General features: G+C 37.0%; 3 protein-coding genes, 2 long non-coding RNA genes, 1 other non-coding gene and 3 pseudogenes across 11 annotated transcripts; 4 read left to right on the top strand and 5 right to left on the bottom strand.

The window, feature by feature from the left end:
- Positions 1–1602: 1602 nt before the first annotated feature.
- LOC147919342 (small nucleolar RNA R71) lies at positions 1603–1709 on the top strand. The gene has a single exon (XR_015594200.1). It is a non-coding gene; the product is annotated as a small nucleolar RNA R71 (small nucleolar RNA).
- A 6512-nt stretch (positions 1710–8221) lies between these two features.
- Positions 8222–8894, bottom strand: LOC104771293 (uncharacterized; annotated as a pseudogene).
- Positions 8895–10665: 1771 nt separating this feature from the next.
- LOC104771292 (uncharacterized) lies at positions 10666–11292 on the bottom strand (annotated as a pseudogene).
- A 14094-nt stretch (positions 11293–25386) lies between these two features.
- On the bottom strand, positions 25387–27272 carry LOC104771291 (uncharacterized). Of its 4 annotated transcripts, none has more exons than XR_764780.2 (5): positions 27080–27272; positions 26657–26817; positions 26007–26261; positions 25851–25899; positions 25387–25757 (listed from the first exon to the last, which is right to left on the bottom strand). It is a non-coding gene; the product is annotated as an uncharacterized LOC104771291 (long non-coding RNA). The 4 variants fall into 4 exon arrangements; XR_764781.2 differs by having other exon boundaries at positions 26007–26090; XR_015593511.1 differs by having other exon boundaries at positions 26007–26090; positions 26657–26806.
- Positions 27273–30837: 3565 nt separating this feature from the next.
- LOC104771290 (AT-hook motif nuclear-localized protein 14-like) lies at positions 30838–33837 on the bottom strand. 2 transcript variants are annotated; one of them, XR_015594055.1, is made up of 6 exons: positions 33293–33826; positions 32886–32938; positions 32563–32691; positions 32116–32288; positions 31391–31679; positions 30838–31220 (listed from the first exon to the last, which is right to left on the bottom strand). XR_015594055.1 is itself a non-coding variant. In XM_010495796.3 (6 exons), the coding sequence occupies exons 1-6, from the start codon at positions 33714–33716 to the stop codon at positions 31177–31179; spliced, it is 1092 nt and encodes a 363-aa protein (XP_010494098.1). In that variant the 5' UTR covers positions 33717–33837; the 3' UTR covers positions 30838–31176. The 2 variants fall into 2 exon arrangements, 1 of the variants encoding a protein (XP_010494098.1); XM_010495796.3 differs by having other exon boundaries at positions 32116–32268; positions 33293–33837.
- A 643-nt stretch (positions 33838–34480) lies between these two features.
- LOC104771289 (uncharacterized) lies at positions 34481–35445 on the top strand. Its single transcript, XR_015594013.1, has 3 exons — positions 34481–34764; positions 34905–34954; positions 35051–35445. It is a non-coding gene; the product is annotated as an uncharacterized LOC104771289 (long non-coding RNA).
- A 1654-nt stretch (positions 35446–37099) lies between these two features.
- Positions 37100–39776, top strand: LOC104771287 (putative protein FAR1-RELATED SEQUENCE 10). Its single transcript, XM_010495795.3, is given in 4 exon segments — positions 37100–38433; positions 38508–38951; positions 39041–39601; positions 39603–39776. Coding segments are annotated over 4 exon segments (2292 nt in total). The 5' UTR covers positions 37100–37170; the 3' UTR covers positions 39627–39776.
- Positions 39777–46449: 6673 nt separating this feature from the next.
- Positions 46450–48118, bottom strand: LOC104771286 (rubisco accumulation factor 1.1, chloroplastic pseudogene; annotated as a pseudogene). Its single transcript, XR_015592327.1, has one exon. The product of XR_015592327.1 is annotated as a rubisco accumulation factor 1.1, chloroplastic pseudogene (transcript).
- A 3193-nt stretch (positions 48119–51311) lies between these two features.
- LOC104736818 (membrane-associated protein VIPP1, chloroplastic) lies at positions 51312–55977 on the top strand. The gene is made up of 11 exons (XM_010495793.3): positions 51312–51612; positions 52017–52126; positions 52248–52358; positions 52488–52552; positions 52639–52720; positions 53543–53617; positions 54023–54093; positions 54187–54269; positions 54908–54972; positions 55141–55215; positions 55609–55977. Exons 1-11 carry the CDS (start codon positions 51486–51488, stop codon positions 55723–55725), a joined length of 981 nt encoding a protein of 326 aa, XP_010494095.1. The 5' UTR covers positions 51312–51485; the 3' UTR covers positions 55726–55977.
- Positions 55978–72089: the final 16112 nt, after the last annotated feature.

Here is a 72089-nt window from a genome sequence, read left to right as displayed (position 1 = left end):
GTAGCTAGGAAAGGTCTCCCTAGTATCAAAGGATCCTTTGGTTCTTCATCCATTTCCAAGACTACAAAGTCTGTTGGGACTTCTACTTCTCCAACTCTAACTGGTAGATCCTCCAAAACACCATGTGGTAATCTTATTGATCTATCAGCCAAAATCAAGGATATATTGCATGGCTTATACCTTGTAAACCCTAGGCGCTTAGCAACTGATAGAGGCATTAGGCTTACTGAGGCTCCCAAATCACATAGGCATCTGTTGAAAGTTATAGGGCCTATAGAGCAAGGTAGAGTAAAGGAACCAGGATCCCTTAGCTTTTGAGGATTCACTTGCTTTGTGATGATGGCACTGCACTCTTGGCTAAGAATCAACATTCCTTGAACTTCTTTGATCCTTTCCATCACAGCATCTTTCAAGAATTTCTGGTAAGGAGGAATCATCACAAAGGCATCTATTAGAGGCATTCTAAGCTCAATCTCTCTAACTTGTTTGTCAAACAATGCCTTGTATTTTTCAACCATCTGCTTCTTAAATCTTCCTGGGAAAGGTAGTGGAGGCTTGTAAGGAGGAGGAATGAACCAGACTTCTTTTTCTTAGGAAGCAACTAGCTTAGTTTTTTCTTGAGAGGCTGCTCGATCGGGTGCTCGATCACACACTCGGTCGAGTGAGTGGTCGAGTGGTGGGTCGAGTTCGATGGCGTTTTCATTCTGAGTTTATTCTTGTTGAAAACCCTCCCCTTCTTGATTACCACTGTCCTCAGTGTCTGGTAAAGCGCCCTCTCATGTTGGTAGAACCCTTCCACTGCGTAGATTGATAGCATGAGCAGATTCTATAGAGTGCATAAGGGCCTTGCCTTTGTTATTTGGTGCATTAGCTAGTTGATTCTCCATAGTCACAATCCTGGAAGTAAGTGTGTCAAACTTGGCATGGAGTTCACTGTAAACATCTGATATCCTCCTGTTTAACTTAGCAAATCTGTTTGCTGCCTCAATCTTTCCTTGTGTTTGTCCAAACAACAATTGTTGCATCATTGCTCTTAAGTCTTGTTCTTGGCCTTGGTTAGTCTGAAACCCTGGTGGGGGACACAACTGAGGCTGGAACACTTGATGTTGTTGCTTGGGGACATAGTGTTGTTGCTGTTGAGGCTGTTGAGGTGGATAGACTTGGTCTTGAGGGTTGGCCACATTGATACTCCTATAAGAGAGAATGTTGTTCTTGAAACCTCCTTGGTTGTAGCCCTTGAATCCTCCCTGGTTTTGCATGTAGCATAACACAGCAAACTCAGTCTCCCCCTCTTGAATTGGAACCTCTACTTCACCAATGAAGTGAATAGACTTTTGTTGGCTAAGAAGGATCTTGTCAAGCTTCTCATTGACCATCTTCAAGTCCTTCTTGTACTTGTCCTCTTGATCAGTTGAGGAACTCCTTATGGTTCTGGCATAGTCCTCATTATAGTTGCCATCTGACTGAGCAAGATTCTCAACTAACTCCCAGCCTTCTTCCACATTCTTGTTGAGGAAGTTTCCGTTAGAGGCTGTGTCAAGAAGCATCCTTATCTTGGGAAGCACTCCTCTATACAAGGTACTCAAGAGTGACTCATTGTTGAAGCCATGATGAGGACACTGAGTTTGAAATCCTTTGAACCTCTCCCAAGCTTCACAAAAGCTTTCATTGTTTCTTTGAGCAAACCCAGAAATCTCATTCCTCAATCTAGCAGTCCTTGCATTTGAGAAGAATTTGGCTAAGAAAGCCTTCTTGCATGCATCCCATGTTGTTATTGCTCCAGTAGGAAGAGTCTTCTCCCAAAGGTGAGCCTTGTCTCCAAGTGAGAATGGGAAAAGCCTCAACTTGAATCCATCTTCACTCACTCCATTGATCTTTGTAAGACCATAGATTCTGTCAAACTCATCAAGATGATCTAGTGGATCCTCCATTAGCAACCCATGAAACTTGTTGGCTTGAATCATGGAGATCAATCCACTCTTGATCTCAAAGTTGTTGTTTGGCACTGTTGGAGGCACAATACCAGCCCTTTGGTTGTGGGTGTTAGGTGCATCTCCAGCACCAATGTTCCTTGGTCTTGGAACTTGATCTTGTTGCTCCATTATGATTGGAACCTCTTGCTGTTGTTGAACTACTCTCCTTCTCTGATTTCCCAAACCCTTTTGCTTCCTATGGATGTTGTCAATAGGCCTTTGAAGATTGTCTTTCCCCTTAGACCTTGTGTGCATCAACAAACGCGAGTACAGACTCGAACATGTTCACAATTGAGCTCAGGCTCGTGTGGGTGGTTGAGTCGACTGGGAAGTGGTGGCCAAATGTACACGGCTTCTGACTCGATCAAGTGCTCGATCACTGCTCGGTCGAGTGACTGGTCGAGTGGTACCTGAAATTCAACTTCAACCCAGCAACAGAAGATTCGAATACAGCAACTTCACAAGAGTATAAACGAACTTAATCTTAGACTAATATAGATCCTAAATGTCACAAAAACACACTCAAATGGTCAACGGTGCCAAATTGAAACAAGATTTTTGTTATGTGGGTGATGAATGAATGATGATGAATGTATGCAATGGTGAGATATGAATGGATAGATGGATGGGTGTTTCAATTCCCCTTATTCTGTTGCAGTATAAGAGGTATCAATCCTAAATGAGTGTTTGTGAACAATTAAGATATGTATATGAATCTAAGTTAAGCCAAATGCAAAGATTGTTTGTCACTAACAATCCTAAGATGAAAATGTAAAGATGCAGAAAGTAAAACTACAAGAACTAAGAACTAAATGCGAATGGAACAGAATGATTATGACTATATGAAGCTAGAACAGAAATAAAAACTACTATGATGAACTAATGCAAGACAATAATGAACAGGACAATGAGTAGATGTAACAGAAATGCAAATAGGAATGAAACAGAACAATCACAAATCATTAACAAGAATTCTGGGGATGAACTCGAGCAAGCACTCGACCGAGTGTAGGTCGAGTGCAGGGTCGAGCTGGATAAATCCGGGAAACAGAGCAACACAATAAAAACAGAGCAATGCAAATACGAATCAAACAAGCAAGCAACATGATTAAGACTTAAAAATCAATAAACAAAGAAGGCCTTGAGGAGGGATTCATGGGCTGAACTAATCATTGTGGTTATCTAACTTGGTCAACAAATCTCAAGCAAACTTTGAGCTAATCTCTAGACATATAAATCTAAGACAAGTTTCTTCCACTCTCATGGCAAGAAACAATCAAACCTATGCAATTCTAGACTTGTTCTCACACAGTAAAGAATCTACACAAGCAGGCATTAAGCAATACATCTCAAACCAAACAAGACCTCTAATCTCTTAGCAAGCCTAATGGTAAGCTCTAGATCTAGCCTTATCTATGCTCCTTAAACATTGGTGTGATGCGATGATGCTTGAAATCAAACCCTAACCTCTCAGTTCAGGATCAGCATTAAGATCATCTAGCCTAGAAGAGATCTATAACAATCAAGGTTGACCAAATCACACAAACCACAAGATCAATCAAACCTAACCCATCCTCAAGATCTTAAAGAACTACTCACAAGAACACATGATGAACACAAAAATCATAAACCCAGAAAATATTGAAACTTGCATCAAATGAAAGATAACACATAGATCTACAATATTGATGAAGAAATAAAACTCGAAATCTTTATATCTTGAAAGTTATGAAACTAACAAAATACAAGAATCTAGTCTTTTCTCTCTCTCAAACAAGTACAAAATCTAAGGAAAATAAAAAGTGCAAAAAGAATAGTTCCGAAAAGGGTAAAAACTAGGTTTAGAGAATATCTAAAAGCTGGACTCTTTTGGTGGCTGCAGGTACAAGGCTTTATATAGGAGAGGGGGTGGAAGCCCTAAAAATACTAAAAGACAAAATAGTCAACGGCTCAGTCAACTCGACCTGTGCTCGGTCGAGTGGCAGGTCGAGCTGGCTTCTCTCGTGCATTCTCCACTCGGTCGAGTCCTCCTCAGCACACGGTCGAGTGTCTGGTCGAGTGTGCGGTCGAGTTGGACTCTGGACCTTGTTGTTTCAGCCTTAACTCTCTTGCTTTCCCTTCATGGTTGCTTCACTTCTCCTCAGCATTGCTTCCAAGCTCCTTGAGCTCCAAAATCACCTGAATATGCATGAAAAGATACAAATGCAATGAATCTAAACTATAATGCATGATTAGTGCTAAAGCTACACAATAATGGCCTAAATGGATAGCAAAAGATGCAAAAGATGTGAATAAACTAAGGGAAAACATGGTAAAATATATGAACATCAGTATTTCTCGGCGACAACGACAAGTACAAAGGATATAGCTGTGTTTACCCTCCAACAGGTCGTGTATACATCAGTCGAAATGTTCTCTTCGATGAACATGTGTTTCCCTTTGAAGCTGAGTACTCGAGTTTTCTCCCTCCAACAACAACACCATTGATGTCAGTCTGGCAACAAGGTTTTTTATCTCCCTCAAAGCCTGACAGTGAGCTATCTACTTCATCAGAGGATCTGGTGATTGTTTCAGTATCTGCATAACCAATCCCAGTGTCAACAACAGATCATATAGTGGTTTCAGAAACAGCATCACCTACTGCAAGTTCCGATTCTGCACCTGGTAGTCCTGCTACAACATACTCTACTGACACCTTGATGTTCACAGATGAGGATTTCCCACCCTTACCAGTTCCCACTGTCAATGATCACAATATGATCACTCGAGGAAAGGATGGAGTTCGCAAGCCAAACCCCAGATATGCTCTTCATGCTACACACACCACTGTCAAGGAACCAAAAACAATAGCCTCTGCTTTAAAGGATCCTGGTTGGACTGGGGCTATGGGAGATGAAGTCGAGTCGTTTGTTGAAACCAATACTTTCACGTTGACTCCACCAGAACCTGAAATGAATGTTCTCGGTTGCAGATGGGTGTTCCGGACAAAGCTAAAAGCCGATGGTAGTTTGGATAGACTCAAGGCTCGTCTAGTTGCTAAGGGCTATGATCAGGAGGAGGGTGTTGATTTTCTTGAAACGTATAGCCCTGTTGTTAGAACCGCCACAGTTCGCCTTGTACTTGATGCAGCAACTGCTTACAACTGGGAGATTAAACAACTTAATGTTAAAAATGCCTTTCTTCATGGCGATTTAACAGAAACAGTGTTCATGAGACAGCCACCTCGATTTGTTGATAAAGCTCATCCAGATTATGTTTGGAAACTGAACAAAGCTGTCTACGGATTGAAACAAGCTCCTCAGGCATGGTTCGATAACTTCAGTACATTCCTGCTAAAGTTTGGTTTTGAATGCAGCTTTAAGGATCCTTCTCTCTTCGTGTACCTTAAAAACAACAACATCATTATACTGTTGCTGTACGTTGATGATATGGCTCTGACAGGAAATAATCCAGCCTTGATCAATGAACTTCTTGAGTCCTTGAATCAAGAGTTTCGCATGAAGGATCTTGGCAGGTTAAGTTACTTCCTTGGGATTCAGTTTCACTATCACACTGCAGGCTTGTTTCTTAACCAGCATAAGTATGCAGAGGATCTTCTTCTCGCTGCAGGAATGGCCGATTGTGCTCCAGCGACAACACCCTTACCACTAGAGCTTCAAAAGGTCAAGGTACGATGAGCAGTTTGATCAACCAACTCTGTTCCGTAGCTTAGCTGGTAAGCTGCAATATCTCACTCTCACTCGTCCAGACATACAATTCGCAGTAAATCTCGTGTGTCAACGAATGCATTCTCCAACTGTGGCTGATTTCCATCTCCTTAAGAGGATCATATGATACATCAAAGGAACCATTGACTATGGAATCACCTACTCTAATGACACTGACTCTACACTGAGAGCTTACTATGACAGTGACTATGCAGGCTGTCCAACTACTAGTCGCTCTACTGGTGGTTTTTGTACCTTCCTTGGTAAGAATCTCATCTCTTGGTCCGCCAAACGACAAACTTCAGTCTCTCGCAGTTCCACTGAAGCAGAGTACCGGTGTCTTTCTGATACAGCAGCTGAAGTTACATGTTTAAAGGATCTTTTGGACAACGTGGGAGTGCCTCTCTCTCATGTGCCGGAACTGTACTGTGACAATCTGTCTGCGGTTTATCTCTCTGCGAATCCAACTCTCCACAAAACGACCAAACACTTCAAAGTACACTACCACTATGTACGTGAACAAGTTGCAGATGGCACAATGGTGGTCTATCACATTCCCTCGGCTCATCAACTGGCTGATATCTTCACCAAATCCTTGCCTGTTCAAATCTTCACTGATCTTAGGTTCAAACTTGGTGTGGTCTCACCACCCACCCAAAGTTTGAGGGGGGATGTAAGTTGTAAAGCCCCAAATGGAGTCCAGCAACAAGCTGATTTGGGCCTTAAGGATACTAAGCCCACCGTTGTTGCTTATGTTCAAATGGCATCTCTCGTTAACGGTAACAGAAGACAGTCACACACCACTTGTGCTGTTCGTACAGTCAAAGAACCAAAGCCAGCTCATACTACGCTCCAAACACAGAGCAGGTTCAGCTCTCTTGCATCACCGATCGCCTGCTGCTGATGATGACATTTGTCAGCAATCTACCTATTATTGTAACCTTTACGTTAAACATCACTCCATTATATAAGGATGATGCAATGTAATCGTTTTTGATAAGAATGAAGATATACTTTTAAGCCTCTCTTCTCTTTGTATTACCTTGTGTTCTAAACTCTGCTTTCAACATGAACGTATGTACGAGCTCGTTATAAGCTCATTACGTTTTCATTTGTAATTCATAAATGAATTTTGAAATAAACTCATAAGTTTCTAGCAAAAAGATGTATATTTTTTGTCCTTTTGCTTCGTCTAAGTCTTCAAGTATTGTGCATGGATTCCCTTTGGCCGAGAGTTCCATTGAGCATCGTCCTTCTAGCGCGTGGATTTGCCTTCGAAGTCAAGCTCAGCCCCTTCCTTTCTCGGTTCAGTCACAAGTCAAGTAATTCGATCATTCTACCTTGAAAAAATATAAATCATGACCCGTTGGCCTCATGCATGCTCTACTACTCAGACCCATTTTTCTCCGACAGCTAGTGCGTTATTTCAGAAAACTCAGAAATAATTGTCCACTAACTCTGCGGATTACCAACAAATTATTTTGTGTGTGTTTTGTTCACACTCACACTGACACTAGAAATCACTTCCTAGTATGCAACCCATCATGAATCGTTATCTCAAATATGTTTAATAGTGAAATTCTCTAATAATGTGTTGAAGAAAACGTAAATACATTTTGGTTTTTTACTTTGGTTGTATCAATAGCCCACTTTAAGTGTGGCAAAACTCATATATGTATGTATGATGTTCCATTGCTCTCTCTCTCTCTATAAGAGCTAGGTGTGTTTTTGTGTTTTCATTGTAAAATATAAACCTTTCTTTATTTGGTATAAATCTTACCATTAAACCCAAAAAAAGAAGCATTTTGGTGATATTAGTGCCCCAAATTAATTATATTACTCTTTTCGAGATGCACTGCCATTTTTCAGAAATCGGAGCATGACGTCTTTGCTGCAAATCAAACCTTTACCTTCGACAGTATGAGCCCATATCACTTCAAACTCGTCTAAGTTAAACTTTGATATCACTTGTTATGTCAGTCCACCTCATCAAACGATTGGAGTAGTCGAAAACTTCTCCATTGTCTCCCAAATATCACTACACGACCATTTCTTGTGTTTTACTTCACTCATATGATATTGGAAACCACTTCAAATTGACCACCTTAAATCACTATAACTCAAGCATAATCAAACGTAGAGTTATCTCAAAATTTGATATAATAGAAAGACAAGTGAACCTTGACGATATAAGTAACTAAATCAAATTTGTAAAATCTTTTCACATGCACTATATATCATTGTTCAGAAAAGCAAAAATATGATATATAGATTAAAAATGTCAACAAGAGTTGATCAATTATGTAATAACTACATGTTTATATGATCGAATAACCAGGCTTAAAATGATTAGAAACTTGAGTTACAAACAACAAGGTGGGAACGAGCTAGAGGCCTATAAAGGTAGACTTTTACACCCTCTATTTCTCTCTCTGTGCCAACTGATCAACTCTATAATTGAGAAGTCAGGGGATATGAAATAGCATTAAAAACTAAAAACTAAGAGCTTACAATATTTTTTCTAAAGGTTGGCTAAGGAGATGGGGAATCAGTCGTTTATTTATACTATATTTCCAATATTCCCACACAAAAAAAAAAAAAAAAAAAAAAAACAGGACTAGAACTCCATGTTTTAATAAAATTCAACGTCCCATTTCAAATTTACGAATGAATATAATAGCAAATTTGAAAAAATTGATAACAAAGTGATCACAAATTAAATTTTCATTCTTCAATCGCTTCGGCGATCATTGTGATGAAAGCACTAAACTTGCCTCCCTCTTCTTCATCTCCACCGTCATCTCCTTCTTCTTCTTCTTCCTCTTCCGAAGACTCATCTTCTTCTCTTTCCTCCTCTTCTCCTTCTCCTCCTCCTCCTCCTTCTTGTTCCTCTTTTCCGCCACCCCCGTGGTGTCGTGGATGCTTAATCTTCTTGAGGGTGGCTCCGAGACCAACCATTGCTGCAGCTATCTTCTTCTCTTTGATCCTTCTTTCTTCTTCTCTTCTTCTTTCTCATCTTTTGAGTGGTGGTGAAGATGAAATATTCCTCTATGCTTATGGGATTTTTCCTTTGCCTTTTCCGGCGTAAACTCTTGTTTTCTTTTGGCTTGTTCAATGTGAGCAGCCTCCACGGATTCATGTAACTGTTTCTCCATCCTCTTTCACTTTTTTTGTTTTTGGTTTCTCCGAGATTGTGTTTGAGCTCTTTCTGTGTTTATTATGCACACCTATATACAAGGTCCATGAAACACCACTTGCATCTTATACTAATCAATTATATAATTAAATAATGTGCTCTCAATCATTCTACTCGCTCATTTGGGTACCAACACTTTGACTTCATCCAACCTTGACCGGGCAAACCAGATTACAAAATTAACTAGAGCTAGTTGTTTCCAAATGAGTTGAATTGGCTAGTATTTTAAGTACTCTTTAAGTAAACCAAATGGTGTTTTAGTTTATTATTTAGTAAATGGCTAGGAGCCTTCTATTTTTCACTTTTTTTTCAGCTTTTTTTTATTACTTATTTTTTTTTGAAAAACTAAAGTGGGAAAGATGGCACTGAAAATCATATATCTTGCGCTCGACTCAACTAATTAGATTTTTTTTGTCCCCTAAATAGGTCTTACAAAAAATGGTCCCCGGACCAATATGACCATTGGGGTAATAATAGGTGTAGGTGTACGGTTTCCCGATTTAGATTTGGTTTAATTTTTTTGGTTGTATAGTTTACCGGTTTATTAAAATTAAATGCCTGAAACCATATTAATATCGTATGTAATTCGATTTAGTTACAATTTGCTTCTTTTTTTTTCTCAATTTTACGGTTATTAGTTTCTGTTAATTTTTTGGTTTATTTCATGATTTTTTTTGAAAGAAAAAATAACATTATATTTTTATCTTTAATAATATCATCTTTGATTTAAAATTTATGAAACCATGAGTACATTCCAATGAATTAAATGTTTATATTATTATGGCCTATCTCATTTAAAAACAGTTTTATTTCATCTTCTCCACACATTGACAGAAAGTTTCTCAAAAAATAATATTAGATTGAGAAAATTTATTCATGTACCTTATAGAACCAATAAGATGAAAAAAATTACATTGAAAAATGATAAAACACTAACCAAACAAGTGGTATTATAATACGAAGTTTTAAATCGGACTGAACTGAAACCAATTTTTTTTTTAATTATGGTAACCCAAATGGATTTTTAAATATATTTCTTTTACGAAAAGTTAACTTCCCTAATTATAAATTGGGAGTAATTTTTTTTTATATATAGAAACTAATATTGCAAATTATGATCATAAGCAATATCAAAGACAAGAAAAATACAATTAGTAAAGTATTACTCGCTAACAAAATTTATGCTTTTTCTTTGTAATCATACCAATCTTATATAATGCAAACTTTGTGTATAGCAATCATATTTTGAATATTCCAAATCGTAGACCGGTATATTTGATACATCCGACAATAGCTATGGTTGTTAAATTACCAGGCACCAAATAAATTGTACTAGAAAGTGTACTGTATTTTGCACGGAAAAAGAAAGAAAGTGTATTGTAAAGTATTTCCTTTGATTGATCAAATAATCAGATGCGCTAAAGAAGAAGAAGGTCGAAGAAACAACCTGGCATAATGAAGAATATCGCAAGCAATGTAATTCCAGAAGCAATTCTCTTGCGGTTGCGGCCCATGAGATTATTTATTTCTTGTATATTTTTCTAGAAGAACACACATAATGTAATTACCACCAAGCAGATATTAAACTATGACTTATCGCAGTAGTCTCATTGGATGCCATAACATAACATATATTAGCTTAACTTCAAGTGCCTCCCAATTTTTTCAAGAACTAAAACCGTTTCTACGACATTGTAAAAATATGTACAGTTCCTTCAGTTATACCCTATATATAACATTGTCATCTTATTCGCACAATAAACAAAAGTACTCCATATCAACAATCACATATAAAACTGTTATTTTTATAAACTATCATCCCTTTTCAAAGTTTGCATAGAAGAGAAATATTACATGCTAATTTTGATAGCAAGATTGAATAGACAGAATTCAACAAAGTGATCACAAATCATTTTTTCATTCTTGAAGTGCTTCGGCGATCATTGTAACGAAAGCACTAAACTTGCCTCCCTCTTCTTCATCCCCACCATCATCTCCATCTCCTTCTTCTTCTTCCTCCTCCTCCGACGACTCATCTTCTTCTCCTCCTCCTTCTTGTTCGTTCCTCTTTTCCACCGCCTCCATGGTGTCGCGGATGCTTAATCTTCTTGAGCGTGGCTCCGAGACCAACCATTGCTGCAGCTATCTTCTCTCTCTTTGATCCTTCTTTTTTCTTCTCTTCTTCTTTCTCATCTTTTGAGTGATGGTGAAGGTGAAATATTGCTCTATGCTTATGGGATTTCTCCTTCTCCTTTTCCGGCGACGAGTCTTGTTTTCCGACGGCTCGCTCGACGTGAGCAACCTCCACGGTTTCATATAATTGTTTCTCCATCTTCTTTCTCTTTGTGTCTTATTTATTTATTTATGTATGTATTTTTGTTCCCTTCTCGACGTGAGCTCTTTTTTTGTGTGTGGATAAAATATGATTTGAGCTCTTTTGCTTGTGATATACACACTTTAACATTTATATACACGATCCATGATCCACCACTTGCTGCTTATATTAATCATATATAGTATGCTCTCAGTTATTTTACTTTCCCATTTTGGCACCAAGACTTTGACTTTCATCCAAAATTGACCGAATAAAATAGATTATAACATTAACAAGTGCTTTTTGGTTAAAAACATTGTTACATGCATGAATTGATTGCTGTTTATATTTAGGAAACAAGTGGTGTTTTAAGTAAAACAAGTGGGGTCTTAGTTTTTGCAAACATTCTTTTTATTACCTGAGGACGGCTATGAAAATTTAAAGGCTCCAAGAATTTTTATTCTGAGACCTTATTATTTATAGTTTTTGAAGAATTGAAAAACAAAAAAAAAAATACAGAAGGAGGCTAAAGAAAAAGTCAAAAATCTGGCGTTAGTGCTACAATGACTTACTAGACTCAACAGACTAGATTTTCTTACAAGAAATGGTTAAAGGAATATCTATTAATGTTTTGGCAAGGTTGAAATTCCTGCTCACATGCATGTAGTTATAACAGCCGAAAGACCGTAAAGACCTCAATTCTCATATGGACGTCGAACCAAGAGTCCTCCGACAAGGTTTCTCCAGGGCAATGGACTTGAAAACAAAAAAAAACATGTACTGGAAGCTAAAAAAATATCAAAACTGGCGTTAGTGCTAGAATGACTTAGCTATACACAACAAATGGATTTTCTTAGAAGAAATCGTCAAAGTAATATCTATTTTATTTTTAAGGTTGAAATTCCTGCTCACATGTAGTTATAACTACCGAAGACCGTAAAGACCTCAATTCTCCGACAAGGTTTCTCCAGGGCCATGCATGGACTCAGTGCCGTGCTTAGGTTCATATACAAGTTACCCATAAAATACGTAGATAATATGTATTTTTAATTATTTATATATTTATACTATTTTGTGACTGATAAAATCATATATATATATATATATTATTTGATTGTTTAATATATTGAGTATAGTTTAAATTAAATTCTATATAAATATAAATTGTAGGTGTGATTGTTTATATATGGCAGCAAATTAATCATTTTTTGGTTCTTTGAAATGTTGAATAGATATTAACAAAAAAAATAAGTAAAACATATGCAAAATATAAACAAAACATAAGTAAAATATTGTTACGTATGTGTTTTATAATGTATTAGATGTGTTTTATAATGTATTAGATGTTTGAAAGTAAAATTGAAAAACCACATGAAAGTAGAAAATTTGCAACTACACTAACAAAATGCTAATGTGACAATAAAAAATAGATGGTATGATATTTGAGAGTCTATTTTATGTGTTATTACACATTAACATTTTGTTAGTTAATTAAAAATATCTTTCCTGTAAAATTTTAATACAAATTCTCAATTTTCATGTGGTTTTTTATTTTCCTTTCAAACATTTAATAAATCATATAATACTCTATTAATGCAAATAAAAGATTAAGAAATATGAAATCAGAATAATTAATGACAAACAAAATATCATAGATTTTTCAAATAAAAAGCATAAACACATTTTCAAATTAAATACATAACCTAACTAAAAAGATATGTAACCTTTAAAAGAATTTTCTATTTTGTGGCCTTGGGAAAATGCCTTTTTCAATATAGATGAGGCACGGTACTGCATGGACTTGGACTATTCTTTTCAACCTCTTTATTCAGGATGGACGAGGGTCTGTGAATGTGGTAGGTGCAGGGTTGTTTTAGGCGGAGATAGAATAAGGATATGATAAAAGGGTCCAAATTTTTTAAGGTTAAAGGGTCAAATTTTTTTTCACAGTATCTCTATAGTCTTTACTAAGAGGTTTTACTTTTTTTTCTATTGTTTTGCCAAAGTCACCACCATAGATTATGTAACATCTGCGAATCGGAATCCCGGTTTGGGATGTGTATCGGTCGATACTGGTGATGCATTTGTGCGGTTCGAGTTAAGTAAAATGCTGCATTTTGGGTTAGGGAAAACCCTTAAGTCGAGTTTTTGTCTTCATTCGACGAGATTGGACGTTTTTGAGAGAAAAGAAAAGAGAGAAAAAGTTCTTGAGGATTTTTGGGAGATTTGAGGCTGTTCCTGTGGAGATTTATAGTTGGGATCGTTGTAGGAGCTTCGTAGGAGCGTTGTTTTGCTTGTTTAAGGTTCATAATCTTCTTGGCAAAGGTGAGTGCATGACCATGGCTTATCTAAGCTTGAGATTTCTCTGATCTGCTTGCTTCTGTGTTGTTTGGCTTGTTAGAACGTTATTAGAGGCTTTGTGAAGCTTTCTTGTGGCTTGGGATCGAGTTTGACGTTTGTAGGAACGAAGATCCGGTAAGAAGCTTCGGGGAAAACGATGCTCGGCATGTGCATCAGTCAATGCACTTTGTGCATCGTTCAATGCACTTTGTGCATCGTTCAATGCACTTTGTGCGTCGGTCAATGCAATGCGAGGACGACGCGATTTGACCTAGGAACATCGGTCGATGCCATGTGGAGGCGTCGGTTGATACAACTAGGATTTTTCGTGTAATGTCGAGCATGCGTCGGTTGATGCAACGTGAGTATCGGTCGATGCAAGTGAACCTTGCATCGGTCGATGCAGATCATGCGTCGGTCAATGCAATCCTCTGATGGTGTCGGTCGATGCAAGTTGGCGTCGGTCGATGCAGTGCCTGGTTTGTTTGTTGATTGTTGTTTGATGGTTAGAGTATCTCAATTGCTTGTGTGTATAGCCGAGTAGATGGGAGGCTTGACACATTGAGTGTTTATAAAATACTTATGCATCTCAATTTGTGTTTGTGGTGTAGGTAAAGGCAAAGTGTGATCATGGAATCAAGGAAATGAAGAGGAGGATGTTCTAGTGGCTCGCTTGGTTGTTGTCTGGCTTCTGTTAGGTTGCTAAAGTTGATTCCTAGAATGTTGCTTAGGATTAATGGTTCTCCGGTTTATGTTGTTTGGATCATTAGTTTAAGGTTTTGGAATTAATACTGTTATTTAATATTGGTTATTGGATTATTGGTTATTTATTGGTATGATTTATTCCCGATGTTGGTTGTGTGTGGTTAGGTGGTTAGTGGATATGGGACCACTAGCTTAGTTTATTATTATTATTATTATTATATTTATTATTTATTATTATTATTAAAAAACGGGTCGGTTCGTTTCAGTTTGGTATCAGAACCCTTACGGTTCTAGGTTTGGGTTCACTAGGCTTTGTTATATAGATGTTTGGGATTTGCATGTCTTGATTGATTATGTGAGTTAGTCAATTGTGTGTGGCATGGAGTCCTAGAACATCTTCTTCGAGCCTATAGTGTGATTCCACGGTAAGTTTATGTTTTTGTGTTCTATTTAAATTGCTTGCTTAGCCTTCTGTTCATGGTAGTGCAGATGGTTAGAGAGGATGTTGTTGCTGGTCGGGGACGCGTTCGTGGTCATGGACGCGGTCGTGGTCGTGGTAGGAGCAGAAGCCCAACAGTTAGTGATACTGTGGACCAGAGTGTGCAGCTGAGGGTGTTGGCGAGTCGCAGGGTGTCCAGGAGGATTCCATGAGTGCGGCCGGAGGGGGCGGTGTTGGTGCTCGAGTGGCCGGTGATGCTAGGGTTCCGGGGGTGGGAGTCCCAGCGGGTGGAGTCCCTAGAGTTTTGGGTGGACATAGAGGTTCACAACTTGATCGGTGATACTCAGGTGTGGTGGAGATCAGTGGCTGCTAGGAGAGTGCAGAGGGAGATGACTTGGGCTGACTTCGTGGAGGAGTACAACCGCAAGTACTTTCCGAGAGAGGTATTAGACCGGTTGGAGGTGCAGTTCCTTCAGTTATCTAAGGGGACATGGTCAGTGCGGTAGCTGGACTTGGAGTTCAGTCGACTTCTATCTTATGGGGGTCGGGCCATGGAGGCCTAGATTAGGAGGTTTATGAGGGCTCTTCGTGATGACTTAAGGGTCCATTGCAGAGGATGGAATTATGCTACGCGTGCAGAGCTGGTTGAGACTGCAGCAGAGATTGAGGAGGATATCCAGGCACAGGCAGTGACGGTTAGTCCAGCGGTGCAGCCTAGTAAGGCTCATCATCAGGGAGGTTCTAGCAAGGGCGGCAAGCCTGCACAGGGAACCAAGAGGAAGTTGGAGGCTACATAGAGACCGTGTGGTGCAGGGTGCTTTGGATGTGGGAGCATGGATCACAAGGTAGCTAGCTGTCCCCAGAGGAGTGCTCCAACGACAGTGGTTCGTGTATGCTATCATTGCAGGGAGCCTGGGCACATCAAGCCCAAGTGTCCTAAGTTGCAGCAGATGGCGGTGGCAGCGGTGCAGCATATGGTGCAACCTGTAGTGCAGCAGGTGGCATGGATTGAGCAGGCGCCACGGGTTTACACGACTGTCGAGACTGGTGGAACCAGTGCTGGGGCAATCATAGGTATAATTCTGGTACTTTAACTTTGTGAATTTCAGTAGGTTCAATTTTATGTTTTGCATATGATCAAGTGTTAGGTTCTCAACACATGAGGTTTGTGTAGGGACTTTGTTGGTGGGCGAGTTTAAGTCCCATGTTATGTTTGACTCTGGAGCTTCTCATAGCTTCATTACTCAAGAGTGTGCAGAGAGTGCTGATATCCGAGGAGATCCCGGGGAGCGTACAGGAGTTGTCAGAGTTACGGGAGGCAAGTTTCTGAGGATCACTGGATGAGCTAGGGGAGTTGATATTCAGATCGCAGGAGAGTCGTGGTCAGTGGATTTGCTTATTAGTCCAGTGGAGTTGTATGATGTTATTCTTGCGATGGATTGGTTGCATCGGCATATGGTACGTCTGGATTGCCATCGGGGTAGTGTGGAGTTTGAGCGTCCAGGAGGGAAGCTGGTTTTTCAGGGAATTAGACCAACTTCAGGGAGTCTCGTGATATCGGCCATGAAGGCTGGGAAATTTATCGAGAAGGACCGTGAGGCTTATTTAGTTACTATATCAATGCCAGAGTCAGTAGGGCAGTCTACGGTTAGCGGTATTCAAGTTGTTGAGGAATTTGAGGATGTGTTTCAGTCATTGTAGGGATTACCACCATCTCGGTCTGATCCTTTCATGATTGAACTGGAACCGGGCAAGACGCCGTTATCCAAGGCTCCTTACAGGATGGCTCCAGCAGAGATGGCAGAGCTGAAGAAGCAGTTGGAGGATTTGTTGAGCAAGGGATTCATCCGTCCTAGTGTATCATCGTGGGGAGCGCCGGTGTTATTCGTTAAGAAGAAGGATGAGAGTTTTCGCTTGTGTATTGACTATAGGGGTCTGAACCGGGTCACTGTGAAGAACAAGTACCCTCTTCCTAGGATCAATGAGTTGTTGGATCAGTTGAGAGGTGCTACTTGGTTCTCCAAGATAGATCTGGCGTCGGGTTATCATCAAATTCCGATAGATGAGGCAGATCTGAAGAAGACTATTTTCAGGACAAGGTATGGGCATTATGAGTTTGTGGTTATGACTTTTGGGTTGACTAACGCGCCAACAGCGTTTATGAGATTGATGAACAGCGTGTTTCAGGAGTTTCTGGACGTGTCAGTCATCATTTTCATCGACGACATCCTGGTTTATTCTAAGAATCCTGAGGAGCATGCAGTGCATTTGAGGGCAGTTCTGGAAAAGCTGCTGGAGCAGAAGTTGTTTGCTAAGTTGAGCAAGTGCAGTTTTTGGCAGCGTGAGATGGGTTTTCTGGGTCACATTGTTTCTGCAGAGGGGGTTTCTGTAGATCCGGAGAAGATTCAGGCTATTAGGGATTGGCCTAGACCGCAAAATGCCACAGAGATCAGGAGTTTCCTTGGTTTGGCAGGTTACTACAGGAGATTTGTGCAGGGTTTTGCAAGCAAGGCACGTCCAATGACTAAGTTGACAGGGAAGGATGTTTGTTTTGTTTGGTCACAGGAGTGCGAGGAGGGTTTTGCAAGCCTAAAGGAGATGTTGACTACTACGCCAGTGTTGGCTTTGCCTGAGCAGGGGGAACCCTATGTGGTTTATACAGATGCATCCATAGTTGGTTTGGGGTGTGTGTTGATGCAGCATGGGAAGGGGATTGCCTACGCTTCGCGGAAGTTGCGGAAGCATGAGGACAACTATCCTACTCATGATTTGGAGATGGGTGTTGTAGTTTTTGCACTGAAGATTTGGAGATCTTATCTTTATGGTGCAAAGGTACAGGTGTTTATAGATCATAAGAGCCTGGAGTATATATTCACTCAGCCTGAGCTGAATTTGAGGCAGAGGCGGTGGATGGAGCTGGTGGCGGATTATGATTTGGAGATAGCTATCATCTTGGTAAGGCTAACTTGGTAGTAGATGCTCTGAGTCGGAAGAGGGCAGCTTCGGCTCAGGAGCAGGACATGGAGTCTCTGGTAGGAGAGATCAATGCATTGAGTCTGTGTGCGGTTTCTCATGAGCTGTTGGGTTTGGAGGCGCCTGATAGAGCAGATCTTCTGAGCAGGGTGCGGTTGGCTCAGGAGAAGGATTTGGGGCTAGTGAATGCCTCTAAGGATGTGGATTCAGAGTATCAGGTCTGAGCTAATGGTACTATTTTGGTGCACGGGCGGATTTGTGTGCCCAAAGGATGAGGAGTTGAGGCAGGAGATTCTAAGGGAGGCTCATGGGAGCATGTTTTCTATTCTTCCAGGAGCGACTAAGATGTATTGTGATCTCAAGAGGTATTACCATTGGGTCGGGATGAAGAAGGATGTAGCTAGTTGGGTCGCGAGGTGCGATGTGTGTCAGCTAGTGAAGGCTGAGCATCCGGTTCCAGGCGGGTTACTGAAGAGTTTGCCCATTCCAGAGTGGTAGTGGGATATGATCACGATGGAGATTGTGGTAGGATTGCCCGTGTCTCGGACCGTTGATGCTATTTGGGTCATTGTGGACTGGTTGACCAAGTCAGCATATTTTCTGGCCATTAAGAACACTGATGGTGCAGCGGTTTTGGCTAAGAAGTGTGTGAAGGAGATAGTCAGGTTGCATGGGGTGCCAGCGAGTATTGTGTCTTATAGGGATTCTAAGTTCACTTCGATGTTCTGGAAGGCATTTCAGGCAGAGATGGGCACTAAGGTGCATATAAGTACAGCTTATCATCCCCAGACAGATTGACAGTCAGAGAGGACAATCCAGACGCTGGAGGATTTGCTGAGGATGTGTGTGTTGGATTAGGGTGGCCCTTGGGCAGATCACCTAAACTTGGTGGAGTTTGCTTACAACAACAGTTATCAGGCTAGTATTAGGATGGCTCTTTATGAGGCTTTGTATGGGAGGCCATGTCGTACACCGTTATGCTGGACTCAGGTGGGGGAGAGGAGCATGTATGGTGCTAGTTTTGTTCAGGAGACCTCCGAGAAGATTTGGGTTCTCATGCTGAACATGAAGGAAGCTTAGGATCGGCAGAGGAGTTATACTAATAAGAGGAGGAGAGATCTTGAGTTTCAGGTAGGAGACGGAGACTAAGTTGAGTCCAAGGTATATGGGTTCATTCAGAGTGATTGAGCGGATGGGACCGGTAGCATATAGGCTGGAGTTGCCAGAGGTTATGCGTGTGTTCCACAAGGTTTTCCATGTGTCTATGTTGCGGAAGTGTCTCTGTGAAGATGATCAGTTGTCGGCTAAGATTCCTAAGGATCTTTAGCCTAATATGATTTTAGAGGCGAGGCCAGTTAGGGTTCTCGAGAGGAGGATCAAGGAACTTCGGAAGAAGAAGATTCCTTTGATGAGAGTACTTTGGGACTATAATGGTGTTGAGGAGCATACTTGGGAGCCAGAGACGAGGATGAAGGAAATGTTTAAGAAGTGGTATAAGAAGCAAGCCGCGACTTGAGCTTGTCTAGCCTGGTCCCATCTGTAATCCGTGGCTGGAACGATAATGGAGTATTATAGCCTATCTCTCTTGTTTATTTGGTCGCTTAGGGGTGGTTGGTTGTGCGACTAATTAATAAGATGAGGTGGTGTTCGGGGTACAAAATTTCCGTGAGGCAGTGGTTTTGAGGGAAAGTTTCCTGAAATAGAAGTTTCTAAAAGTGGGAAGATTCCAAAAGTGGAAAGTTCTAAAAATGGAAAGTTTTATGGGAGTTAGAATTTGTCCATTTTTAGTGGTTGTGAGCCTTTGAGGGGCTTGTGTGGCTTTCATGGCGGACTTTTGAGTCATTGTGCCCGTGTGGGACGGTCTTTTGAGATATTTTGTGGCCTTTGTGGTGGGCTGTTTAGCCAAGTGTGTGGCCTTTGTGCCGGCTATTTAGCCAATTGTAAGGCCTTTGTGGCGGGCTGCCTAGCCAATTGTGTGACATTTGTGGCGGGCTGTTTAGCCAATGTGCCTGTTTAGGCCGTCCTTCGGGATGTGGTCTTCGTAACGGTCCTTCGGGACGTGTGGCCTATTTAGGCGATCCTTCGGGATGTATGGTCTTCGTGACGGTCCTTTGGGACAAGTGGTCTTTGTGACGGTCCTTGGAGACGAATGGTCTTTGTGATGGTCCTTTGGGACAAGTGGCCTTGGTGGCGGTCCTGTTTTGGACATTTGTCTGGCCTTTGTGGCGGTCCTGTTTAGGACATTAATTTGGCCTTGGTGGCGGTCATGTTTAGGACATGTGTTTGGCCATTGCGGCGGTCCTTGTGGCATGTAGATGATCCGTGTGTGGTCATGAGGTATTCCGGTGAAGGGATATGTGGTTGGTAGGACATTGTGTTATTTTACGCGAGCCACAGAAGGAAACCTGGTTAGGGATAGGGCTCAGACGTGTTCAAAATTGTTTGCTCGTGACTCTTGGGAGACTTTAGTTCTCCTAGTACCGCCATATTTTGAAACTTTGTGGCTTGAGAGTATGGTTGGTATATCAACTTCGGATGACGATCCAAGGGCGCGTTGTAGGGTGGCAACCCGAGAGACGAATATTGGACTTCCTTATATATTATGGCATGCGGGCTTAGGCCTGATGAGGAGCCAACATTATGGCATGCAGGTTTCGGCCTTATGATGAGCCAATAAAAACTCAAGGTTAAGGCCTATGAGTAAAGGAAAGTCCAAAAGTCGAGAGCAAATAATGTCTGGAACACGAGTCTATCGCCTAGAGCTCACCTTCATAGATCGGTTGGAGGATCTACAGGCCGTAGAGACGGTTGCACGGGAGTCCTTGGCTGATGGATGTTCGAGATTCGAGGACAAATCTATGTTGGTGGGGGAGAATTGTAACATCCGCGAACCGGAATCCCGATTTGGGATGTGCATCGGTCATGCAAGGCCTCTTCTGTGCAGTTTGAGTTAAGTAAAACGCTGCATTTTGGGTTAGCGAAAACCCTTAAGTCAAGTTTTTGTCTTCATTCGACGAGATTGGCCTTTTTGAGAGCAAAGAAGAGAGAGAAAAAGTTCTTCAGTGTTCTTGAGGATTTTGGGAGATTTGAGGCTGTTCCTGTAGAGATTTGTAGCTGGGATCGTTGTAGGAGCTTCGTAAGAGCGTTGTTTAGCTTGTTTAAGGTTCAGAATATTCTTGGCAAAGGTGAGTGCATGACCATGGCTTATCTAAGCTTGAGATTTCTCTGATCTGCTTGTTTATGTGTTGTTTGGCTTGTTACAACGTTATTAGAGGCTTTGTGAAGCTTTCTTGTGGCTTGGGATCGAGTTTGACGTTTCTAGGAACGAAGATCCAGCGAGAAGCTTTGGGGAAAACGATGCTCGGCATGTGCATCGGTCGATGCACTTTGTGAGTCGGTCGATGCAATGCGAGGAAGACGCAATTTGACCTAGGAACATCGGTCAATGCCATGTGGAGGCGTCGGTCGATGCAACTAGGGTTTTTTGTGTAGTGTCAAGCATGAGTCGGTCGATGCAACGTGAGTATCGGTCGATGCAAGTGAACCTTGCATCGGTCGATGCAGATCATGCGTCGGTCGACGCAATCCCCTGATGGTGTCGGTCGATGCAGTGTCTAGTTTGTTTGTTGATTGTTGTTTGATGGTTAGAGTATCTCAATTGCTTGTGTGTATAGCCCAATAGATGGGAGGATTGCCTCACTGAATGTTTATAAAATACTCATGCATCTCAATTTGTGTTTGTGGTGCAGATAAAGGCAAAGTGTGATCGTGGAATCAAGGAAATGAAGAGGAGGATGTTCTAGTGGCTCGCTTGGTTGTTGTCTGGCTTATATTAGGTTGCTAGAGTTGAGTCCTAGAATGTTGCTTAGGATTGCTGGTTCTCTGGTGTATGTTGTTTGGATCATTAGTTTAAGGTTTTGGAATTAATACTGTTATTTAATATTGGTTATTAGATTTTGGTTATTTATTGGTATGATTAATTTCGATTGTTGGTTGTGTGTGGTTAGGTGGCTAGTGGGTATGAGACCACTAGCTTAGATTATTATTATTACTAGATGAGTACCCGTGCACTGTGCGGGTTATCTTTTGGCGATATGAATAATTACATTTTTACTGTCAATATCAGATCGTGTATTGAGTAGTCAAAAACGAAAACACAAACCATGGTGATCAATATCATGTGACTAAAAATTTGGAGTACCCACCACACATGATTGAATCTTCTTTTTCTCTGGCACTATAGCAGTAAGAAAAAAAACTGTAGTAAATTTAGACAATTCCAAGTCTCATAATCTATTCTACCTATTAAGAATCAAAACACAAAATGACCAGTTTCTTCTTATTCTATAGTAAGATACAACACACATACCGGCCCTAGATACATATAATAAAAGTTTAGAAACAATACCACTCAAAGACAAAATCCTTAAGGTTCACCATAGTGAGAATGAACTTGCAATCATGTGTATAGTTGAGCAGATAGAGTCATAGAAAAAATATTTGTAAATAAGGAAAACAACACAACAATGTAATATTAAGAGAGAATTTTGATTTTTCTTGTGTGTAAACGAATGAGAATAAATATAATCATTTACAAACTATAATTAAAATAACTAATTAAAAATCTTTCTCTATATATTCACGACTCCTGCCATATAAGGATTAATCGTTTTCGAACCTGCTACACCGTACCAAAGCAAGAAATATATGAATAATTAAAGAAAACAGTAGGCAAAACATAACATGCAATTCTCATGATGAAGAAACTAACTTGTAATCTATTTTGAACAAAAAAAATAAACCATTACTAATGCATTAACATAGTATAGGTAAGCTACAAAAGATAACCAGTTACAACCAATATAAATCTGTTCATGTGTGGATATAGACTTTTGAGAAGCCTAAAAAGCCACAAGCTGTACTCATCAGCTATTTAGAACAATAAACATACTAATCAATTCCAATTAGACAATTTCTAGATGATGTTAAGATTGTCTTATGGGAATTTTATGAGATATGCCATTTTCAAAACTAAAGTTGTGAAAAATGCCATTTTTATTGTTTCCTTTTTAGAAATGCCATATTCTTGTTTTATGTCATAGAAATAAAAGACATTTTTACCCTTTAATTACAGGAAGAAAAAATCAAAAAAATTATGCAACCAAATTATTGTTCACCACATTTATGTTCTTCGGTTTGATGAGTAATCAGATCCTTTTTGTTGACAACATTTGTCCACCCTAATTATGTCTTCTGGACTTTTAGTAGACCAAATTTGCTTGGTTTGACAACACTTGTCCATTAATAATATAAAACCATTTTTTCCACACTGCATGTATGTAGATGCATATACAGATCTTATTGTGCCTCCGGTGGACTAAATTCAATACTTGGACAGGTTTTTGTCCACCACGTTTCTGTCCACCGGTTTTCTTACTTGTCTACCACGTTTTTGTCCACCGGTTTTCTTAGTGGACCAGATCTACTTGGTGACTACACTTGTCCTTTGATAACAAAAATACTGGTCCACCCATGTAGGTCTGCCCACACTAATTGTACAACCAACAAGCAAAGTCCACTGATAGACAAATCTTGGTAGACCAGATTCGATTCATCATAGACAAATCTTGGTAGACCAGATTCGATTCATCTCTTCTAAATCTAGTCTATAAAGTAATACCTAGTTTGACTTCCACTGATAGACAAATCTCGGTAGACCAGATCCGAATCATCTCTTCTAAATCTAGTCTATAAAGTAATACATAGTTTGACTTCCAATGATGGCTTCTTGGATTCCAACATTTGTGTCCACCAGCTGAGCCCAAATCTGAGTAATAGAGAATAGAAAAGTAAGCAGATCTGAAAAATAATATCTTCAAATAGAGAGAGAGAATAGAAGGGAAAGAAAGAAAACAGAGATAAGAAAGAAAGAAAATTGAGATTCACACCACCACCATAGAGAGCGACTGAGATAGAAGAAGATGAGCATGGGGCATCACAACACCATTGTGTATGGCAATTGAGATGGAAGAAGATGAGAAGTCTTGATTAGAATAAGAGATTTGGGATTTGACAAAAAAATAAAAGATCTGGAAATAAAGGTTTACACGTTTCAACTCCCAGAAAAAAACCAAAAAAAAATAATTAGTTTTAGGTTAAAAGAGAGAAGGGTATAATAGTCTTTTATATGTAGGATTGTGGCAGGCGGGATAAGGCTTTAGAAGAAATGGCATTGGAAAAAAACTTTGGTATTGTGTATGGCATAACTAATAATTTTCTCTTGTCTTAACATCAGTATAAAACAATTTTATTTCTTTAGGAAGTTCAGTCATCTTTTATCTTCAGTATTCTAATCTATATTCTAAAGTCAAGTCTCGTTGGTGATTTCTTCAAAAGAGTACTCTCTGAATATGTTTGTTCTTCAAGTTCTCATTTCTTTGTAGTTGACCTTCATCTTCCACATCTTCTTTCATTACAAAAAAAAAGTAGCAGGATGTGAGAGATATCATAAAGGAACAGTTACTACAAAAATCAAAGCAAGAGAAGATGAAAAGGATCGAAATAGCAGTTACTACGAAAATCAAGTAAGGGAAGACGAAGAGGATCAGTCAAACAACATAAAGAAAAGATGATTGGTTGATTTTAGTCATGGACATATAGTACTCTCTCCATTATTGATATGGCAGAAAGATGAAAAGAGTTGGTTAACTTTTATAGTATAAATTATTATTATATTTATTATTCATTATTATTAATTAAAAAAAATGGGCCTGGTCGTTTAGATTGAGACAGGGCTGTGTAGATGGTAGACTCGTATGTGTTTTAGCACAAGTTAGATTTAGAGCCGGTTTTATTTACCTGTTACATTGTTCCAAACGCAAAGTCTCAATTTCATGACGAGTAACCAAAACAAGAAGTTTACGAATGTGCAAGCACAGATTTGACACTTTTTATTTTCATTTTACGTAAACATTATATAATTTTAAGAATAATATTTTTTACAAATAATACATCCTCAGATATTTTTAAAACTATTTCCTATCTATCTATATTAACATTTTTGAAGTATATTTTGTGTTATGCCCTTTTAAGTTTACTTATTTATGTTTTTATTTACAACATTAACCCCTCAAAAATTTCCAAAAATAGTATCACGACAGAATTTTGTTTCCTAAATTTATATTAACATTTTTGAAGTACATTTGGTGTTTTACCCTTGAAGTTATATGTATTTAAAAACTTATTTACAAATTTAATCCCTAAAAACTTTCCAAAAACAACATCATTTCAGATTTTATTTCCTAAATATTTTACATTTCATTCACTACAAGAAAACAGGCAAATAGTGACTGCACTATTAGTCACTATTTAGTCGCTAAACAGTGTGTTACGACTAAATAACGACTAAAACCAGTAGTCGTAAATCGAGAGTCGCTAAAATAAATAGTCGTAAAATTAGTCGCCAAATAGCGACTACATTATGACTATTTTGCGTAGTCGTAAATTTAGTCGTAATGTAGTCACTAAATTCAGTGACTACGCTACGACTATTTTACGACTAAGCAAAATAGTCATAATGTGGTCACCAAATTTAGTGACTAATTTACGATTATGCATTTAAATAAATTGTATTTATACAACATTATATATATAGATATATACTATTTTAATAATAATAATTTATATATTTATTAATTATTTTTAAATAGATATATAATTGTTTTTGGAATGAATTGATATTAAAAATAAAAAATACTATATTTATTGTTATGAAACCATGATATTAAAAATGTATTACAAAATAAAACTAAAAACATAATTAAAAATAAGAATACATCATACTAGTAAAAAGAGAAAGTAAATATTGGAGGTATCTTGGGGGAAATGCAGAAACATCAAGGGTTTAATGTTTGAAGCGAGGTTGCTTTGCTTTCCCATATGAGAAGTCTTTTGCTTTTGAGATGAATGTTAAAGATTTTGACCTGAAGCAAACTGTAGAGACCCGAGACAAGGAGAAAGGAAGCTGAGCAGATGGAAGCATCTCTTAAGGAACTTAAGGTGAGGGAGAATGAGCTCATGTTGCTTAATGACACCATCAGAGAGAAATCAGCTGAAATGGAGAAGAAAGAAGTTTGCTTACATATACCTAAACTGGATTTAACAAACACAAACGAGGGAGAATGAGCTCAGGCTGCTTACATACCTTGAAGCGATGGAGAATGAGCCCAGGTTGCTCACATATACCTCCTAAACTGGATTCAACAAACCCAACAACTTTGGTTAACAACTTTGATTATATATGGTCACATGAATTCTCTTATGAACTGGATTCCCTTGGACTTAGCTTAAGCAAATATACCTTAGCCTTGGAGTGCCCAACATGAGAAGGACAGAATATGAATTGCCTATTCAGGTTATTGACTTCAATAGTGTCCATGTCAATCTATAACACAAAAGAATCCTAACTGTTAGATGCAAAAACTGATCTATACAGCTTCTTGACAGGTTGAATACAACGAAGGGTGCTGCATTGGTTTAAACATGAGAGCCCTTGAGCATGGTGACCATGAGCCTCCTTGCAACGAACAGACAAAAGAACATGACCTCGCAGGTCCTACAACAAGATTCAGATTTTCGTAGGACCCAAATTAATATAGCTCAAATCTATGATTCTACTCACCTTAACATAATCATCATAGAACACAAATCAATCAACAGAGCTATAAACCTAATTATATATCTGGTGGCTTGCTTCTCGAATTAAAATCTAATCTATTCAAAATCAAAATAAAACACAAACTAAAGACACAGAACTTTTAAGCCAAAGTTTAATTTATTCCTTTGAAATTGGGTTGGAAAGAGAAGAAACTCTCATATTCAAAAACCAAACCTAGCAACTTTGACTAACATGGACTCGCAGAAAAAATGTTAAGCAACTAAAATTTATGCTCGATATGAAATAATCTGATATACAAGAGTAATAATCGAAAATAAACATAAGGCTTTTACCTATCTTCTTCCAGCCAACTGCTTCTTCAAGCTTCTTGACATGTTCTTCAACTTCTCCAAATCCAGTTAACACATATCGAGTTTTATCAAATAAACACACCAAAACTGAGGTGACTGTGAACGAAGTCGATTTTAAAGATCCGGGAACCTCTGTGAAAACCCTAATTGTGTGAAATACAAAAATTACATAACAAGCTTGGACTTTTCGAGATTAAAACGTAAAATCAGGGTTTCAAATTACAGGGAAAGCTTGGGATTTGAGAGCAGAGACGACAAATGAAATGAGGAAGAGTTAATAAAAATCTTCGACGAAGATTCATTTTGTGGGTCTCAGACTAAAACAGATCTGAAAAGTTTAGATCTAATAGTTTTTTCGAGAAGTCCTAGAGAAAAGGGGGAGATGATTAGAGAAAGAAGACTTACCCGACAGACTCAAATCGACGGGACGTTGAAGACGACGATCGGAGGCTTGGCCGGACAAGTCATCGCGATTCGAAATAGAGAAATGAGAAATGAGAGTGATGTTGTTTTGTCGAGGAACGGAGGCACAAAATCTAGGGTTAGCATTTTTTTGTTTTTGTGTTCTGTTTTCCTTTTGTGGCTCAATTTCGATTATATCAAAGCCCAAAGTGATACAAAGCTTTTTAAGGCTCAAATGATTAGTTTTAGGTTTAAAAATGACTAATTTAATAAATTTTAGAAAGATTAAAGTATATGTAAATACTAAATAGTTTTACAAATTGATTTTATACATATATATATATATATAATGGTTATATTTTGGTTATATCGTGTATAATTTAGTTTCTGTATATGCAATATAAAAGTTTAAAATTGAAGGTATAGGGTTTGGGGTATAGATTTAACTTTTAAGATTTGAGGTTAAGTTTTGATAAAAATATAAGATTTGGAAAACTGTAATTTTTATAAGTGTTAGGTCTCAGTTTTTGTTATAATTTAGGTTTTGGAGTTTGGTTAAGTGTTCAAGATTAATTTTTTTTTTTATAATTTTTTTTTAAATAGCGACTGATATGCGACTTCTTAGCAATCTTTACTATGAGTCGCATATTAGTCACTAAATTGGCGACTATTTAGCGACTAAATGTTTTGGTATGCAATATAGTCATAAAATAGTCGCTAAATTACGACTAAACTACCGACTACCATACGTAGTCGCCAAAAAGCGACTGATATACAACCAAATATTTGTAGTCGTAAAATCGTCGTATATTAGTCGTTACGTAGTCACCATTTTTGGCGACTACATTTGTAGTCACCAACTGTAGTCGTAAAAAAGCATGTTTTCTTGTAGTGATTCCAACCAAAAAAAAACATCAATCAATGTTATATAGAGACATAGAATATGATATATTTTCCATTTTATTTTCCAAACCTATGAGTTTTGATTATTAACGTAACAAGAACTTCGATTCCTTATTATTTAAATATTATAATTAATATATATATAAATTTAATAAAATTTAAAATATTATGAATATGTAAAATTAAAAAAAATTAAAAATACTATATAATGTGGTTATAAAAAGGACATGTTGGAATTAATAAAACATTATTAAATATGTGCTAACACGGGTTAAATCCTCATTTTATTATTTGCCAACACTATAAATATTGTAATATCTGACATATAAAATCAATTTGTTTTATCTAAGATTGTGTAAAATAATTAATTCATTAGGAAAAATATGACTTAATCACATCATATAAATGACTTGTTATGTATTTAGATCCCTTATTATTTTGTTATAATAATTAAAAATCGAAATAGAATCTCAAACACTAAACAAAACAAACTAAATATATAAACAAATGGTCATATAGTATATTACAGGTTAAAAAATTAATATAAACATTTAGACGCACAAGCGGCCAGAAAATTAGGTTATTTCTCTGTTTATAAAATATCCAATATTTAACAAACAAATAGAATATAAAATATAAATAATAATAAAACTATATGCACGCGGTGTACCGCAAATTAAAATCTAGTATAATAAAACGGAAGTACACAACATTGTTTCCAAAAATCTTAAAGAGAATATTCTAAAGAATCATTTGATATCATCTAATTTACCATATTAATTTCTTTTATTAAATTATTCATCAAATAAAATTCTTTGATATCTAATTTAACATATTAATTTGTTCATTATCATTATATTTCATCTCTCATTTTTATAGATGAGTCTATTTTGTGAAATAAATAAATTATCCTATTATTTATTATAATTAAAAAATAATTTTATTTCTGGATATACTATAAGTTGAATTTTTATAAACAAATATAAATGATTCAATCTATAAAATATTCAAGTTTTATTAATATTATTCTTTAAAATATATATCTATTGAATTAAAAATTTTACTGAGTAACATGTCAAAATTTTAAATATTTATATTCAGTTTCATAAAAAAAATTTTGAATTTTATATTTTGAATAGTTTATATAATTTTATATAATATGATAAACTTTAAATAATTTATTTCGAAATATTTTTAAAATATTAAAACTTGATATTAAAGTTAGAAACTATAAACACTATAAATTGGTTTGTTATAGCAATGTCAATAATGTCACTATAATATGAAAGAATTTAAAAAAACCAAGTATATTAAAACAAAAAGTATAACAATATATTAAATTACTCATAATATAATAACTTGCTTTTTAAAAACCAAATTCACAAAATTATGTCTTATAATGACTTTCAAGTTATACATTGTTGAAACAACTTCACGTACATAAACTAATACAACATATTAAAAAAATTATTTTAAAATATAAAATTTAACTATTGTTATAGCACGAGTATTTATCTAGAATCATTAACAATATAAAACTTACAAAATAAGTGTTTTTTCAAATCATCATATTTAAGATATAATTTTATTGCATAATATTTATCAAAAAAACTTTTAAAAATAATCACATAAATTACATTTTATATAAAAATTACAATAAAATATAATAAATTTCAATCCGTGCTCTTAATCTAGTTAAACCAGTAAAGTAAAAAATCACTTTTCATACTATTATTGATTGACGAGTTGGAAATGAACATATAAACTGAACGAGGTGGTATATAAAATGAAAAAAAGAGACTTGGTCAGCGAGCATAATCATTGAATTGCCATTAATCTAATGACGACCTTCATCCACTTGGACTTTGATATGCATGTTTGGTTGCGATTACAAACTTCTTTTTGTGGGTTGATAGTCAAACTGTGTTTAATATTTTAGAATTCTGGAGGCCTTTAAGGCAACTGACCAAGCACACACGTTTAATATTTTCCCTTTTTAATGATACAATCATACAATATGAGTGCTGCAACTTAATTTAGCATATTATTTTGTACTCCCTATTTTATAAGATTTTGTAGTTTAAAGCAAAAGTTTAAAAAACTATAAATAGAAATATTGTATCATTTAACCAAATTCAACCAATAGAAAAAAATACTGCATAATTTAAATAGTCAAAATTTATTAAACTAATATACAAAGTGCATATATGATATAAACTTGTAAAAACTTATAAAATAGAACAAAGAAAAAAACCTAAAAGATCTTATATATTGGAACAGAAGGAGTAGTAAACTAGAAATAATAAATATTATTGACTATAACTAATCATCAAAGATTAAATGGACAAATCCCTAGCTCAACTCAAGAGTCATTATAAGTTTTTGGGTATAAAAAACATAAAATACAACAAAACAATTTTTACTACCGTTATAAATCATCAAAAGTTTGACATTCTTTGCGCAAATGAAATGTCGTTGAAGTTATTGAAAAGCTAGAAGAGTTAATTTCACCTCCAAATGAAATCAGACAAAGTCATCACGTGATTCGGAAGTTATTTCCATTTTACTACAAAAGGTTCCTAATGGAAGTCATCACGTGACAAATCTCGAATTAATCCATTAGGAAATCAGACAAAGTCATCACGTGATTCGGAAGTTATTCGAGATTTGTTACTAGTCGTAAAAGACTACATAGTTCCAAATGATTTTCAAATCCTAGAGATGGACGGAATAAATTCAAGATACAAAATTAAAAAAAAATCTCTCTAAATATAAGTTTTTCAACAATTTAATATCTCTATACATTAATAAAATATTAGACCTTATATTATTAATTTGTAGAAGTTTTACTGTCTATATTCCTGAAATTTGCAATTTCTTTGAGAAAAAAAAAAGGTGAAATGAAACAGAATCCAGAAGTGAAGTTATTATAATTTTACACTGAACTAAGAGCAAAAGCATCGCTGTCTTCCCTGTGTTTCTCTCTCTCTCTCTCTCTCTCTCTCTCTCTCTCTCTCTCTCTCTCTCTCTCTCTCTCTCTCTCTCTCTCTCTCTCTCTCTCTCTCTCACTGCCTTTGCAATGAAAAATTCCATCAGACTTAAGTCCACTCTCACTTTAATTCATGCTCAACGTCGGTTTCGATCTAAAACCCTACACACTTTTCTCTGGAAACTTGAATCCTTACTAATCTGCCAATTTACTCATAATCTTCATTTTCTGATGACCCATTTCCTCTCAGTCCTGCACAACATAACATTCATAAGGCCACCATAACAGTCCAAACCACAAACAAAATCAGTCTTATTATTAGGCTTGTGAAAGACTCAGTCTCATTAAATGGTCGAGAACACAGTAAGCTACCTATTGATGACCCAATAGATACAAACAAATAAGTGGTTAGCAATTTTTACCTGACAAATCATATCCAGTACCTCCCCACTCGGAAGGTCGGGCATGTGCCATGTGCATGCCCTGAGGTGGTTGCATCATGAAATGAGCTCCACCACCCAATGCACTGCTAGTAATAGTATGATGCTCATCGTTTGGATTCCTTTCAGAAGATTCCATACCAGGATGGTAGCCAAGCAAAGATTCTGCGCCAGGAGAAGGTAACACGTTGCCACTTCCTGAAGCATCATCTCCTTTCACACCATTTCTTCCATCCTTCTTTTTTTCTAGCTGAAACGTGCCAAGAATCACCTGCAGGGGAAACCAAAGCCACGAAATCAGAGGTTATCCTATTGATACAAGCCAAAGAGTATTTCTTTGATCTCATTACCAAAATTGTTCGTAATGTGAAAATAAGAAAAGGATTTAAGCTAAGCTTCTTCTTAACCCTCTTGGATTTAAGGTTAGTTCTTGGAAATTCAGTTTTTGTTATAAACGCCAAGTAACATTTCAAATTATAATCCTAATCTAAAAACGATAAACTCTTACAGCACTTAGTTTGAAAAGGAAAATCACCAAAAAACTAATTAGAAAACACCAAAACCCTTTGTCACGTATCAAGGAATCCCATTTCTAAATTCAGGTGATATCGGCATAGGAGGAAGCAGGGGGCCAAACTGATTTTACATCTGTATAATAGTTGGCACACAGGTAAAGTTATATTATTATAAGAAGAGAGGAAATATACCTGAACTGGACCAGCAGCCTTTAGGTGTCCCCCAACTCCTCCACCGAAGATCTGACCATCTGAACTAGATAAACAAACACTAAGGCCACCAGTTTTACCACCGTGCTCTCCCCGAATATAAGATCCACTCAGTGAGAGAATTTCATACTGACCCTGAATAAAAGTTTGTAATTCTGAAGCAAGTTGATGATCATCATATGTAATTCTCAAACATGTATGTCAGAAATGAATAAAGATTCTTTAGCTGTAACAAACAGGTCCCAAAAGAAACCAATTTCATAGGCTCTAAAAATATGGTGAACAGAGAATCAATACATCATCATAAGATAAGAAAAAAGGTTGACATTAATATGTCATCCAGAGTAAAGAAGATATCCTTTTCCAAATTTCAAAGAGTTTATACGCAAGAACTACTTGAAAGGTACTAGATAGCAACAAGAGAATCACCTCATAAGATACACTGGTTCCTGAAGCCAGGTGAGACAAGGATGCATTAGAGATGGAGCCAGACGCAGAAAGAACGCATAACTCATGCTTGGTTTGCTGAGCGAAAAGGACAATTTTCTCTGCCACATCCTATCAAACACATAAGAGGACAGCTTGATCAATCCAAATTTGTATTCGCATAAATGAAAAAACAATAGAAAACCTTATAGAAGATCTCTAGCAAAGCCGATTATACAACTGATCTAAGAAGCGTTCAAACCAATAGAGTTGCAGTATTAACCAAACCCTTTAAAGAAGTATCATTGACCAATAATAATACTCACCTCACCAGGAGTTATATTAACAATGTGCGGAATAAAGCTTTGCCCAGTTTTCCCTACAACAAGACAAAAATTATATGAGCAAGACGACTTCAATACACAATAAGGTATACTGGTGATCATTTTATCATATAAACTAATATGAATCTTCAGCATGAACTGGATTCAGGTTGAATTGGTAATACCACAACTTATAATGGAAACAAAAGCCATCAACTTATATGAAAGTTACCTAAATACCAAAACTGAGAAATTTCAGTTTCATCCCTAAAAAATTTGAAACTTTAACAGGAAACAGAACAACAAGATATCAATGAAAAGACAACAAATTTGGAGAACTAACGAATCAAAGATCAAATCTTTAGGACAATGAGAAGAGAAGAGACGTAAAGGGGTTTTGAGTAACGCACCGACAGAACCCAAAAGTGATTTCCTTGAACCGGATTTAGAAACCGGCGGCGAAACGCCGGCGGCAGCAGCAACGGCGGCTTGCTCTCTCCTTTCTCTAGCAGAAGAATTACTCGCAGAAGAAGCCAATTTCTTAGCGGCTAAAGCTTGAGCTGGAGTCTCATACTTCCTAGGTCTCCCTCTCTTCCTCTTAACCGGATCAATCGAAACATTTACAGCCGAAGAAGGAACCGAGAAGAGAGAAGAAGACCCATCATTAGGTGTTTGCAAATTCCCATTGTTGGAGGAAGGAATCAAGTTTCCGGCGGAAGTTGTGGCGGAGACGGTGGTGGGATTGTGATTGAAAGGGTTGTAGTAAGAAGAAGTGAGATGTTGTTGTTGGTCTTGGTGGTGGTGGTGGTGGTGGTGCCTTTCGTTAGGTTCCATTTCTTTTTTTTTTAAGATAGAATAGAAAGACAGCAACAAAAATAAAAATGTTTTTTTTTTTTCCTTTTCTTAATTTTTTTTTTTTTCTTTTAGGGTTTTTATGGATTTTCATTTATCTTTTGGTGATCAATACAATAAAACTTTAATGTGTTGCTCTCCTTGCTTGACACATCAGATTTTGTATTGAAGGAGAGAATGACATCAATTAAAATGGCTAGCCTATCAAATTAAAACAATTAATACATGTCAGCTTTTTTTTTCTTATGTGGACAAAGCAAATTGAAAACGATAGCGTTTAATCTATTGCTCGATTTCTTTTCTTCATCGCCGTGATACAATTTTCTTCTTCGGCACCTTTTAACCTTCGACCGACTGTGCTATTTATACCATGGCTGGGAGCATCACCACCGTCGGATTCAAAGCTATTCTCGTCGGAGCTACTAAAACTGTGTCGCATCGAGATTCTCGTCTCAACGTCGATTGTCGTAGAGCTTCTCCAAATCAAAGACATAGGTATTTGTTAAAAATCGCCCTTAACTTACACTACGATTTACTTTACTGATTCCTATTACTTGCATATATATTCTTGCTAATTTGATTTCTACTTTTTATTTTTGGGATTGAAGATTTATGTGCTGTATATTTCTCCTCTCCGATTCTGGGTAAGTGAATCTTCCATCCTTTCTTTCCAGATTCAGATCGAGTAATTGATCAATCTAAAATTTTGAACTTAATTCATCTGGTTTTTTTGTAACTTTGTGAAGTTTTAGTTCCTTTGTAGAGTTACAGCTTGATCATTTTGGTGGACTATTATCATACATGTTTGTGATTAAAGTTGAAAGTCTGTATGAGAGTTATCTTGTGTGGTAAAAAGCTGTGTAACATTTGAACATGTAGAGATGATAAGGTAATGTGTAGAGAACATAATTTTGGTTGTGGTGGATTTCTTCTTCTTGATCCACCAGAATCTATTCATCAGATCCGACGATGTACGGTTACGACCATAACACATGTATATAACTATAAGCGTGTGTGATGATGTAATAAGGTAACAAATTTCAGATATATAAAAGAGTTTCTATTTTACTTTTTGTTTCTCGAAGAGACGACGTCTCTTACTCTGTTTTGTTCTTTCTCTTCTCAATATTCTAACACTCTTATTTTGTATCAATGCCTTTTCCATAGCAGAATTATCCAGGCAAGATTCGCGATGCATCCTTCTTTAATGTCTTGTCAAGGTTAAATTTCTACATCTCTTATATTTCCAGATGAATTGCTTCTTCTTTAGTTACTCTGCTTGCTTCTTCATTCTTCAACCTCGTGGATTTTTCCAGGTTCATTGCATTGATATTGGACCTGATTACTCCCTCCCATGGGCCATGGCAGAAGGAAAGACAATTTACTGACACTATAAGGCAAATTTTTTAATGACAAATTCCACTTTTATCGCTTACAGGTTGTTTCATGAGTCAATCACATCTTCTACAATTGAACTGCTTTTATGATAGGAGATGGAAAGCACTTGACAAATGTCAATTGTATGGATCATGATACATATGTTTACTTTTCTTCTTGGATTCTATATGTATCAGCTATGATCAATTCCTCTCAAAATCATCTTGTTAAGAGATCAATTTTTGATAAGCGATAAGATAAACGAAGAAAATAGAAAATATTGTACGTAGCTAATGTTTTGTAACTATGATATTAACTTGCCGATTTCTCTACATACGTGTGAGTTTAAGATCTTCTACTTTAAGTTAGTAGCATGTGCTTCTATTCATCAATATGCTGACCCTAGCTGCGAGGATTTAATTTTTTTATTTCTTTGATTAGTTCAACACTTCAACTAAACATGTACTTATCTAAATACAGTTGAAGATCTTCTCTCTCACTTGTGGTGCACAGGTTTTATTTAAGAATGTGGACGGACTGTGACATAGTTTTGCTTTCAGTAGAAATCAAGGATGTTAAGAAATGTGTTTAAATGGACACAGGTCCATATAAAACCAACAAAAAAAATGAAAAGAGGCTTATTACGGTCACAAATTTTCAAAGGCAATATTGATTATTTTGAACATGTGTTGACGAGTTTACAACTAATCAAAACTATATGTAGATAATTAAATTTAAAACTACAAAAAAACACCTCAAAATTAAACTAGACCAATATATCTCCCACAACAAGCTATACGAAAAAAACATCCCAAAACACATAGAATACATTAGTTAATTGTAAAATTATCGACTCAAATGTAAACGCTTATAATAACAAATATTACGGAATTACAAATCATTGTAGGTTTGTCTTTATTTTATTGTTTCATTGCATTTCTATATCTTATCATTTTCAAAACCATAATTTTCATAGTTAATCTAATTTCAAAAAATAAAAAATTATATTTTTAACATCAAATATATTTAAAAATAAATAAAAAAACATCCCGCGGCATCGCGCGGGTCTAACCTAGTAAAACTAAAAGAAGATGGTTATCGAGTCTCTCATGTTGTCGTCGTCTGAGATATGAATGTGTTTTTAGCCGTTGGATTACATAGGGATGAGGGCAGAGCCGAAGTTCTCTCCATGGTTGGTTATACACTATTGTGATGATACATCATTGATTAGTATATTATATAATATATTTTTTATTCAAAATATTTTTTGACCCAATAATTTTAGTAATTAAAAACACTACGCAAAATTGAAAGTAAAAAGACATATAATGGTTGGGTTAATGTGTTCATACATACATTTTAGGTGGTAGTAAAAAATATATTTGTAATATACAGTATATTTAGGTGTAAAAAATACGCTTTTAACGGTAACATACATAAAATATTGATAAATGGATATAAATATGTATATTATAGCAAACATAAAACTTATAAATAACGTACAACAAATTTTAATATATTTTCTAAAATATAATATAATTTACAAAACTTTAAACCCACACAACAGACGTGTCTTTATCTAGTTAGTAATGAAATATGTTTTCTTTAAAAAGTACACAATAAGACATATTTTTGCGAAATATCGAAATGTACTATTACATTCCCATAATATACATCTATATATATAACTAGATGAGAACTCATTATGCACATATAATTATATTATACACTATTATGTATAATATAGTATAAATTATGCAATTATGTTTAATCGATTCTAAGATGTATATCTAAATGTATATATATAGATTTTTTAAAAAATATATCATATTATTAGATTCTCAAAACAAAATCACACTGATCAAATAATAAATTAATAAAGTTATTAATTTTGTAAGATTAATTTTGTAGACTAATTAAACTAATTAATTTTGTAAGATTAATTTATTTATTATATTATATATTTATTTTGAGTTTTGCAAAGTTTTAGTTTCGTCACTTTGTGTACCCCCATTTTTTTCCCCAAAAGAGAGAGAAAAGTAAACAAAAGAGTTGAACAATGGCGTTTGTTAAAAAACTCAAGTTCGAAACCACAAGGCAGAGAGTTGTTGTATCACCCACCACAACTATAAAGCGTAATCGAAGACGATCCAATTCCTTAGCGACCTTTTTGTCTCAATTAAAATTCTCGATTGTTCGTTCCTCTTCCAGGGTTTCTGAATTGGGTTTGCAGACTAGAAGAAAATTGGATATATCTAATCTTCTTCTAAAATCCGTTAACGAGATGTCGTTGAATAACATCTGGATTCGTCGTCAGCAATGTCCTTGTGGCGATTGGAAATGCTACATCAGATTCGAAGGAGATGAATCAAGCTGCCTAGTAACTAAGAGCGAGCTAGACTCATCAACAACAACCACAGGTACAGGATCATCACTATATGATAACACTGTGTTCATGCCTTACGTTGGCCAAATCTTTAGAACAGACGACGAGGCCTTTGAGTATTACAGTGCATTCGCTAGGAAGAGTGGCTTTTCGATTCGGAAAGCGCGGTCTACGGAGAGTCCGAACTTAGGTGTGTATAGGAGAGATTTCGTTTGTTATCGTTCTGGTTTTAACCAGCCTAGGAAGAAAGCTAATGTAGAGCATCCACGGGAGCGTAAGTCTGTTAGATGTGGGTGCGATGCTAAGATGTATTTGACTAAAGAAGTTGTTGATGGTGTGAGTCGTTGTTGGTATGTTTCTCAGTTTAGTAATGTTCATAACCATGAGCTTTTGGAAGATGATCAAGTTAGGTTGCTTCCTGCTTATAGGAAGATTCAGCAGTCTGATCAGGATAGGATTCTTTTGTTGTCTAAAGCTGGTTTCCCTGTGAACCGGATTGTTAAGTTGTTGGAGTTGGAGAAGGGTGTTCACGCTGGGCAGTTGCCTTTTATTGAGAAAGATGTTAGGAACTTTGTTAGAGCGTGTAAGAAGAGTGTTCAAGAGAATGATGCTTTCCTTTGCGAGAAACGTGAGAGTGATACCCTTGAGCTTCTTGAGTCTTGTAAAGCTTTGGCTGAGAGGGATATGGGTTTTGCTTATGACTGTACCTCTGATGAGAACCAGAAAGTTGAAAACCTTGCGTGGGCTTTCGGTGATTCTGTTGGTGCCTACTCTTTGTTTGGGGATGTGGTTGTTTTCGACACTACTTATCGGTCAATCCCTTATGGTTTGCTTCTTGGGGTGTTTTTTGGGATTGACAACAATGGCAAGGCGATTCTTCTGGGATGTGTTTTGCTGCAAGATGAGAGCTGTCTTTCCTTCACATGGGCTTTACAGGTTTGTGCAAGTCAAATTTGTTGTCATATATGTTTGTGCTCATGCTCTCATTATTTTGTCTTATTTTTGGACAGACTTTTGTTCGTTTCATGAGAGGACGGCATCCTCAGACATTTCTGACTGATATGGATGCAGGACTTAAAGATGCTATTGCGAGGGAAATGCCAAATACTCACCATGTGGTATTTATGTGGCACATAGTCTCCAAACTAGCAAGCTGGTTTTCTCAGACTCTTGGGTCGCACTATGATGAATTTAGAGCTGGGTTTGAGATGTTTTGTCGGGCAGGGAATATAGATGAATTTGAACAGCAGTGGAATCTCCTTGTCACTCGGTTTGGTCTTGTTCAAGATAGACATGCGGCATTGCTTTATTCGTGCCGAGCATCCTGGTCACCTTGTTACATCAGAGAACATTTTGTAGCTCAAACTATGACCCCTGAGTTTAATTTATCTATAGATTCTTTCTTAAAAAGAATTGTTGCTGGGCCAACATGCATGCAACTCTTACTTGAAGAGGTTTGTGAATCAAATGAGACATACAGTTTACGCAATTTCAAATATTATTTCAGTGCTGCCTTGATTCATTATTCGAGAAAACGTTGCAGGTCAGTGCGGCTGCAAGTCTAGCCAAGCAAATCCCGCCACGATTCACTTATCCGAGCTTGAAAACCTGTATGCCTATGGAAGATCAAGCAAGGGGGATTTTGACGCCTTATGCCTTTAGCATATTACAAAACGAACTGGTTTTGTCTGTGCAGTATGCTGTGTCTGAGATGGCCAATGGTCCATACATCGTACATCACTTTAAGAAAATGGAAGGGGAATGTTGTGTGATCTGGAACCCGGAAAATGAGGAGATCCAGTGTTCATGCAAGGAATTTGAGCACTCCGGAATATTGTGTAGGCACACTCTTCGTGTACTGACGGTGAAGAACTGCTTCCTTATACCTGAGCAGTACTTTCTATTACGATGGAGACAGGAATGTCCTCACGTTGCTGCAGAGAATCAAAATGGCCAGGGCATTGGCGATGACTGTGCTCAAACGTTTCATTCGCTCACAGAAACTCTCCTCACAGAGTCTATGATCTGCAAGGATCGTCTTGATTACGCTAACCAAGAACTTTCTCTACTTATAGATCGTGTGAGAAATGTGGCACCGGCTAATTGCTTGTATCAGCCATGACTGCTAAGTTCTAATCTAGCAAATGAAATGTTTTAAAGAGGGCAATAAGTCTTTTCTATCTTTCTTTTTTCTTTTGGGTTTAGTTTGTTTGATATACATCCTTATTGCAAAAGTTGGCACAGAACTATCATCAATAAGACTTGTCTGAAAACCCCTACCTCTCAAGTGTAACATTCAGGTAATAGTGTTGAGGTTCATAGAATCATAGACCATCTGAAATTAGTGTTGAGGTTCATAGACCATCTGAAATTAGTGTTGAGGTTCATAGACCATCTGAAATTAGTGGTAAACAACAAGGTTCATTTCGAATTTTGATTAACAACAGGATACAAGTTTGAAAATTGTCAATTGGTTTGCAGGTTCCTCTGATTGATTCAAAGATTTTGTTTATTGAAAATTAAAGGATTAATTTGTTGAACGACCTCACCAGACTTTCTGCTTCGACTTACCGCTCTTACATCGTTTGACCGCTGAAAGAACTCTTGCTAGTTGGTTTGAAACTTCAGTTGTATACGGAGAGCTTTCATCTTCCCTTCAAATCACTTGTTCCTTATATAATATTTGATGTCTCATCGTCTAGGATAGAATTTTAGATATGGAATCCAAAACCGTTGAGCAGTAAGTAGCTGGATCTCCTCCAGAAAATAAATTTGATGTTTTCTCTGAGGAAACTTGTGCGTACATATGTCCAGTGAACATTTCTGTCAACCTTGAACCGGGAGTTAATTCTCCATCACTAAAAACGGCGGAAAAAGAACCAGATGATACTCTTTCAGGTGAAAGGGGTCAAACAATTCATCAAACAGTAACAATCAGGAGGACACTACTACTAAAGGTAACCCTGGTTGAAAGAGAGCTTCTCAATACATAGTGTTTGATGTGAGATGCACAATTCTCATTTCTTTCTTTCGTTCGTTATCTTCAAGATATATGAAAAACAAGCATGCCTGGAGAAAATTTACTGTCAAAACATTTGGAGTTAGCACACGGAGACGCTCGCTGCAACCAGATCCTGTTCAGCTCACCCTTAAGGTAAAGCAATCACCAGCACAAATTTGACTCCCCTCAGTGATTCAGCTCATTCTTTATTTTCATCTATTGGTCAAGGAATCCAAATTCCATTCTCAAATCTCAAGTAGTCAGTCTCTTCACTTTAGTTTCCATATTCATTCTTCACATTTGAAAATAGATTCAAGTATCATATCGTTGACAAATACAGTAAAGCATTTTAGCCTTTGAAATAAAACCAAGAAGAAGAAGTTACTGTGAAGACGTAAGACTCAGTGCCCTTCGTTCGTTGTGCTTCACCTCAAACATACCATCTGAGCCCGGAGAATGGCTGGCAAACAGAGAGTGTGGATTCAGAAGATGATATCGCAAGTTGAACAATGAAGGAACATCTGAGCAGCAAACTCCCTAACACCATATCAAGACTAATCGTACAGTGTGTGTTACTCAAGTTTAAATGAAGTGAAGATCCCACTCAAATTACAAACCTAGCACTGGAACATTGTTGAGGAACCGGTGGCTGAGTCTTTCTTGAGCTGTTGATGGTGATGCTATAGGTTGTTGGTAAGTTGAACACTGTGGTCAGACTGTGTAGGAAAGAAGGTTCGGCTAGAGATTCTGTTTTATGAAGCTGCTTAACCGATGGCCTGACAAGTGACAGAAGCATGTTCCAAATCATGAGAAGTTGTGTCCATCAACGAATTTGGGGTCAGATCTTTTTGTGTTTCAAGAATGTTAACAACACTCTCCCGTCTCCAATACCTACACAAGCAACAATACCACTGGCGGCAACCTGAAACACAATACCCAGTAAATATTGATAGATTCAAACTTTGTTTGCAGGATCCTCTTCCTTGGCCAATTCACACTCTTGCACAAGATTAACACATCATCATGTCTAACTAAACCAGAAGATGCATTAGAGGAACTGAACGATACAGTACAATCGTTACCGACCACTACATCAAACAAAATGCAAACTCACTAGTGTTTTGAAAATGGTATCTAACTATCTACTTTCAATGGACCGCATCATCATAACAATCAGGATGCTAACTTCCAAAGCAAAGGACCCTACCCATTTTTCTATCGAACTTCTATAAAATTTTTGTCTTAATTAGACTCGAAACACTTTTTGTATATATATACATCAATCGCTTTCCTACACTCTTGAAAAAGCTTCTCTTAGCCTTCAAATTTCTGCCCGGACACAATCTGGTTCTGCTGCATATTCTGCAATTCAAGTAAGTGGAGTTAAGAACACACACAAATAAGAAAAGAAAAACAAAAGCAAGTATTCACGCAAAGGAGCTTACATTTTCAAAAAATAGAATCTCAGGTCGAAAATGAAGTTTTAGGATTTTATTGAGAACACCATCCCAGTCTCCAATAACCTGGAAAAGCAACATATATCACTAAGTCACAAGGCATCTTAATGTCTATTTTGATGATCTGAAGGATCTTCTTGAATGTAATATTTTTGAATAATGCATGTGATAACCAAAATCGTTTCTAGCCTCACTTTCAAGAGAGATAGGTTTCACATTTGCTTAAAAGATTTGAGGACAAAAAAAAGTGACTTGCCTTGGTTTCTCAGAGTGAAATAACAGTGATGATCATTGATCACACCATAAGAACGTTTCAACTGGATACCCCATTTCCATCTCGCATCTATTGCAGTTCTTTGTCGCCAATTCTTACACTTCAAAGTACGGGGTCCATGGTGGTAAATTCTCCAAGATGTATACAAACTGGTCAAAGACATTATTTGCTTCCTAAAGAATACAAAAATATATGAAGCCTGAGAAACAAGTAACTCACACATAAGATAAAGGTTTAAAATGAGAGCAGAGTACAGACCGGATGTTGATAGAGACTGAGATTCCTGATAAAGGAAAGTCTCCCTTAAGAAAAAGATCATGTGAAGCTGTGACATACTTTGTTCAATCTTGCAAAAACGCTATTATCTAATAGAAGTATATGTTTTGACGAAAGTCTAATGAAAAATACAACGTAATTTTATGAACAACTCATTTTCTATTTTTTAAAATCATTTTTTGGTAATTTATTTTTCTTGAAGTTAAATTTTATGATACTACATACTAGATTAGGACCCATCCGATATGCGGTTTATAATTTTTAAAATAAAATAAAATTTATCAAAGAATATAAACTAAATATTTTTAGTAAGTAAATAAATACACCGAGGTGTCCAATGTGATATTTGATGTAAAAGATGTGACTCTACGGTTGAAACTATTAATCATGTTTTTTTTTTGAATGTCCTCGTTCGTGTGAAGTTTGGGATTTATCTCTGACACCGGTTTTGTCAGAGGGTTTACCATATGAGTCAGTGTACTCGAATTTGGATTTTGTTTTCTCGAGGGACGCCTCTCAAGAGGGTGATCCTGATCAACTTCTTCAATTACCATGGATTTTATGGGTAATCTGGAAGGCCATTAAAAAAAAATCAAGGTTAAGAGATAGAGGCGAATGATATAATTACTCAGGCTTTGGGCGATAATTTAGCCTGAGAATAGGCGCTCTCTTTTACGGCAGTCATGTCAGCTCCATTTTCGTATTCAGATGTCTAGGTTTCTTCACCTCGTTGTCAGATTAATGGTTCTTGGAAAGCAACCAATGTGTATTCATGATTGGGCTGGTGGTGTTGCGTTGGTGAGGAGCGAACCTTGTTGTTAGGGGCCAAGTGTCTAAAACAGAGCCCATCCCCCTGCATTCGGAGTTAAAAATGTTGTTGTGGGCCATTGAGCGGATACATGTTGAAGGGATCGCTTGTCAATGTTTTGAGACTGATTATGTTGAGTTACTCACTATGGTGCAGTCTTTTGAATATTGGTCGTCCTTCTCCAACTTGCTCGATGAGTTTAACTCGCTGGTGTCTTTCCCACTATTCTCCATCTTTTGGATCCCGCGTGCGTCAAATACGAAGGCGGATTGTCTTGCCCGTGCTTCGTGTTCTCTTATCTCTGAAGTTTCTTTTGTAAATCCTTTCCCTCCGGTTTGGGCAGCTAACCGAGAAATTTCTTTTTAATTGTTTGATTGATAAAAAAATAGTAAATAGATTCACTTTTAGTTTAAGAAAATAGATGTAGATGAGTTCAAAGTTATTAAAATAAAATTAAATTTAACAAAGAATATATATTTAGTTCTTTTCGTAAGAAAAAACAATATATAAAAGTAAAGAGATGAACTTTTAATTATAGAAAATATTTGTTTGTTTTTTTGCTATAATACACTAATGTATATCTATTTACAAATCTACTATCTACATCACCACTAAAAGTGTATTTGTACACACAAATATATTTTATTGTTAAAATATACAGTAAAATATATTCTTTATTCTTTAGTCTTTACTACTACCAACAAATTGTCTTTATGAACAAATTAAAGAATATATTATATGTCACTTTACTTTAACATTTGTGTAGTTACAAAACGCATATGTTAATCTTACATACCCGTATCTATATATTACAATAGCAGTCTTTTTGAATAAATTATTTTGATGGGTGAAAAAATATGAGACAATCTATTTTTTTTTCAACAATATTTTTCTTTGTGTAAAGGTGAGTATTTACATTTTTTTAGAAACAGTAATTAATTGTATAATTTTCACAATCATTTTTTCTTATATAAAAAGTAATATTTTCTTGTAAAATTAGCAACTTAAAATTAAAATAAGTAAACAATATTATAATTTCAAATTTTATAATGATTTTTTTCTAAATTTTAAAACTGTTTAAATATTTTAAATAAAATTAGGTTTTCTTTTTCTATTTTACTTTTATATAAAACATTTTTATGGTAGGTTTTGAATTTTTACATTTTTATTTTTTTCTAATTTTAATAAATTTAAAATTGACACGTGTCAACATCTGAATGATACAATTGACACATGTCACGATCTTGTTAATTAGTAATTTTGACATCAAGCTTTATATAATAAGATATATACAAAAAAATATATTTTGGTTATATTAAGAAAATTATTAGTTGGGCACATTTGATTTCATTTTATATGTTATAACATAAAAAACTATCTTATTATATAAAGTGTGGTTTTCAGAGTTGCTAACTCATGTGATTGTGACACATGTAAATTTTGTCGATTAAAGATTTTACTATGTGTAAGACAAAAAATTTGCTTTTTTCTATATAAAATACTTTTTTTCCCCAAACAAAATAATCTATTTAAAAATAAAACTTTGGTTTTGTTCTGTTGGTTAAACTTTTTTTTTGGTTAGAAATTATGATAATTTCTTATGAGATTGTCTCATTCTTATAAAGTAAAGCTACACAACAGTTATATACACTTTCTCATATTTTATTTTTTCTTATTGTCATAATTTTGTTATCAGGCCAAGATTTTCTATTAAAAAATCATATGATTATGTAACTCATAACACATACGTTTATTGATTATGCATATATCTTTTTTTATTATTTTTAAAGATTATTAAATTACCACTAATTAATTTTTGTTTTTCCTTTTAACTTATAGAGATAGTTATCATAAAAAAAAACATGAGCACACAAGTCTAAAAGTACATCTTACAAGAAAATGGGAAGCGATAATTTTTTAAACAAAAACAAAGAGCTCATAAAAATGAATTTTCTCATACTTTATTAGAAGGTAAATTTTTCTTATTTTCTAAATCAAAATTTTCTCCTATTTTCTCCTTTTTCATATGTAAGATTAATATATGCGTCTTTTTTAATAATCTTAAATATATTGTAGTTTCTAAGATTTATTTATTTTAAGTTCTATTTTGATATTTAAATTATCTAAGACTCATATATCATCGTGCCTATAATTTTCTATTATTTCTTTAATTATGTCAAATTAATTTTATTTTTAGATTGTTTATTTTAATTTCTATTTTTCATTATTGAATTATTTAAAACTCACATATCATCATGCTTATAATTTATATTATTTTAGTTATCTCCAATTATTTTTTTAAAAAAAAATTCTCAATTTTTCTTGGTTGGTCATAAAGAGGCATATATTACTTGGCTAAATGGGGAAAATAGCATATTTTAATAGTAAAATATATTTCGGTATAAAAATACATTTTTAGTGATAACGTACATAATAGATTTGTTACTAGAAAAAAATAAATTAGTGGCATGAAATTAAGTTAAGACTTGAATATATATTTGCAATGTTTTCTACTTTCAAGATGTGATATCTTGATATTTTTGGACATTTATTCACGATTCTTTTGTACTAAACTTGTCAAGTTGTGTATCAATGGCATTGTCATAGGTAATCAAATGTGGTCATAAAAATACATCATGCTGAGATCAGAGAAATGGTTGAAGTTGAAGAAATATAATAATAATTGATATAGCTAAACTTAAAAATATATTTAAAGTTATGAATATTTAAACATATTAAAAGTTTAAAATAATACGAATGATGTTATATTACATGATGGGTTGTGTGATGGCACGAATTTGGATCGATGTTACTGGAAAAATAAAATATCAATAATTTGTTTTTGGTATGCGGTATATGGCATACGGCGGATTATGCACTAGTTGGGTAGAATAGTAGAAACAGTTCAATTTTCTACAAGTTGTAAATATGTAATTTTTATTCTCTAACTTTTGTTAGCTTATGCCATTTTTTGTTTGACTGACGTTTTCGTACGTCTCCAACTCCATTCCATATACATTGTTCTTAGCTGCACAAATTATAGCTTAACTATGGTTAGAATCTTGATGAAATTTCGTATTTAGAAGGAGGCTCCACAAAACACAATTGAGGTTAGCTAGACTCTTTAACACAATAATGAAAGAAACACTTATGTGATAAACAATCAAACAAAGAATCACATATTAATTTGCCAAAAGCATACGAGTAATTGTTTATGAAAAGTTACTAACACTATGATTCTCTAATCGAACTCTAATCCCAATCCTCATCATTTATCTGCCAATCATCATCATCATCTCTGGGCGGCCTAACGACCAAAACAACCATCCCTAAACTCTCATTCACTCCTCTCTCCTTCCACACCGATCCTCTATCCAACTTCATCTCACCTTCAGCCACAACAAGATAGTAGTATCCATTTTCAGCTTCCACCGTCTTCTTCTCCCTATCGATCACAACCATTACCGCCTCTTTTTTCCCGTTCCACGGCAAAACTTTCCTATCATCTTTAAACGAAACCGCAACTCCTCCTTTCGTAACCGCCACCACGGGATCCCAACCAGGCAAAACCACCCATCTACTCCAATCTTTCTCAGCTTCCACCACGCCAAACTCTCCTCCACTTTCAAACTCCATTGGAGCTTCAAGAAGCTTCTCTTCTCCTTCCTCTGCTTTACAAACCGGTAGAACAACAACAGAACTCGCTCCCGCTACTTCTCCAAACCTCAATCTCACCACAGGAACACGAATAATCTTGATTTCCTCTTCTTTAGCTCTCTCTTCTTCACTCTCCCCATGTAACTCCCTCGTCACCGCCTTTTTAGCTTTCTCTGTCACCGCGGTTTCAAGAGCTTGTTCGAGCAACGTAGTTCGAATCTCCGAAGGACTCCGATGCTCTCTACTTTTCCTATAAAGCATAAAAGACAAACAATCTCCAGGCAAGTTATAATCAAAATCTTTAAACCCAACGTCTCCACGGCGATGAGGGTAATCTTTAATCGCTCTAGCGAGATCTTGAGCTCCTTTCGAATCGAAATCGTGATCAACAATGTACTCAGCAGAAGCTACACGTTGAGTGTTGTTTAAAAGACGAATCTCGTAGAGAAGCTCGGCTCCGCCGGTGTCAAACGCAGCGATTAGCTCAGGTTTGGCACCGGATTGAACTAAAGAGTCGCGGACTTGCGCACCGACGATGAGACGATTCTGTTCGACACCGGAGAGTCCGGTGAGTTCTTCGATTGATGGAGGAGTGAAGCCTTCGGTGTAGAGGGATGAGATGAGTGGAGCGTATTCGAACCAGAGCCCGAGACGATCGGCGAGGACTTCGATTTTTCCGGCGGTGTCGAGTGATCGGAATTTTGGAGGAATCGGTGATGGTGGTGGGCGGAACGGTTGATAGAGCTGTTGTTTTGCTGCTTGACGGTTTGAAGCGGGGATTAAGGCGGCGTTGATGGTGGTGAAAGGTTTCGGGTAAACGGGTCGGGTATTGGAGAATCCATGGGTTTTGGATATGGTGAAGAGTGAAGATTTGAGAGTTGTTGCAGTTAGAGAAAGCATGGTGCGACTGAGAGTGGAGAAGAAGATGACGATGGTTGGGTTATCTTATCATCTTCGTCGATAAAAGAGATAAAGAGACTCGGACAAATTAAAGCTTTTTGAACCGGATTTAAACCGGTTTGGTTTGACTGGGTTATGACATCAGTACGGTCTGTGAGTTACTCAGTCTTGATCAATGGTAGTCCACATGGTAATATCATTCCTCAAAGGGGTATAAGACAAGGAGATCCTCTATCACCATATCTCTTCATTCTGTGTGCTGACATAATGAGTCACCTAATTAGAACAAGAGAACGTTCCGGAGATATCAGGGGCATACGTATTGGTAATGGAGTTCCTCCTATAACCCATTTGCAATTTGTGGATGATTCTCTGTTTTTCTGTCAAGCGAATGCACGAAATTGCAAAGCAATCAAAGAAGCTTTCGAGGTGTATGAGTACTACTCAGGTCAACAGATAAACACAAGTAAATCTTTAATTACATTTGGTTCTCGTGTAAACGGCCAGCTTCAGGAAAGATTGAAAAAGATTCTAGCAATACCAAATAATGGTGGAGGTGGCAAATATCTTGGGTTACCAGAGCAATTTGGTAAAAAAAAGAGTGAAATGTTTCATTATATAATTGACAAGGTTAAACAACGAACTGCTTCATGGAAGGGTCGTCATCTCTCACCTGCTGGGAAAGAAATTCTCATTAAATCGGTTGCCCTTGCCATGCCGGTGTACTCAATGACATGCTTTAAAATCCCTCTTGGTGTCATTTCAGAAATAGAGTCAGTTATACAAAGATTCTGGTGGGAGAAGAGTAATCAAGATAGAGGAATACCTTGGATCGCATGGAAACGTTTGCAATATTCTAAGGCTGATGGTGGTTTAGGTTTTAAAAACCTGGAGCATTTTAATGATGCTTTACTTGCTAAACAAGCATGGAGACTAATCCATCACCCGAACTCATTATTTGCTAGAGTTTTTAAAGCTAAATATTACAAGGATGATTGTGTTCTCGATGCAAAACAAAGAGTTAATCAGTCGTACGGTTGGTCATCGATCTTAGTAGGCCTTGATATAATCAAAAATGGATCGAGATACGTTATTGGGAATGGTGAGTCAGTCCGAGTTAATATTGATAACATTACCGTAACAAATCCTCCAAAACCTATTCGAAGTGTTACCCCGGATGAACCTATCATGTTGTCAAACCTCATCACCTCAAATTCGGCATATCAATATTGGGACAACAATAAGATTATGCACTATATTACACCTGCAGATCAGAATAAGCTTTTGAAAATGTATATCCCTCAAACACAGAGACCATATAGGCTAATTTGGCATTACAATAAATCAGGGGATTATACTGTTCGATCTGGATACTGGTTCTCGATGAATAACCCGGACAAACCATGCGACTTACGACCAAAACCTCATGGATCAGTTCGATTAAAAAGACAAATTTGGAAATTAAACATTTTACCAAAGGTAAAACACTTTTTATGGAGACTACTATCGCGCTCTCTCCCCACAACAACTCGTCTTATATATAGGGGAATGAATATTGATCCTGTATGTTCGAGATGCTTACGAAAGGATGAGACAATTGATCACATCCTATTTTCATGTCCTTATGCTGAATCCATTTGGGAACTAGCAAATATCCCGATCCATGCTCTGTATTTGCCTTCTATTAACTGTGAATTTTTCTTAGAGGCTGTTTTTGCATTCCAAAATGATAATGAGGTTCCATTAGAGACAAAACTACTACCTTTTTGGATCCTCTGGCATATTTGGAAGACAAGGAATAACTTCATATTTGAAGAAATAACGGAGGATCCATACGACATTGTATGGCGTGCTAAAGCTGATGTCCGTGAATGGTGTCGAAATGTTCTTAACCCACACGACACTCCTCCCTTAACATCGAAACCAACACATTGGACTAGACCTTCAAAACCTATGCTCAAGTGCAATTATGATGCAAGCTATGATCCCCTGACTCAAGAGACAAAGGGCGGGTGGATTTTGCGTGATGACAGGGGAATCTCCAATGGCTGGGGCGCTGCAAATTTGAGATATGCTTCATCACCGTTGGAAGCTGAAGGGAAAGCTCTACTGAATGCGATGCAACAAACATGGATACGGGGCATAAGACATGTTATTTTCGAAGGTGATTGCGAGATACTTACCAAGATGCTCCATCAATCAACATTCATTGCCTCAATTGAAGGTGTTTATCAGGATATATTACACTGGTCTCAGTTCTTTGACAATATTCAATTTGTTTACATCCCAAGAAATTGTAATAAAACAGCTCATATATTAGCAAAATTTGGATGTAGTTTTGAACCTTTTTATTCAGCTTGTTTCCATCCTCCCGTTTGGCTAGCGGAAACTCTTTGTAACGATTATCATTTATCATCTATATAAATTCTTTTTTGACGAAAAAAAAAAAAATACATGTTTTTTCCGCCAGCATTATTATTATTAATTTTTAGAAAATTGAAATAGAAAGACAAATATTTGAAAAGTTGTTCGGTAACCACTCTTATTCACCTCCTCTAAATCTCTAACCAATCAAAATCTAACAATATGTCAAGTTATATTATATTTAAAAGTAAAATAAATAACAAAATAATATAAATTTTTTTTTCTCATAGGCTGCAAATGGTTGCACTTGAAGAGATTGAAGAGGTTGAAAAAAATTATTCAACCAATTTTCACCATTTGCATTGTAAAGGTTGAAGAGGTTGAAAAAAACTATTCAGCCCATTCAACCCAAAAAGTTGAAAAAATAAACTAATTCTACAGTAAAAATCTTCAACTTGTTCAACCACTATTTTGGAGATGAATGAGTTGAATATTATTCAACCCAATTTTGTTCAACCCATTTTTTCAATTTTGTTCAATTTTGTGCGTCCATTTGCAGCCATAGATTGTAAATTGTGTAAAAAAAAACAAAAATAAAAATATTCCAAAAAAATAATATCACAAAAAAGCTATTTTTAACAAATTTTCAAAAATTAATAATAATTTATAAAAGAAAACATGTCATTTTGATACCGTTTAAGATAAATAAAATTTTATTTACGAAATTTAGAATTTATATACCTTCTAAAATTTAAATGTACTATATACATATTAAGATAAGTCGCCAGTATTTAAAATATAGACTTGACTTTTAAAATACAGACTCAAAAGTTTTCCAAACCGAGCCAGACTGAACCAATTTTAAATATAAACATTGGATTTTAGGCCGGACCGGACCAGACCAGACCAGACTAGTCGGGATTGATCTGCCTACTCGTTAGACACGTCCTTAAAGCTCATCTTCTTCTTTGGCATTGTGCTTGCCTGCTTGGGCTTCTGCGTAAGCTTTTGTCGTAAATGGGCTGGCTTGTTGGACATGTAAAATCTTATCAATAAAATTGAGTTGGCTAGAAAGAAAGAAAGAAAAAGAAACGAAAGAGGAGTCATATAAGACCCTTACCGAAAACGACGACGATTGATCAAAGAAGAAAAAAACGAGGAACACATCCGAGACCACAAACGGGACATCCTCCAAAATCAGCCCAAAAACGAAGCTGAGAGAGAAGGGGAAGAGACGAAATCGCCATTGAAATGGCTCTCAAAGCTTCACCAGTTGCCGGATTATTCCCTCCTCTCCGTCCTACTGCTTCTTCTTCCCCTTCAACTTCTAATCGCCCTTGTTCCCTCAGGGTTTTACCCCTCAGACCATCCTTCTTCGGTAACTCCATAACCTTCTCTAATTCGCTACAGGGATTTGCTTTCTCGTCTTTTGATTATGCTTGCTCATTGTTTGGAATTGCTCGGATGATAATTGTGCAGCTTTCTAGAAGAATAAAAAAACTGTGAACCCAAGTGAAACTGGGTATTGATAGTGCTTTTTGGTGTATGACTCTGTGTTTCTTGATTTAGTAACTAGGAATAGGAAATAAGGAAGAGATAAATAGATTTTCTTAGGAACTCAAGTTGAAGTACAGGATACGGTCTCGTTCTTGGTAACTTTAGTGTGCTTGGAGTGTTTCACATGTTTAACATTTACTTCTCTTTCTTGGTTTCTAGTTATGTTTGTTCGACTGAAATTCTTATTGTTTAAACTCAAAAAGGATTACTGTTTTTATATACAAGGTGGAGGGCTGAGAGCGAACGAGCTGAGATTAGCTTGTGCAGATAGACTCAAGTGCAACAGTCATGGTGCTACGATGAATCTTTTTGAACGATTTTCCAGAGTGGTCAAGGTCCTTATAACCTTGCTGAGATTCTATATCTGACTGTCGAGTGTGCTTCTTTTCAATATATTTTAATGCATTGAAGTTCATTAATCAGATTTCTTGTTTCTTTTCATTTAAATAAGCGAAGTCATATGCAAATGCACTCATTAGCTCCTTCGAAGACCCGGAGAAAATCCTGGAGCAAACTGTCATTGAAATGAATAGTGATTTGACTAAGATGCGTCAAGCCACTGCACAGGTACACTTCTTCTTACTCTTGAACAACCTTTATACATATCCCCTTGTGGTTTTTTTCTTCTTCTTCAGCTTCTGAGAGCTCATAATTTTGGAGATTTGCTAACTTGTGTATTTATCAACATGTATTAAGGTTTTAGCATCACAAAAGCAGTTGCAGAACAAATATAAAGCTGCACAGCAATCTTCTGATGATTGGTATGTTTATTTTAGCATTGAGCCTTGCTTTCTTACTGAAATTCCTGATTTAGCTGATTATTCTTACATGTTACATGCTTAAATAGGTACAAAAGGGCACAACTTGCTCTTGCAAAAGGAGATGAGGATCTTGCACGTGAAGCCCTTAAACGTCGAAAGTCTTTTGCTGTAGGTTATATCAATCCATTCTTTTGTTTTCCGTTCTTCAGTTTCTTAAGTGTGCTTACTCCAATAAATGAAAGAGAATCCTGGGACCTAACAGTTTGACAGCTCCGAGCCCCTTTGAGGCTAATCTCTAGGTTTTCTGAAATGTTTAGTAAGGAGGTGGTGAAAGTAAAAAGTTAAAATTTAGATATCTAGGTATAAAGTAATTTTCCTCATGTTCCTTAAGTAATTTCAAATAGTCCCAAATGCTGACCACGTGTTAATCATTTTAGATGCAACAGAGCTTGGCCGTATTTATAATTACTTGAATTCTGTTAAACGATCTTGTTTGTTGAGTTTGTTAAGGTTGTTCTAGTGTCAGAACAAATATGAATTTGGACATATTTAACACTTGCGGATGCAGCCAAAAATGACCCTTCTGTGTTCTACGTATTAGGATGTTGACTATGGTCTCTGTGTCTGACCAAATAAGAATTTGGACATGTGTAGCACTACGGAAATGACCAAAAACGATCCTTCTGTGTTTTCTATTTCTCAGAATGTTGGCTATCATCTTTTATGTGCATTTGTTTGAGAAATGGACTGTATGGCTTTTTTTTTTTCGTTTTACTGTTTCTGGTTGTATAATCTTTGCAAATGGCTTAAGACCTGAAGGCAATACAGAACATTATCTCTAACTTTTGACTGCTAATACTTTTTCAACAACTATTGAAGTCCCTTGAAACATGCATTTTCTAATTTTTGAAAATGCATTACAAAAAGATCTATTGTCTTAGAAATTTTGGTTTTGAAGTTATTTATTTGTTCACTTTTTGTTCTTAACAGGACAACGCTAGTGCTCTGAAAACTCAACTAGATCAACAGAAAGGTGTTGTCGACAATCTTGTTTCGAATACAAGGGTTAGTTATCACCATTTTTATCTATATACTTATACTAGCTGTAAACTGTAGGATTCTTTAGGGTTATAACTAAATGAATTTCTCGTCAATGCATTACTCTACAAAACAAACAATCATATATACATGATTTTCTTCATACCACCATTACGTTAGAATGGCTTAGATATAGGGACAATAGTTGACTTATGATACCTCCGTCTAAAGTTCATATGATAAGTATCTCTCTTCACTTTTTTAGAGTGACTAAGAAACTAATGTATCTGTATGGACATTATGTAAAAGATGATTCAGATTCTCATTTTCAGAATGCCTCCTTCTCCGTAGCTGAAATTGCTTAGGACGAAGTTTAATTCTTAGCAAACTGAGTTCTGTAAAAATCTTTGTTGTTTCCCTTTTTTATTGCAGCTCTTGGAGAGCAAGATACAAGAGGCAAAAGCAAAGAAAGATACGCTCCTTGCACGTGCTCGAACTGCCAAGTTTGTATCGGTTCCTTATTATCCTTAATGGGAAGCTTGTTCTTCTTAATTTATATATTGTCCCAACTCTTTTGTTTTCTATATTACTGCTAGGACTGCAACGAAAGTGCAAGAGATGATAGGGACAGTAAATACAAGCGGTGCTCTTTCAGCTTTTGAAAAAATGGAGGAGAAAGGTACAATCTTGTAATCCTCCAAATTGAGCAAAACTTAGGGAACATGTCTATGCATCACTGACAGCAATTAGCCCATTATTCTTTTCTGATTTTGAAATTTTGACTAGAGTTAGGAGGATAATATAAATGTACCCATTCAGTCTTTGAAAGTAAGTACACTCGAAAGTTTACTTCTGCCAAAGACGTGTTACTTTCTTTCTGTGAGCTAGATTAGATTACTTGATGATACCTAGGGGATGTTTAGAGCTTCACATTGTGGAAAATGTGGGTCTGGAATTAGTGTTGTAGCTAGCTGATGCAAAACAGTGGAGCACTAATATAATGTGGGCAATGCGACGTCTAAGGAAATAAATTTTGGTGGAATCCTTTCTTGTTTATGTGACATTGGATAAGTTTTGTTTTTGCTATTTCTAGCAATTTGGTTAAGTTCTGGTGACCATGAACTTTTATCTTTTTCAAAATGGGGTTGATTTATGTTAGTACCTGCAGGAATATTCCCTTTATTCTTTTTCGGTAAATTTCTAAGTTACTGGTATCAGAATTCTGCAGTTAGAATTTTTTATTGTAAAAATACTCCACATCTTCTTTTTGATGTATGGCTATTCTGGTTGAGGCTAAATTTAGAAAGTGCTTGACAGTGATGGCTATGGAGTCTGAAGCAGATGCACTTACTCAGATTGGAACTGATGAACTCGAGGGGAAGGTTGGTGGTTTTCTATCTCTTGTCTTAGTATTTCTATCACAGGATAGCCCAATCTCATTTACTAAATGTTTGATTTGTTTTATTTGAGCTAAGCTTTTCGTGGTAGCAGACAAACTTCAAAATATACAACCATCTTGACATTAACTTGTTCTCCTTTGTGACTTGCAGTTTCAAATGCTTGAGACTTCATCTGTGGATGATGATCTCGCAAACTTGAAGAAAGAGTTGTCCGGAAGCTCAAAGGTTTGTAACACGTTGATGTCTTATTTGTTCGTTGGAGTATATAATTCCATGACTCTCTAAAAATCGGGTTCACAAGCTATCACAATCCAAATTACTAGTGTTCGGCAAGTTTGGATGGTTCTAGTGTTCCAGTGAACTATGATACTGAATACTGAAAAGAGAGATTTGGTTTCTCGTCGAGTAAACTGAAAAGAGAAAACAACAACTCTGACTCCCCTAATTACTTCCATGGTTACCATACTCTTTTATTTCATATTTGACTATATTCTACTTTGGTACTAACATCCTTCTGACTATATCCTACTTTGTTACTAACGTTCTACTTCACTTAAGTTAGGAGTTTGTAAATACGAACGTCTTATAGTTATCCTCTGTTTATATGATATGATGCAGAAAGGAGAGCTCCCTGCAGGGAGAAGCACCGTCTCAGCTAGCACAAGATACCCTTTCAAGGACTCGGAGATCGAGAATGAGTTAAACGAACTACGAAGGAAAGCTAACGACTTTTAGGCATGGCTGTTTCCGGGTTGTTGTTATTGGGTGACGTTCTGTCTGTAAACTATCTTGTGTCTTGTAGAAGACACCAAAAGCATGTGTCGGTAAATATCCAGCAATCTAAGCCCCATTTATAGTTTGGTTAAGTTGGTATTTTCATCAAAATCCATCGGTTTTGTACGCTATTTTTTCTTCTACACCACTGAAATAGTACCTTTGTATTAATTATTGAACCTCAACTTGGAATGATTAAGGCCGTGTTTGGGAGAGGGTGGCTGCGACAGGGGCTAGCGATCAAAAATTTGTCTTTACTTCTCCTTCATCTGCTCTTCATCTCCCTTAAATTTCTGTCGCATGTGAGTGCATGGCATAGCGGGCGTGAGAGTTCCGATATGGTCAATAGTCCATCCAGCAGTAGGCTGGTTGACTAACGATGGACTTGGGGCCATAGTTGAGAAGTGGGTGGGCACAACATGAAGAGGAAGAGTTAGTGAGGCATGTGTGTGAGATTGATTGCTATAAACTTGAATCCTAGATTGTGTGATTCGCTAGGTTGCTAGAAATGTGTGGCATGTGGTTGGTTATTCTATCGAGGTTGGTCTTATGTTTAGGGTCATATTAGGCATATAGATCGTGCTGTGTAAACTTGTTTAGTCATGCATCCGAAAATTGGATGCAATTGGTTTTGGGAAAATTATAAATAAAGGATTTTTTTTTTTCAAAAAATTTGGCCATCTACACTTTTTTTTGAAAAGTTTGGTTATATAGGGTTTTGGATGTAAAAATAGCCAATTATACCCTTAGTTATATTTTCAGATAAAATTTGTTGTTTTTTTTTGTCTCCTGGAATTTTAAAATCAGTAAAAATCGAAATAAGGAAAATTGAGAAAATAAGTCTAGTGGGCCTAATTTTTCGTAATGGGTCTTGAGAAAATAATGAAATTATGAATTTGTCTCGACAAATTAAGAAAACAAAAGGGATCGAGAAATTGAGAAAAAATCCTTCGAAATATTCACCCTTTTTTTACCATTGAATCTTCCAACTTTAAACAGCAGCATCACCAAGATTAGCATTAGTACGCTTTTCTAATACATCATTAATCGGCTTAGGTGAATTCCTTGAAATAATACCTACTGATTTTCCCACATCAACTTCCACATTACAACCATCGCTACTATCAGCTGGGAACTTATTCAGATCGAACTGGACTTTACTCCTATCACCATCAACTACTCTTTTGAATGTAACACACAACTGAATCATGTTTATCTTTTTCAGATATGCCAGAAATTTTTTCATACTTCTATCATTTGTCAATACAACAGGAGGACAATCAACTTTAACCTATGTGGGTAGATAACTGAATTCCACATCAAACATATTTTGCTCTATTTCATAATCTTCTAAAACCATAACCTTCAACTCTTCAAGAGATGTAGTGGGTTGCAAAGTCAGTAATCTAGCACGTTTTTCTTCATCATCAATAAATCTCCACTCCTTCTTGGCATCCAGTATCCATACACCACAAGTAACATAGATTTGCATCATAAACAGGTAAGTGAAACTTTTGTGGAAGGTGGAAGAGATGGTGACCGATCACGTTAAGGTATAATGTCGATTTTTCTTAATTTGTTTATCTTCTAAATAATTTAGAATACGCATTCTAAAATGTATTAGAACAAATCTAAACAATAATTACGAAATCTTAACCATAAATTAAGAATATTTAAAAAATATTTAAAAATATTCACTTTCCTTATTTAATTTATTTTCTTTCTATTTTTAGGGTAATCTAAGGTTTACAAATTACAAATTCTAAAAATTTCTATGATATATCTTCTACTTGTTTTAGTATATAGGGTAAAACGTAGAAAACGAATTCTGAATTGATGTAGAATGAAGAAAAACGTAGAATACATATTCTTAATTTTGTAGAACATACAAAATTCAGGTTCTGAAATTTTTTGAACAAATTTTCCGTCTAAACTTCGTAGAACATGTACAAACTGTAGAATGAAGAATCTAAATATTTCAGAAAGAAAAAAAGTCGTAGAAAGTCTATTCTAAACAATTTAGACCATAAATCAGCAATTTACAAACTGACTTAAACACCCAAAATATTTTTTTTTCAAATTTTTTTTTCACAGTTGTATACTAACATGGGTTTTCTGTTTGTTTATTGGTTCAAACTCCTAAAAATTTCACTATTTCTATTAGTAGGAGTATTTTTGTCACAATTGACAATCTTAAAAAAAAATGTAGATGACCAAATTTTTGGAAAAAGATCTTTTATTTATAATTTTCCCATTGGTTTTTCAAGAAGTCTAAGAAAACTTACACTATGCGAAGCATTAATACCGATCGACACACTTGGCATGCTTATCTGTTGGGTCATTACATATAATTCATTTCTTCGAATATTAATCACTTAGTTTACCCAAAATGTTATACTTATAAATTTATAATTGTTCATCCGCGACATCACTCGCTCAGCCACAGTCCAAAATAGCAAAAATTATTACCTTTTTTTTTTTGTCTAAACGGGAGAACCAACTTATGCATCCAAATATATTTATAGGTTTTACTAAAATTGCATTAATAGTTAAAACTTACAAGTGATCTTCCACTTTATATGAAATCGGATTCGAATTCAAACGAGCAGTCAAGTTGACAAAGAAATAGTATGTCCAACAAAAATTGATCCATGATATATACAATCTACATTTCTTATTTATCCGCTTGAGAGTTAATCATGTATCTCTTTTTAAAAAATAATCTTCCTAAATCAGCTTTACAAGAATTTATAAAATTACAATATCATTTCAAAATTCATATATTGATTTTTTTACTTCGTAGTGTTTAAAATATTAATACGTATTTTTTTTAATATGTACACAACATATATTTATTTTTGTATAAATACAGATGTGTATATTATGGAGAGTATACCCGAGATTTTAAAAGTTTTTAATAACTAGTAGTCTTTAGCTGATCTTAAATCTCCTATGTAAATGTTTTGTTATCCAGAGTTTGAAATTGAATCATATTAAGTCAAGATGGGTAGATCGAAGCTAATATTATATACAATGCCCTATGAGCACTTTGGTTTAGCTGATATTAAATTTAGTGTTATCCCGTAGATTACTAGCACTTCTTTCTTAATGTTGGTCGTTTGTATACAATGCCCTATGAGCACTCGTTTCACAGCACTAAACATCTATTTGTCGAGCGTATAGGTCGTGTATTTGGGTATCTCTCACATGTTGTTTGTTGCTTTGTTCACATATACTTACATGTGTACAAATATACCTTAAATTTTTCATAATGTACTACAAGTAGTAAAAATTATATTTCTTCATACTAAAATTTCTCATTCATCAGCTTCCTCAGGATCGTATCAAGACACCTATCTCAAACCATTGGTTCGCAAACTTCCAGCCTACTAAGTGTTGGTATAGCTTCTCTACAGTTCTCACCCTCCTCAAAAAGAAGCTCACTAATGAGGCTCAAAATGTATTGGCTCCGATTGGTAACCACGTTTAAAAGAGGCGGTTGAAATTTTTATAGCGGTTGTAAAGAAGGTGGTTAAAAAGAAAGCGGTTAAAGTTAGCGGATGGAAAAGACGGCAAAGTAAAAGAAAGCGGTTGAGTATTTAGTTTGATTGGTAACATTTCAGCGGTTGAATAGTGTAACATCCATGAACCGGAATCCCGGTTTGGGAGTTGCATCGATCGATGCAGATGGTGCATCGGTCGATGCATGTGCAATTCTGCGCGTTTTGACTTAAGTCAAACGCTGCGTTTTGGGTGAAGGAAACCCTTAACTTGTGAGTTTTGTCTCATTCGCGTGGGGAGCCGCTTTTGAGAGAAACGAGAGAGTAAGAAAGTGTTCTTGGTGTTCTTGGAGATTTCTGGAGATTTGAGGCGTTTCTTGGTGAGATCGGTAGCTGGGATTGTTGTAGGAGCTTCCTAGAAGCGTGTTCTTGCTTGTTTGTTGTTCAGATTCGTCTTGGCACAGGTAAGTGCATGACCATGGCTTATCTAAGCTAGAGGAACCTTTAACTTGCTTGTTTGGTGTTGTTAGACTTGTTAGATTGTTGGTATGGGCGTTAGGAAGCTTTCTTGTGGCTTGGGAATGAGTTTCTGTGGTTGTAGGAACGAAATCCGGCGAGAAGCTTCGGGGAAATCACGGTGCTCGACGTTGCGTCGATCGATGCATATCATGCATCGGTCGATGCAAGTGCGAGGACGGCGCGTAAAACTCTAGGGTTTTCGTGTTGTGTCGAGCATGCGTCGGTCGATGTAGACTGGGTATCGGTCGATGCTAGTTACACTTGCATCGGTCGATGCAGCTTCTGTGTCGATCGATGCTTCCCCATTTGGCATCGGTCGATGCATGTGTGGTGTCGGTCGATGCTAAGTCCTGGTTTGTTATGGTCGTTTATTGATTGTTGTGTGTTGGTTATTGATACTCTATTGCTTGTGTGTATAGCCCAGTAGATGGGAGGATTGCCTTACTGAGTGTTTATAAAATACTCATGCATTGCAATATGTGTTTGTGGTGCAGGTAAAGGCAAAGTGTGATCGTGGAATCCAGGCAATGAAGAGGAGGATGTTCTAGGGACTCGGTTTTATGTTGTCTGGCATTGCTAGGTTGCTAGAGTTGGGTCATTAGAACATTGCTAGGTTGATGGTTCTATGATTTATGTTATTAGGTTATTGGATATTGTTGATGTTATGGATATTGGTTATTTATATTTATTGGATTATTATTTATTGGATGTTGGTATTGTTATTCCGCTGTTGGTTGTGATTGTGGTTAGGTGGCTAGTGGGTATGGGACCACTAGTTGTAGTTATTTATTATATAATATTTATTATTTATTATTAAAAAAAAAAAAGGTCGGTCGTTTCATTTTGGTATCAGAGCCCTTACGGTTCTAGGTTTGGGTTCACTAGGTTTCTGTTGTAGATGTTTTGGATTGCATGCTTTAATTGATTATGTGAGTTAGTCAATTGTGTGTGGCATGGAGTCCTAGAACATCCTCTTCGAGCCTTCAATGAGATTCCACGGTGAGTTATTATTATGTTTCTTTGTGTGGTATTGATTTGTTTTCTGCTTGTTAGCCTCTGTTCTTGGAAGATCAGTGGTTAAGGTGTTGAGTTGTTGGTCGTGGACAGGGACGTGGTCGTGGTCATTGTCGGGCGGGTCCCGAGGCCAGCGAGTGTGTGGTCCAGAGTTCCACGAGGAGGTACGTCAGAGGGTCGCAAGCGTATCAGGAGGGATCAGAGGGGATTAGCCGGTGAGCGTGCCGGGGTGCTGGGAACCCAGGTGTGGGGTTGCAGCAGGTGGAGCCCAGGATCGAGATGATCGCTTGGCGGATCTGTTGGCGTGCTGTTGGAGCGGTTACCGAGAGGGGTACCAGTGTAGGCTCCAGTTGTGCCGCATGTGGCAGGGTGCAGTCGAGGGCTGCAGATGTTGAGGACTTAAACCTTATGTTAAGAGGTTAGAGCGGTTGTAGATGACCGGTATGAGATTATTTCTCAAGAGGTATCGGGCCTAGAGAGGCGGATAGGTGGACATATGCAGTTGGAGCATATATTTCTCTGTTTGGTAGTTAATCCAGTTGGATATTATAAGTTGAGTGGGCAGGTGTAACATTGCAATGTTATACTCGGACCACAGGAGGTAGTTGTGTCGAGAGATGTTTATAGTCGTTAAGGATTGTTGCTCTTGAGGGGATGGTGATTCCCCTGAATACCGATAGCTCGAGGGGCTGAGGGCTCCGAGAGTGGCAGAGGGGATTTTGTTCTCCTGAGGGGATGAGTAGTTCCCCTGATACCGAGATCTTGAGGATTGTGGTCCAAGAGTGAGACGGTATAACTCGAAGACGCTGGTCTGAGAGTGAGATCGGTATGACTCGAAGGTTGCGACCTAAGAGTGGAAGAGTTGGGAGCAAGAAATTCCTAGGACGTGAGTATAAACATAACGATTGAATGTAGACCTCGAGAGATTGACGGTGGTTTAATCTCGGGTTTTGGATGTGTTGACCTTTGGGTGTTGACCTTTGGGACAGGGTTTTATGACCAAAGCGGTTATGAATGTTTGGCTGTACGCCAGGATTGTGAGACCGGTGGTGCTAGAGTCCCGAGAAGGGGAGTTACAGCAGGTTTGAGCCAGGAAAGGCATGTTTGCCAGATACATAAGTTCACGATAAGCCTTCATGGCAGGATAAACTAATCGTTGCGACGATGTTGGATGAAGTTCATTGGAGATGGACAGGGTTGCTAGATTCAAGGTTTTGGTAAGCTTGTTGGAGGGAATAAGTAAAGTGGTTTGAGTAAGCGGCCTGCAAAGCATTTGAAGTGGTGAATCAGAATATGCGAACGTATGGTACTTGTTTGTTTTATTACGTTCGTATTGATGATTTACTGTGGAGAATTGCCAAGCGAAAAGCTATTTTTGGAATAAGCTAACTTGTGGAAGTTTCCCTAACTGGCAAGTTACTAGAGGTTCTTGGAGGAACAAGAGGGTTGATATTCAGGTGGCGGCGAGTTGATGTCGGCATCCTTGAGTATTTGTTTAGTTGAGCTGAGGAAGTAACTAGAGGATTTATGGAGCAAGGGATTCATACGTTCTAGTGTATCACCGTGGAGAGCACCGGTGTTGTTTGTTAAAAAGGAGGACGGAAGTCTCTGCTTGTGTATAGATTAATGGGGTTTGAACCGGGTTACTGTGAAGAACAAGTATCCTCTTCCTAGGATCGATGAGTTGTTGGATCAGTTGAGGGGCGCTACTTGGTTCTCTAAGGTGGATCTGGCGTCGGGTTATCATCAGATACCGATAGATGAGGCAGATGTGAGGAAGACTGCTTTCAGGACGAGGTATGGGCACTATGAGTTTGTGGTGATGCCCTTCGGATTGACTAACGCACCAGCAGCGTTTATGAGATTGATGAACGGTGTGTTTCAGGAGTTTCTGGATGTATCTGTCATCATTTTCATCGACGATATCATGGTTTATTCTAAGAGTCCTGAGGAGCATGCAGTGCATTTGAGGGCAGTTATGGAGAAGCTGCGGGAGCAGAAGTTGTTTGCCAAGTTGAGCAAGTGTAGTTTTTGGCAGCGTGAGATGGGCTTTCTGGGTCATATTGTTTCTGCAGAGGGGGTTTCTGTAGATCCAGAGAAGATTCAGGCTATCAGAGATTGGCCTAGACCGCAGAATGCCATTGAGATCAGAAGTTTCCTTGGTTTGGCAGGCTACTACAGGAGATTTGTGCAGGGATTTGCGAGCAGAGCACGTCCTATGACTAAGTTGACAGGGAAGGATGTTCCTTTTGTCTGGTCAGAAGAGTGTGAGGAAGGCTTTGCAAGCCTGAAGGAGATGTTGACTACTGCGCCAGTGTTGGCTTTGCCTGAGCAGGGAGAACCCTATGTGGTTTATACAGATGCATCTAGAGTTGGTTTGGGGTGTGTTCTGATGCAGCATGGGAAGGTAATTGCCTATGCTTCGCGGCAGTTGCGGGTGCATGAAGGCAACTATCCTACTCATGATTTGGAGATGGGTGTTGTAGTTTTTGCCCTGAAGATTTGGAGATCTTATCTTTATGGTGCAAAGGTACAGGTGTTTACAGATCATAAGAGCCTGAAGTATATATTCACTCAGCCTGAGTCGAACTTGAGACGGAGGCGGTGGATGGAGCTTGTGGCAGATTATGATTTGGAGATAGCCTATCATCCTGGTAAGGCTAACACGGTTGCAGATGCTCTGAGTCGGAAGAGGGTTGCTTCGGCTCAGGAGCAGGAGTTGGAGTCTCTGGTAGGGGAGATTAGTGCTTTGAGCTTATGTGCTGTTTCACAGGAACCGTTGGGTTTGGAAGCAGTAGATAGAGCAGATCTTCTGAGTAGAGTGCGGTTGGCTCAGGAGAAGGATTTGGGGCTGGTGAATGCCTCTAAGGATGTGGATTCCGAGTATCAGGTCTCAGATAATGGTACTATCTTGGTGCACGGTCGGGTTTGTGTGCCCAAGGATGAGGAGTTGAGACAGGAGATTCTGAGAGAGGCTCATGCGAGCAAGTTGTCTATTCATCCAGGAGCGACTAAGATGTACCGTGATCTCAAGAGGTACTATCATTGGGTCGGGATGAAGAAGGATGTAGCTAGTTGGGTTTCGAGGTGTGATGTGTGTCAGCTAGTGAAGGCTGAGCATCAGGTTCCTGGCAGATTACTGAAGAGTTTACCCATTTCTGAGTGGAAGTAGGATATGATCACCATGGATTTTGTGGTAGGATTGCCAGTGTCACGGACCTTTGATGCTATCTGGGTCATTGTGGACCGGTTGACTAAGTCAGCACATTTTCTGGCCATTAAGAAGACCGATGGAGCAGCGGTCTTGGCTAAGAAGTATGTGAGAGAGATAGTCAGATTGCATGGGGTGCCAGCGAGCATTGTGTCTGACAGAGATTCTAAGTTCACTTCGGTGTTCTGGAAGGTATTTCAGGCAGAGATGGGCACTAAGGTGCATATGAGTACAACTTATCATCCCCAGACAGATGGACAGTCTGAGAGGACGATCCAGACACTGGAGGATTTGTTGAGTATGTGTGTGTTGGATTGGGGTGGCCATTGGGCAGATCACTTGAACCTGGTAGAGTTTGCTTATAACAACAGTTACCAGGGGAGTATTAAGATGGCTCCTTATGAGGCTTTGCATGGGAGGCCATGTCGTACACCATTATGCTGGACTCAGGTGGGGGAGAGGAGCATGTTTGGTGCTAGTTTTGTTCAGGAGACCTCAGAGAAGATTCGGGTTCTCAAGCTGAACATGAAAGAGGCTCAGGATAGGCAGAGGAGTTATGCTGATAGGAGGAGGAGAGATCTTGAGTTTCAGGTAGGAGATAGAGTGTACCTCAAGATGGCCATGTTGCAGGGTCCAAACAGGTCATTGTCAGAGACTAAGTTGAGTCCGAGGTATATGGGTCCGTTCAGAGTGATTGAGCGGGTTGGACCAGTGGCATATAGATTGGAGTTACCTGAGGTTATGCGTGCATTCCATAAGGTTTACCATGTGTCTATGTTGCGGAAGTGTCTCCGTGAGGGTGAGCAGGTGTTGGCTAAGATTCCTGAGGATCTTCAGCCTAACATGACTGTGGAGGCGAGACCAGTGAGGGTTCTCGAGAGGAGGATCAAGGAACTTCGGAAGAAGAAGATTCCTTTGATGAGGGTCCTGTGGGACTGTGATGGTGTTGAGGAGCAGACTTGGGAGCCTGAGGCAAAGATGAAGGCAAGGTTCAAGAAGTGGTATGAGAAGCAAGCCGCGACTTGAGCTTGTTTAGCCTGGTTCCATCTGTAATCCGTGGCTGGAGCGGGAATGGAGTATTCCAGCCCATCTCTCTTGTTACTCGGTCGCTTGGGGTGGTTGGTTGTGCGACTCAGTAACAAGATGAGGTGGTGTTTGGGGTACAAAGTTTCCGTGAGGCGGGGTTGTGAAGAGAAGTTTCCAAAAGTGGAAGGTTTCCAAAAATGGAAAGTGCTAAATATGGAAAGTTTTGCGGGAGTCAGAATTGTCCATTTTAGCGGTGGGAAGCCTTGGAGGGGCTTTTGTGCCTTTGTGGCGGACTTTCGAGTCAGAGTGCCTGTGTGTGGCGGTCTTGTTAGACATTGTGTGGCCTTTGTGGTGGACTCTCGAGTCAGAGTGCCTATGTGTAGTGGTCTTGTTAGACATTGTGTGGCCTTTGTGGTGGGCTTTTAGCCAATTGTGTGGCCTTTGTGGCGGGCTTTTAGCCATTTGTTTGGCCTTTGTGGCGGGCTGTTTAGCCAGAGTGTCTTTGTGACGGTCCTTCGGGACAGATGGCCTTTGTGGCGGGCTTTTTAGCCAGAGTGTCTTTGTGACGGTCCTTCGGGACAGATGGTCTTTGTGACGGTCCTTCGGGACATATGGTCTTTGTGACGGTCCTTCGGGACAGATGACCTTTGTGGCGGGCTGTATAGCCAGATAGTCTTTGTGACGGTCCTCCTTAGGACATTTGTTTGGCCTTGGTGGCGGTCCTCTTTAGGACATTTTGTTTGGCCTTTGTGGCGGCCCTTGTGGCAGAGTTATGATCCTTGTGTGGTCATGAGGTATTCCAGTGAGGGAATATGTGGTTGGTAGGACATTGAGATGTTTTTACGCGAGCCACGGGAAGGAAACCTGGATAGGGATAGGACTCAGACGTGTTCAGAATCGTTTGCTCGCGACTCTTGGGGGACTTAGGTTCTCCTTGTACTGCCATATTCAGAGACTTTGTGGCTCGGGAGTATGGTTGGTATATCGACTTCGGATGACAATCCGGGGGCGCGCTGTAGGGTGGCAACCCGAGAGACGAGTTTGGACTTTTTCCTTATATATTATGGCATGCGGGCTTCGGCCTGATGAGGAGCCAACATTTGGCATGCAGACTTAGGTCTGATGAGGAGCCAATAAAAACTCAAGGTTTAGGCCTACGAGTAAAGGAAAGTCCAAAAAGTCAAGAGCAAACGACGCCTGCAGCGTGAGTCTATCGCCTAGAGGTGACCTTCTGTAGATCAGTCGGAGGAGTGCGGGCCGTGGAGACGGTTGCACGGGAGTCCTTGGCTGATGGTTGTTCGGGATTCGAGGACGAATCCAGTTTGGTGGGGGAGAATTGTAACATCCGTGAACCGGAATCCCGGTTTGGGAGTTGCATCGGTCGATGCATGTGCAATTCTGCGCGTTTTGACTTAAGTCAAACGCTGCGTTTTGGGTGAAGGAAACCCTTAACTTGTGAGTTTTGTCTCATTCGCGTGGGGAGCCGCTTTTGAGAGAAACGAGAGAGTAAGAAAGTGTTCTTGGTGTTCTTGGAGATTTCTGGAGATTTGAGGCGTTTCTTGGTGAGATCTGTAGCTGGGATTGTTGTAGGAGCTTCCTAGAAGCGTGTTCTTGCTTGTTTGTTGTTTAAATTCGTCTTGGCACAGGTAAGTGCATGACCATGGCTTATCTAAGCTAGAGGAACCTTTAACTTGCTTGTTTGGTGTTGTTAGACTTGTTAGATTGTTGGTATGGCGTTAGGAAGCTTTCTTGTGGCTTGGGAATGAGTTTATGTGGTTGTAGGAACGAAATCCGGCGAGAAGCTTCGGGGAAATCACGGTGCTCGACGTTGCGTCGATCGATGCATATCATGCATCGGTCGATGCAAGTGCAAGGACGGCGCGTAAAACTCTAGGGTTTTCGTGTTGCGTCGAGCATGCGTCGGTCGATGTAGACTGGGTATCGGTCGATGCAAGTTACACTTGCATCGGTCGATGCAGCTTCTGTGTCGATCGATGCTTCCCCATTTGGCATCGGTCGATGCATGTGTGGTGTCGGTCGATGCTAAGTCCTGGTTTGTTATGGTCGTTTATTGATTGTTGTGTGTTGGTTATTGATACTCTATTGCTTGTGTGTATAGCCCAGTAGATGGGAGGATTGCCTTACTGAGTGTTTATAAAATACTCATGCATTGCAATATGTGTTTGTGGTGCAGGTAAAGGCAAAGTGTGATCGTGGAATCCAGGCAATGAAGAGGAGGATGTTCTAGGGACTCGGTTTTATGTTGTCTGGCATTGCTAGGTTGCTAGAGTTGGGTCATTAGAACATTGCTAAGTTGCTGGTTCTATGATTTATGTTATTGGGTTATTGGATATTGTTGATGTTATGGATATTGGTTATTTATATTTATTGGATTATTATTTATTGGATGTTGGTATTGTTATTCCGCTGTTGGTTGTGATTGTGGTTATGTAGCTAGTGGGTATGGGACCACTAGTTGTAGTTATTTATTATATAATATTTATTATTTATTATTAAAAAAAAAAGGTCGGTCGTTTCAAATAGTATAAGTTATAAAAAAATTAAAATTAATTTAGTTAAAAAATGAAATAATAAATCATTATCTAATTCATAATATAAAATACTAATATATTTAAATGATATTAACAAAATGATCAAATGTGATATTAACAAAATTAGCAAATGTTTATTTTTAAAATCTTCATTATATGACATTAACAAAATCATAATCTCCGTGTATGTTACTATTCAAATCATAATTTCGATTTACTAAATTTTTATTTATTTTTGGCTTACTAACCTTTTCATAAGAAAAAAAAACATTGAGAAGAATAGTAACATATATTAAATCAAGATTAAGGTTTGAACAATAAAAAAATAAATAAAACTATGCAATTTTGTGTCCAAAGAAGAAAAAAAAAAACTGTGTAACATCTCTATAAAGCCAAACGTTGGTTTTTTATAGTGGCTAGGATGAGTGGTTGTAACCACCAAAAATAGGTTCTAACCACTATGTTCAAACGCTTTCCCCAATCATAATATCCAACCGCCTTCTCCAAACGACTTGTTGATTGGTGATCATTAGAGCGGCTCGTTTGCAAACAAGATGTTTGGGTGCTTCCAGTCAGACCCACTGTATTCGAAACTTATCATATATATAATCCGGTATCATTCAAAATAATAATAATAATATTTCTCAATTATTAGGGGTACGCTACGCATACATGTGTACGTTTGTGTTGAACCAGAACTTTTGTTTTGCCTGGGAATATGTAACTATGTTTTTAATCAAAAAAAAACACTATTAGCTAATTATAGTTATATTATCGTCCATGTAAGAAATAAATAATAGTTAAATGAATGCACCCTGAGAGAGACACAAGAAGGGAGGAAGGGAATCATTACGACATGTGAAGAGTCTACACTCTTTTGCCATATATGGAACAATTGTATTTTGCTACAAAAGGGAACACTACAAAACCTAAACATTTAGATGATATTAAAGAATTAGTCTTGGTGTAATCAAAAATATTAAAGGTCTTAAAAGCCTAACCCTATAGATCCATGGTAGTATGATAGGGCTTTAGTTTCCAAATGCTGGAACTCTGTTCCCTGTATTACATTCCTATGGAGTTCTCAAAAGCCAAAAATACACGTCCATACATGTGTGTGTGTGTGTGTGTGTGTGTGTGTATAGGGAGAATGTAGTGATATAATAAGGTGGTAAAATCTGCCTTGACAAAAGAAAAAAGGTGGTAAAATCTGTTTTTTAACGGTAAAGAAATATGAGAAACAGGAAGTTGATATATTTATAAGTGAAATTTTTAGTTTTTTAAAATTTATTAAGCTTTAAATTATAAAAATTACTAAAAAAGAGTTTGAATGGTCAAATTAATGAGTAAATTACTATAATTTATCTTACCGTTATTTCATATCGCTTAATTCATGTAATTAGTTTGAAAAAAAATATCTAAATTACCAAAAAAAAAAAATTAAATATATATATATATATATATATATATATTTACTCTCTCTGTTTCACAAAGAATGTCATTTTGACACAATGCACACAAATTAAGAAAACTATATACATTTTTATTTTACATTTTATTAATACATTTAAAATTTTCTCTCTCCAATTAAAAATCTCAAATAATAAAGATAAAAAAGAGATTTAATTTTCAAAATTTCATTGAAAATATAAAATGACACTCTTTTGTAACAAGAAAAAATGCCAAAAAGATACTTTTGATAAAACAGAGACTATTACTTTAGTTTTACCCACTAAATACGTTGATGGTTCTAACTTATAATCTTAATGACTATTTTTTTTTTATCATCGATTTCTTACCATTTATTTTTTATCTTTTACTATCTCAACTGATAATATATATATATAGTTTACCTTTTACCATAGCAGAAATAAGTCACCAATCATAACCTCAATATTTTTCAAAAACACATTATTCGATTTGAATATGTCATTCAAATATTTTTTTTTATGTCTATATGTAAAATATTTCATTAAAATTCATCATATATTTTTAAGAATATAATAATATTTTTTTCCATATATTCCAAGATCTTTTAGGATGTAAGCTATATAAGAAATCTAATGCATATGTATATTATTATTAGTAACCATGTTGCATTTTAGATAATATATAGTTCTTATAACATTTTGCTAAAAAAAAATAGCTTATGGCCTTATGCTATTGGACAAAAACAATGTTTGGGATGTTTGGATTCAGACAAACCAAGAAGTTATATAAGAAATAATTGAATAACAAAAAAAAGAAATTGATAAAAAAAAATAGTACAAATTTTGGATATTGATCAAATCTGTTTTTCCCTTCTTTTTTTTTTTTTTAATATAATCTGGATGTAGATACGAAATCTTCACATTTCTAAATCTTAAGTTACTTTTAATAGCAAACCGAGCTTAAACAAGAACTGAACTCAATTTTTATCATACTGACGAAGTCTATTTTTTTCATGACTTGTGCATCAGAACAGAGAAGTCAAAAACCAGAGTATCCGCATCATCAAACTAAACCAAACAACCAAATAGATGAAAGGTTTTGTGAAAAGTTAAAATATACAAAATATACGTGTATATATATATATAGAGCACTTGGTCGATGAGCAATGAGATATGCTTGGAAACATCTCTTTCGCCAAAATACATTAAAAAATAAAATAAATGATATGTATATATATATATATATATATGAATGGAAATAGAAATATTGGAAGTTGTATAGAGAAATTAATAAATGGGGACGTTGGTGTCAAATCATAAACACTGTTTCATTTTGCTTTCCACTGACAGAGATGGATTCGAAACGCGTGGTTTGTCACGCGCATCCCGTCGTGGCTCTATCTCTCATGTAAAAGACGCCCATGTGTTTATTTTTTTAAATTGTTTTCTTATCGACAATTCAATATCTTTTGATCGATCTTGGCTCGGTCTCTAATCTTTTATAGACACAAAACCTGTCTTGTTTACATTATAGCACTGTAAATTATGGGAAGTGATGCAATTTTCAATAAAAAGATTATCTTACAAATCTCGTATCAAATATGGTCAATGATAATATACTATAAAAGACATGTCAACCAATTCATTACTAATTTGTTTCGAATGTTTTATTAACTTCAGCTGAATATTACAACTCAAACGTATGCATGTCAATCCCAACTGAAATCAGTAAAATTGAAATTGTCTGACTGGTGACCAGAAACCGACCGACCTAAAATTACATTCAAATTTACTCTATAATAAGACTTTATCACAAATAATTTTAAAAAAAGAAAAATTCTACCACATTGAAATTTAAATAAGAACTAAAATACTACTATATAAGAAACATGAACTAATTTCTTAATTATCCATCGATTTTGAACTGAAAATTCATTAAATATAACAACAAATTCGATTCAAGCTATATAAGAAACATGAACTTTACTGAATCCCAAAAAAAACATGGACTATATATTGTCACTTAATTATCTTTGCAAATGGAAGTTTTACTATTATTTTCACCCATACATTCTTTAGGCTCCTTTTGTTACCATATATATATATATATATATATATATATCCATGGAAATAGTTCCTGATCCTTGAGTGAATTGGTCGATTTACCATATGGTGATTACACCCAAGAAAACGAAAAAAAGAAAATCGACCAATTCACTCAAGGATCAACATAAAGATGCTAGATTGATATATGAAAGAGATATCTAAAGATTTCTAAACGATCGATCACTGATCTTTCGAAATATTCATGAAATATCTCTGATTCAATGTCGATTCATCTATATCTAACTTAGACCAACATAAGTTCATTATATAAGGAGAGCCTTGTCTAGAGCTGAAGACATATATTTTACGTATATACATTTTTTTACGCTTTGCATATTTTTGCATCTTACTTTCGTTTCTTAAGAATATACATGGTGTTATGAAAGTTAGAGAAACAAAGGTTGTGTTCTCTCTTATTTCTTATTGAATCAATCGAATAAGTACACATATATATACTAGTACAAAGCCTTAAACATAAACCGACTTAGACTAAGACAATGTAGCCGATGGGTCTTGTGGACTTGGACAATATATGGGCCGGTTATGGAAATCCATCCTAAGTAATTTACAACACTCCCCCTTGGATGACGTAACCGTGCAGATGCTAAGAGATCACCATAATACACTTGGGGATGCTGCCTCATTAAACCTTACCAGGAAAAACTAGTGGGACAAAACCATGGTGAAGGGAAAAGAGTACAGCACGTATTACTCCCCTTGTTCCAAGCATCACTAGAAGTCCTTCAGTCTCCGCATTCCAATATGGTGCGTGAGCTTCTTGAATGTCGATGTCGGTAGTGATTTGGTGAAGAGATCGGCCGAGTTGTCGCAAGATTGAACTTTTACCACTTGAACTTCTCCGGTCTTTTGTAGTTCATGTGTGAAGAAGAACTTAGGTAAAATGTGCTTCGTCTGACCTCCCTTGATGTATCCATCCTTGAGCTGTGCGATGCAAGCAGTATTGTCC

The sequence above is a fragment of the Camelina sativa genome, chromosome 20 (assembly GCF_030686135.1).
Source record: "Camelina sativa cultivar CO46 ecotype springtype chromosome 20, ASM3068613v1".
Classification (NCBI taxonomy): domain Eukaryota; kingdom Viridiplantae; phylum Streptophyta; class Magnoliopsida; order Brassicales; family Brassicaceae; genus Camelina; species Camelina sativa.
Note: the sequence above shows the minus strand (reverse complement) of the source record. Positions and strands in the feature narration are given on the sequence as shown.

Bases quoted from the DNA above. Each gene is read 5' to 3' on its own strand.
- LOC104771290 (XM_010495796.3), bottom strand. From the start codon at position 33,716: ATGGAACCTAACGAAAGGCACCACCACCACCACCACCACCAAGACCAA. The intron at 32,269-32,562 runs GTGATTCTCTTG...ACTTTTATTCAG, and splicing joins GAACCAGTGTATCTTATGAG to GGTCAGTATGAAATTCTCTC. The intron at 31,680-32,115 runs GTATATTTCCTC...TTTCCCCTGCAG, and splicing joins AGGCTGCTGGTCCAGTTCAG to GTGATTCTTGGCACGTTTCA.
- LOC104736818 (XM_010495793.3), top strand. From the start codon at position 51,486: ATGGCTCTCAAAGCTTCACCAGTTGCCGGATTATTCCCTCCTCTCCGT. The intron at 51,613-52,016 runs GTAACTCCATAA...TTTATATACAAG, and splicing joins CCTCAGACCATCCTTCTTCG to GTGGAGGGCTGAGAGCGAAC. The intron at 52,359-52,487 runs GTACACTTCTTC...ACATGTATTAAG, and splicing joins TGCGTCAAGCCACTGCACAG to GTTTTAGCATCACAAAAGCA.